This window comes from Henckelia pumila, chromosome 4, assembly GCF_033568475.1.
Source record: "Henckelia pumila isolate YLH828 chromosome 4, ASM3356847v2, whole genome shotgun sequence".
Classification (NCBI taxonomy): Eukaryota; Viridiplantae; Streptophyta; class Magnoliopsida; order Lamiales; family Gesneriaceae; genus Henckelia; species Henckelia pumila.
In genome coordinates this window covers 184,483,568-184,555,656 of record NC_133123.1, presented here as the reverse complement: position 1 = coordinate 184,555,656, position 72,089 = coordinate 184,483,568, and the positions used below count along the sequence as shown (strand labels likewise).

The window sequence follows — 72,089 nt, the reverse complement described above, 5'->3', positions numbered from 1 at the left end:
GCAATTTGAAGATGAAGAATGCAACTTGGAATTTCTTTGTTCTTGCTCTCGGTTCTTGTCTCTGAAAATTCTGATGAAATTACTGATATTACATGTGAGGAGTTATCAAAATAACAAGTGTCCAACAATTTTTCAACTATTTGCATTTTGGCCCTTCAAGGCTTCCAAAATTGCAATTTGGTCCTCAATTTCTCATTCCATTCAATTTTAATCCTAATCAATTTAAGAATATTAGAATTTAAATCAAAACTCCAAATATTCCCAAATTAAATATTCTCGGATTAAAATTAAATAATTCCGGGCGTTACACCATCCTTCCTTCTCATGAGCGATGCAAATCTGTAATCACTTAGATCCACCGGCCGAGAAAACCCATGGATGAATTTTCGAAAAGAAAGCAGTGAGGGACGAAGAACTGGAGCAAGCCACGAAGCCAATGAATTTGGAGAAACAGCAATTTCCTTTGATTTTTTATTCGATTTCTCTAAACCTTTCCTTCTCTTCCTTCATATTTGCTCGGATGACTGTTTTTGCAGTTCTTGGATGTGGATACTTTTCTCTGGGAAATCAATTTTTTTATTTATTTTTATTACGATTTGATCAATTGTTTTATTTGCTTGAAATGAATTTTTTTTTACTGATTTTATCAAAATTAATTTTCATAATTAGGATGTGTGGTTTGTTTGGATTGATCTTGGATTATGTTAGATTTTTCTAATCCTTGTGTATTGGAAGATAGATGATGGGCTGTGATTGGGTTGAATTTTATTGTTTGGATTTTGAGTGATTGCTTATGATGAGTAATTGATTTGTGTTGCTGAACGTATGAGTGAGCATGTGTGAAATATCGGCACTCGTAATTTTTTGTGAATCTCAGTGTGCGAAGTTCTAATCTTAGCAAAATTTGACTTGTTTCGAGCTTTATTGGTTAGTCAAGTAAGTAGGAAAAATTCATCTCTTTTGGCAAAAGCAAGGAGCTTACAGGAAAATCCCGAAATCACCTTGATATGATCTCTTTTTTTAACCAAAACTTATTTGAACAACAACTACACAAATGTTTCATCTAATTATTATTTCAGAACTATTTTATGATCTATAGAACATTGATTCTGTATATATCTTCCTTTCTCATCTTTTTCTATACTCCTCTTCTCTGATATGATGAAAGCCCATTTGAAAAATCAAAGAACACAGAAAATCTTGCTTTGCCTCTACTACACATTCACCTATGTTCTTTTACCCTTGTTTTCTCCTCTATTTAACTGTTATTGTTTGCTCCATCAAAGAAATCATACTCCCCAAAAAATATTTTTCTTCGTTTCGCAACTCTTTTATTTGTTGCACCTATTTTTTTTAGATTTTTCTTCAACTAATCGATAGTCATTGTTCAATTTTTGAAAGGATGTGTTCAATTTAATTCATAGTTTGGTTGGTTGTTGCGACTAATATTTGTTCAATGTTCTATTCGCTAATTTACTACATGATGTGCTTCCATTGCACTTAGTTTAAATTGTATGCAATTTCATACATTTTTTATAATTTTTTTTATCTTTATAAGTTTGTTCTTGTTTCTTTTGATTTTATTTGGTAACTGGATTTTCGTGATATTTGGTTTGGCTATATTAATTTTAGTCTTTATTTTTTTTAGATAAATGCTGGTCGAGATTATATTCTTAGATTTGATCGTTTGTTCATATTTTTTTTCAAAAATAGTTTGAGAAATATATTAGTCTTATTTACTTCTGCATGGGGATGAATAAATTTAAAATATTGGTGTTTGTGGTAGGATTCAAGGTTAGTACTCTCTTATTATCCTAATTGGTTTTATATTTATTATTTATGTTAGGTGTTTCTATATAATAGAAATAATTTCAACAATTGAAGTCTAATTTATATGTCAAAATATGATATAGAATCAACTTACATTTTTGTTTTTGTGCCTTACGTTTTCTATTTGATATTGATCAGTTTGTTAAGTTATTCAGTTTAATGGAATGTGTTGAATGAACTTTAAAAATTATTTGTTCTATTATATTGGTTATGGTGATATTGTTTTATGTGTTTTGAATACAGAAATGGTTAGACAAAAAAACGTATATGGATGCAGACGAGTCTTACAAGTAGAGGAGCAAGGATGCGAAACCACGATGTTCTTTAATCTATTTAAAAATTGTGATGAAGAAACTTGAATCAAAACTCGACAAGAGAAATAACCAATGATTAGGAGTGCAACATCAAATAGTGTTATGTTCATTTCAGTTGATAATTATTTGTTGTTATTTTGTAAATTTGTGCTTATAGATAAAAGTGTTGATACATTTTATATAATCATTTGCACAAAATATAGTGATATAATTTCTATGTGATTGTGTTATTTGGTTCTATCTTGATAGCTTTGGTGTTTAATTTTTTGGTTAGACCACATGTAGCACTAATATTATTCTAGAAGTAGCATTATTTTAACCATGATATTAGTACCGGGTGCATATAACTGTAGTACTAGTATTATTCATCATAGCTTCGTATTGTTTGGTTTAGCCACATGTAGTATAGCATTGTTTTGATATGAGTATTGGGTGAAGCAAAAGTAATACTAATTAAGCTAAAAAAAAACTACTGAAGTTCTATTACAATGTCATGGTAACGAAAACACGACAAAACTCAAGCCATGAATAAGCTAAACGAGACTAATAACAGAAGGCATAGTAGTTAATAAAACTAATCAATTATTGATACCACAATAAAGCTATTATATACCACAAATCAATACATAAGTACTACATGGTAAGACCATTTATACTGCTAATATCATCCAAGAACAAAAACCACTTACCAATACATGTGTTTATGGTACCACATATTAGGTATTATTGATACCACAATTAAGCTAGTATATACCAAAAATAAAGACGTAAGTACTACATAATAAGATCTTTTGTACCGCTAATACCTTACAAGAACAAAAACCACTAAATCATACAAATGTTCATGATGCCTCACATTGGGTATTATTGATACCATAATTAAGCTATTGTGTACCACATAGCAAGACATAAGTACTAATTTGTAAGACGTTTTATACTACTAATACTACACAAGAACAAAGATCACTAACTCATACATGTTTTCAAAATACCACACATTGCTTATTATTGATACCAAAATTTAGCTAGAGTGTACCACAAATAAAGACATTAGTACTACATAATAAGACATACAATAGTACCACATATTCATGCGGATTTTATATCAATGGTAATTAACACATGTTTACACATCAAATGTCTAATTTTGCAGTATAAATCAAAATACTTTAGCTTGAAAATGAAGTGGAACGTAGTACTTTAGCTAGAAAATAAAATATAATAACGTATAATTGTGGTATGAGAATTTGTTAAATTTGGTACATCTTCCATACATGTTTTACATTGTGGTGTTGGTGTGTGGTCAGAAACGCAGTACCATTTGTATCAATACGTAGTGCGTTTGTTTAAAATTGAAGTATAATAATCTCTATTTGTGGTATGAGATTTTGTTAAATTTGGTACATCTTCCATGAATGTTTTACATTGTGGTGTTGATGCGTGGTTCAGAAATGCAGTACCATTTGTAACAATACGTAGTACTTGTGTTTGAAAATTAAGTATAATAACGTGTAAATGTGGTATGAGAATTTGTTAAATTTGGTACATCTTCATTCGTACTGTGTATATACATTACAAGAAGGGAGATCAATTACTAGTAATTAACACATGTTTATGCATCAAGTGCACGATTCAATAATGATTGACACATGTTTATGAATCCTAATGTCTAATTTTGGTAGCACATATGGTGATTATCAAAACACATGTATATGTATCCATTGTTTATGTTTGTAAAATCTATGGTTAAAACAACTTTATCTATGCATCTAATGTCCTAATTTTGTAACATCAATGGTGATTAAAACATTTTCACTCATAGAATGTCTAAATTTTTAGTATCAATCATGATTATAACATGTTTATACATTCTAATGTCTAATTTAGTAGCATCTATTGTGATTAACAAACACATGTACATGCATTCATTGTATATGTTTGTAACATATATGGTTAAATCAACTCTATCTATGCATCTAATGTCCTAATTTTGTATCATCAATGGTGATTAACACATGTTTACAAATCAAATGTCTAATTTTGTAGTATAAATCAAAATACTTTAGCTTGAAAATGAAGTGGTCAACAACGCAGTACCATTTATGAAACGTCTAGGACTCTTTAAACTTAAACGCGGAATTTTTTTTTAAAAAAATAATAACAATACAGATATGCTCATACATATATGTATCACATTTAAAATAAAATACTACTTCTTAGTAGTAACTTAAATAAAAATAAACAAATAAATAATTAAAAAGGGTTTCATGCATGAAATAAAAATAGTAAATAATACATGTTTGAAACTCTCATATGGGAAAATAATAAAATAGAAATATGCAACTTGTTTTAAAAACTCAACGTCATAAAAATAAATGTATCTTAAAACATCATCTAAAAACTGCAACGGTCACGGGACAACTGTTCCGTGAGCTCATACATCCTCACCACCGGTAGGAGCTACATAAAAATATCATCTGACTCACCTGCACTATATAAGCATAGTGAGCCTAGGGGCTCAACATGTCTAAACTTGGATATCAAGGTTTAAACTAATGAATCACATAATCATACTAATACATATACATGATACATGAGCATGCATGGAAACATTTTTCATAACATAAATGCTGAATCATAAATCTTAAGCATAAACATCATCTTTCTTCATCATACATAACATAGTTGAGCATGGTATTTTTGAAACAGTCTATGGTCCTATCCGTAAGTGTGATGCTTATTTGTGCCGACTGATCAGTCTCATGAACCAACGTACGTGGCGGTGATAAATCACCTCCTATGGTAGTAAACTACCTCATAAATCATATATCATATGGTGGATAACCACCCTTATGTCACACTACTTCAATTTCCATCAAGAAAATATTTTTTGCTCAACTCATACATAATCATAATCATATCATATAAAATTTCATGAATGCATGCACTGAAAATTTGTCCGTAATATATATTTAATTGATTTTTTCATAATAAATATACTTATACTTAAAATATAAACTTCATGCATAAAAATAATTAAATATATATTCCGGACTTAGCTATTTTTCATGGGTTGGTCCAGACTTCTGGTCACTCACTCTAAGCCCATTAAACTTAAATAAGAGCCCAATTATCATATTTTAGCCCAAATAACTTAACTAAACTTAACTGGGCCTAAATAAAAATATTTAAGCCCATTAACTTAAATAAACTCAATAAGACACTAGACTGGCCCAAAAATCCTCTGACTGACCCAAAACTTTTCATGGGCTCCCAAGCCCATAAAAATCATTGTGCTAACTTAAATAAATTATTTAAAGCCCAAAATAAAATTATTTGGAAGCCCAAATAATTTTATTTCTAATTAATTGGCCCAAAAACCAATTAAAACCTTAAACACTTAAAAATTAAAAATACTTAAGCCCGACCCACCTAACCCGGACCCGGACCGACCTGAACCGACCCACAAATTACCAGACCCGATCCAGGCCCCAAGACCAGACCCGGACCTGCCCAAAACCCTAAACCCGTTTCCCTCTTGTTACTTACTCTCGGCTGCGACCAGCTTCTGTTCAGAGGCATCGGCCACCCTACTCCGGCCACCAAATGGCCGGAGCACCACCACCTACACCTAGAAGACTTCAAGACATTTCCAGAAAGCTAAAAACCAGCCCAAACGGAGTCCTAACGAAGGAGAACGAACCAAAACAAAATTTGCCTAATTTCTGCTCGCGCGCTGCGCGTGATGCCGGACTTCCGGCTGTTCGGCCGCCCAACTCTGACCATCACTGGCTAGATAACTACCTGAGATAACTTCCTCTATGTCTTGGGGTTCTAACCCAATTGGAATCACCCTCAAACCCGTCCTATACAGTGCACACGAACCATTCTTCCAAAACCGCTCAAACTGCGACCTTCTATGCAACCAGAAGATATTGTTTCGGTTCAGACCAACCTTGGCTCAAACCACTCAAACCACTCGATCCTAAGGCACCCTAGGACACCCCTTGACCGAGCCCCAGCCTCTGGACCATACCATGCTTGGCAAAAACGTGAGTCATGACCAATCAAGCAAGAACATGCATCAATACAAGGCATACATGCATAAACTCGAAATTTCCATGAAAAATCTGAAATAAAACACATCATTCAAGAGTAATAGCTTATATGGTGGCCAAATAAAAGTTTTAGACATGCCTTGATAATTTTTTAACGAAGGAGAATGCGTATTCGGGGCTTCGGGATGACGAGACGACGAAGAACACTGAAAATCCACAAGGGATCGGCTATGGGGCTGCTGGGAGGCTGCTGAAACGTGATAGTGGGGTGAGGGAAAGTTGGGGTCGGCTGAATGGAGTTAGGGTAGGGTAGGTTTTAAATTTTGATAATTAGGATTAATTTAGGATAATAACTAAAATAACTTATTTAGGAAGATAATATACCATAAAACTAATATTTAAAACTCAAAGCATTATATGAAATCTGATACTAAATAATAAATCTCGGAATAAATAAATAGGCTAATTTTAAAAATTAATAAAAGTTAATAAAGGGACTAATTTTGGCTAAAAATCAACCCTTAAATAAATATATAATTAAATACTAAAATTTTCTTGACAAAATAACTTAAAATATTATTTTAAGTCTCATAAAACTCATAAAATATTTTTGGCTAAGAATTTTTGGTATTTCGTCTGTCCACGGTCCCGTCTACACGATCAAATCAATAAAATTCTCAAAAATCTAAAAATCCTAATATTGCGGGTTAAATGCTAAAATAAATTAAATCATGCATATAAATCACATAATATCACATAAATACATTTAACCCTTATTTTAAAAATTAATATAATTAATTTCTCCTAATTATGCATGCGGATTTACGTTTTAAAATTTCCGGGTGTTACAATTCTCCCCCCCCCCCCCCTTAAATTGAATTTCGTCCTTGAAATTAAGGTACTTACCCAAATAACTCTGGGTAGCGAGTCCTCATGTCTACCTCGGTCTCCCAAGTGGCTTCCTCCTCGGAATGATTCAGCCACTGGACTTTGACCATCGGTATGACCCGCGTCCTCAATCTCCGCTCCTCCCTATCTAAGATCCGAATCGGCCTCTCCTCAAACGCTAGATCCGGTGCTAACCACAAAGGCTCGTAATCCAATACATGCGACGGGTTCGTGATGTATCTCCGTAGTATGGATACATGGAAGACGTTGTGCACTGTCGCAAGCCCTGGTGGCAAAGCCAAACGGTAGGCCAACGTGCCAACTCTCTCCAAGATCTCAAAAGGCCCAATATACCTCGGATTCAGCTTACCTGTTCGACCAAATCTCATCACCCCTTTCATAGGTTATACCTTCAGAAACACATTATCACTGACGGCAAATTCAAGATCTCGTCGTCGAGTATCAGCATAACTCTTCTGACGACTCTGAGGAGTCCTCATATGATCCCGAATCTGGATCACAATATCCGTAGTCTGCTGTACAATCTCGGGACCAAGTAGAATCCTCTCGCCACCCTCATCCCAATGCACGGGAGATCTGCATCTCCTCCTGTAGAGAGCTGCATAAGGAGCCATACCTATAGATGCCTGAAAGCTGTTGTTATAGGTAAACTCCACCAACAGCAATCTAGTCTCCCAAGAGCCCTGAAAGTCGATGACGCAAAATTTCAGTAGATCCTCGAGAACCTGGATCACTCTCTCAGACTGACCATCTGTCTGGGGGTGGAACGTTGTACTAAATAATAATCTAGTCCCCAATGTTGTGTGCAAACTCTTCCAGAAAGCAGATGTAAATCTCGGATCCCTGTCTGATACTATCGACACTGGTATGCCATGCAGTCTAACAATCTCCTTGATATAAAGCTCTGCATACTGTGTCAACGAGTAAATAGTTCTCACCGGCAAGAAATGAGCTGACTTGGTGAGTCTATCCACGATCACCCATCTAGTTCCCAAGTTTCAGTATCCCAAAAGTCATGCTTCTGCTGCGCACTCTGATAAACAAAATATTAACTTTACTAATCATTTTTCCTAAACACAACAATCACACTATGCCAAAACTTGACTGATTTTATATGCTTATACACTCTACTTATCAATCCTCCAACATTCGTGAGCCGAACTTTTGTTCCCATGTTTACTTATTAAAGCATATGATTACAATATCAACCCCAATAAATTCAACTTGTAAAGCTTATCCACACACTAGCCTTCTATAACAAGTTAAACATCTTTGAGTCAAACATCTGTCATTCATCGCAATTTTCTTCAACTTATCCATTTACCACTACACTTTCAACTATCGAACGCTTGAAAATCTTAAATCTCGAGTGCTATAAATCCATGAAACCCAAAAAGTGAATTTAGTGTCAAACGTCATGCACAACATAAATTCTCCTAACGTCAGGAATATGCTTAAAATATATGAATTTTAATTCTGTTGTTAGTTTAGGCTTAAGGCACTTAGATTCTCCTATTGGAGGAGTGAAATTCCCCGAATAGTATTTACATGTCATCGTCTCTAAATAGCATAATAATATAACATTCAATAGTTAATTCCATATCATTTTCTAGTTGCCTCTATTTATAGTTCATGGAATCTGAACTCCTCAAAATCAAAATAATAAGTCAATTACCTAATAAACTGAATAATCCGCTCACAAGTAATACATGTTGGTCCCATGTACAGTCAAAACACAACCAGTAGCTTTTTGCTCATGCATCCCAAAAATCTTGGTGGAGACACTCCTATAACATGACCCAATAATTCAAATTTATACAACCCAAGGATATTGAAAGAACATCAATACAAATACTTATACACAATTAATCCCAACGTAAAATGAAAGTATCGAGATAACAATTATAATATCAAATCATTACGCTGACTCGTGATTATTCCAAGTGTTTCAAATACCCATACGTGCGTAGAACCAACAACCCAACTTCACAAACTACTCAACTCTTAACAAAAGAAATCACTCCAAAAATATATATTCATATATATCGTCAACTCTTACGCCATATCTAAAGCTTATATTATACTTGACATCGAAACCAAAATTTATAAGAATTGTATTATTCCACATCTGATAGATTACACAAACCTATAAAAATTTACACCTTCATCATTCGGTCATCACAACATCTATAAGTCAGGCTGACAAGTTCCAAAACCTATTTATTTAAATGTAGTGACTTGAACGTCAAACCCAATACAGCTTACTTGGTAACACCAACCATGCGACCCTTAAGTATTATAAAAGAATATCCAATTCTTTATCAAACTAACTCCACAATTATTCTTATTCTCAAAGATTCAAGAACCTAATACAAAACATATTTATCATCAATTTATACCTCATATAATTAAGAGTACAAACTTAAAACCACAAACTATCAAACTATAACATTATGGTACAAGTGTCATCTCCAAGAAAATCATGACTTCTTCGTCAAAGAAAAAACCTTAATAGTTAAATGAATGACAATACGGTATCTGTGAACCCAACTAGCATAATTTGACACATGCGAACTTAATTTCCAAAAATATATACTAGACTCTATAAAGTAACATTTTAAATTCACCAAAGAAGAAAATGATACAACCCTCGATTAATCATTCTTGCGAGAAATCCTACTCTTGCCTCAAAAAATAATTCTATTGCTATCACAAAAACTTAATGCCTCTTATCGGAATTTACCTTTATTGTTCTATTTATTGCTACACCTTCATAAAAAAAATTTCTTGATAGGCCCGCTACCTCTTACCATCACCAACCCAATAATTTACCAATGAAATCATTCTAACTTAAAATCAATAAGTTACTACAAAAAAAATTCAAGTGACAACCTAAATATCAAACTTAGTTTCAACAAAATAAAACCAAATTCCCAAATTCAAAATTCCTTGAGGTCAACCTGTCGTATAACATGTCTTGGGGCATACTGCATCACCACATATTCTTCACGTAAATCGCAATGCATAACTAAGTATTTTAAAACTTTGCTAACATGAAATCTTAAATCATTACATATGCTCCTTATAGATCATAAGAAAAACAATTTAAAACTTACAGACCGATAGTAATATTTATGAGCTTCACGTGGCAGATGGACACCCTCCAAGAACCGGGCTCTGATACCAATTGAAACGTCTAGGACTCTTTAAACTTAAATGCGAATTTTTTTTTTTTTAAATAATAACAATACATATATGCCCATACATATATGTATCACATTTAAAATAAAATACTACTTCTTAGTAGTAACTTAAATAAAAATAAACAAATAAATAATTAAAAAGGGTTTCATGCATGAAACAAAAATAGTAAATAATACATGTTTGAAACTCTCATATGGAGAAATAATAAAATAGAAATATGTAACTTGTTTTAAAAACTCAACGTCATAAAAATAAATGTATCTTAAAACATCATCTAAAAATTGCAACGGTCACGGGGCCACTGTTCCGTGAGCTCATACATCCTCACCACCGGTAGGAGCTACATAAGTATCATCTGGCTCACCTGCACCATATAAGCGTAGTGAGCCTAGGGGCTCAACATGTCTAAACTTGGATATCAAGGTTTAAACTAATGCATCACATAATCATATTAATACATATACATGAGCATGCATGGAAACATTTTTCATAACATAAATGCTGAATCATAAATCTTAAGCATAAACATCATCTTTCTTCATCATACATAACATAGTTGAGCATGGTATTTTTGAAACAGTCTATGGTCCTATCCGTAAGTGTGACGCTTATCTGTGCCGACTGATCAGTCTCATGAACCAACGTACGTGGCGGTGATAAATCACCTCCTATGGTAGTAAACTACCTCATAAATCATATATCATATGGTGGATAACCACCCTTATGTCACACTACTTCAATTTTCATCAAGAAAATATTTTTTGCTCAACTCATACATAATCATAATCATATCATATAAAATTTCATGAATGCATGCACTGAAAATTTGTCCGTAATATATATTTAATTGATTTTTTCATAATAAATATACTTATACTTAAAATATAAACTTCATGCATAAAAATAATTAAATATATATTCCGGACTTAGTTATTTTTTATGGGTTGGTCCAGACTGCTGGTCACTTACTCTAAGCCCATTAAACTTAAATAAGAGCCCAATTATCATATTTTAGCCCAAATAACTTAACTAAACTTAACTGGGCCTAAATAAAAATATTTAAGCCCATTAACTTAAATAAACCCAATAAGACACTAGACTGGCCCAAAAATCCTCTGACTGACCCAAAAATTCCCATGGGCTCCCAAGCCCATAAAAATTATTGGGCTAGCTTAAATAAATTATTTAAAGCCCAAAATAAAATTATTTGGAAGCCCAAATAATTTTATTTCTAATTAATTGGCCCAAAAACCAATTAAAACCTTAAACACTTAAAAATTAAAAATACTTAAGCCCGGCCCACCTAACCCGGACCCGGACCGACCTGAACCAACCCACAAATTACCAGACCCGATCTAGGCCCCAAGATCCGACCCGGACCTGCCCAAAACCCTAAACCTGTTTCCCTCTTGTTCCTTACTCTCGGCTGCGACTAGCTTCTGTTCAGAGGCATCGGCCTCCCTAATCCGGCCACCAAATGGCCGGAGCACCACCACCTACACCTAGAAGACTTCAAGACGTTTCCAGAAAGCTAAAAACCAGCCCAAATGGAGTCCTAACAAAGGAGAACGAACAAAAACAAAATCTGCCTAATTTCTGCGCGACGCCGGACTTCCAGCCGTTCGGCCGCCCAACTCCGACCATCACTGGCTAGAGAACTACCTGAGATAACTTCCTCTATGTCTTGGGGTTCTAACCCAATTGTAATCACCCTCAAACCCGTCCTATACAGTGAACACGAACCATTCTCCCAAAACCGCTCAAACTACGACCTTCTATGCAACCAGAAGATATTGTTTCGGTTCAGACCAACCTTGGCTCAAACCACTCAAACCAATCGACCCTAAGGCACCCTAGGACACCCCTTGACCGAGCCCCAGCCTCTGGACCATACCATGCTTGGCAAAAACGTGAGTCATGACCAATCAAGAAAGAACATGCATCAATACAAGGCATACATGCATAACCTCGAAATTTCCATGAAAAATCTGAAATAAAACACATCATGCAAGAGTAATAGCTTATATGGTGGCCAAATAAAAGTTTTAGACATGCCTTGATAATTTTTGAACGAAGGAGAATGCGTATTCGGGGCTCCGGGACGACGAGACGACGAAGAACACTGAAAATCCACAAGGGATCGGCTATGGGGCTGCTAAAACGTGATAGTGGGGTGAGGAAAAGTTGGGGTCGGCTGAATGGAGTTAGGGTAGGGTAGGTTTTAAATTTTGATAATTAGGATTAATTTAGGATAATAACTAAAATAACTTATTTAGGAAGATAATATAGCATAAAACTAATATTTAAAACTCAAAGCATCATATGAAATCTGATACTAAATAATAAATCTCGGAATAAATAAATAGGCTAATTTTAAAGATTAATAAAAGTTAATAAAGGGACTAATTTTGGCTAAAAATCAACTCTTAAATAAATATATAATTAAATACTAAAATTTTCTTGACAAAATAACTTAAAATATTATTTTAAGTCTCATAAAACTCATAAATATTTTTGGCTAAGAATTTTTGGTATTTCGTCCGTCCACGGTCCCGTCTACGCGATCAAATCAATAAAATTCTCAAAAATCTAAAAATCCTAATATTGCGGGTTAAATGCTAAAATAAATTAAATCATGCATATAAATCACATAATATCACATAAATACATTTAACCCTCATTTTAAAAATTAATATAATTAATTTCTCCTAATTATGCATGCGGATTTACGTTTTAAAATTTCCGGGTGTTACAATTTATATCTATACGTAGTACTTTAACTAGCAAATAAAGTATAATAGCGTCTAATTATGGTATGAGAATGTATTAAATTTGGTACATTTTCCATACATATTTTACATTGTGGTGTTGATGTGTGGTCAGAAACACAGTACCTTTTGTATTGATACTTAGTACCTTTGCTTGAAAATCAAGTATAATAACGTCTAATTTTGATATGAGAATTTGTTAAATTTGGTGCATCTTCCATACATGTTTTATATTGTAGTATTGTTGTGTGGTCAGAAATGCAGTACCATTTATATCTATAGTTAGTACTTTAGCTAGCAAATAAAGTATAATAACGTTAAATTATGGTATGAGATTTTGTTATATTTGGTACATCTTCCATACATATTACATTTTGGTGTTGTTGCATGGTCAGAAACGCAGTAACATTTGTATTGATACGTAGTACCTTTTCTTGAAAATGAAGTATAACAACATCTAATTGTGGTATGAGAATTTGTTAAATTTGGTACATCTTTCCATACATGTTACATTGTGGTGTTGGTGAGTATTTCAGAAACGCAACACCATTTGTATTGATACGTAGTATGGTTACTTGAAAATGAAGTATAATAATATCTAATTGTGGTATGAGAATTTGTTAAATTTGATACATCTTCCATATATGTTTTGCATTGTGGTGTTGGTGCGTGGTTCAAAAACGCAGTATCATTTGTATTGATACGTAGCACGTTTACTTGAAAATGAACTATAATAACCTCTAATCATGGTATGAGAATCTGTTAAATTTGGTATATCTTCCGTACATGTTTCACATTGTGGTGTTGGTGCATGATCAGAAACGCAGTACCATTTGTAATGATACATAGTACTTTTTTTTGAAAATGAAGTATAATAATGTCTAATTGTGGTATGAGAATTTGTTACATTTGTTACATCTTCCATACATATTTTACATTGTGATGTTGGTGCGTGATCAGAAACGCAGTACCATTTGTAACAATGCGTAGTACTTTTGCTTGAAAATGAAGTATAATAACGTCTAATTGTGGTACGAGAATTTGTTAAATTTGGTACATCTTTCATACATGTTTTACATTGTGGTGTTGGTGCATGATCAAAAACATTGTACCATTTGTAACGATACGTAGTACTTTTGCTTAAAAATAAAGTATAATAATGTCTAATTATGGTATGAGAATTTGTTAAATTTGGTACGTCTTCCATACATGTTTTATATTGTAGTGTTGGTGCTTGTTTAGAGACGCAATACTATTTATAACGATACGTAGTACATTTGCTTGAAAATAAAGTATAACAATACGTCTAATTGTGGTATGAGAATTAAAAATCCATTCTACCAAACTTAAACATCCAACTTCATCAACATAGTTATAAAGTGAAATTAAACATCCATTTCACCAAAATACAGTACCACCTTCATTAACATAGTTATAAATAGAAATTAAACATCAATTCTACCAAAATACAATACCAACTTCATCAACATGATTATCCATACGATCAAAGTACAGTACAAAATACACCAACAAAATTTTTCACTCCATTCTCATTTCCCTGAGTCCTTCCCGAAATACTGAGGCAGAGCAACGACTCGGTGCCTCATATGGCCTCCGGATACTAGCTTTCACCTCAGATCCTATTCGTTTTCGAACCATTTTTCTAAATAAAAAAATAAAACATTGTGCAATAAGTCATAACGAAAAGCAGCATAATTTAATAGATTTCATCGGATTATCATGCACTGCTTCAATGTTTTATTTTTTTATTTAGAAAAATGGTTCGAAAACGAATAGGATCTGAGGTGAAAGCTAGTATCCGGAGGCCAGCATTATTTAATAGATTTCATCGGATTATCATGCACTGCTTCAAAATCAGCATAATTCAATCAAAAATCAGTACGTGTAAAAAACAAATCATCACAATTTCATTAAAAACAAGAAATATTTGAGGAAAAAACCGCCATTAATAGAAGAAACCAACATATGCCAAATAGAATTCGAAACAAAGTGAACGAAAAGCGCAAAAAACAAACAAAAATTTGAAAAATATTTTATTTATATGATTTTGATTCTAATTTCAGGGAAAATTTTAGATTTCATCCGAGTACATATAATACACTATTTCATGGAAATTCAAACTTCTTTCATCCCCTTCATTAAATAAGTATTCATCTTCACTGGCACAAACCCACAATTTGATTCAAAAACCACAGTCACATTCGCCAAATACCAATCAACTAAAATGCAAATCACAGCCCCAACGAGCAACGCGGCTATCAATATAGAAGTAACCATAAAACACATGCCATTGTAGCCGATTTCAAACAAAAATAACAAGAACCCATTAAAAATTATAGCAATAATAACTGTCAGAAAAAGGGAAAAAGAAAAACAAAATCGGCTTCATGAAGAAAAATAAAGGTAAGATTTGTGTGTGTTTTTACCTAATAACAGATTGCTCCCGACTCTCTTTTGATGTCCATGGTTTTCTTGGTGGGTGCAGACGTCGCTATAGATCACGTTTTCCAGACTTCAAGTTGATTAATGGGGAAAAAATAAAACAGGGGAAAAACGTTAACGAATGAGAAGAGATGGAAAATAACAAAAAGTAAAATAACATTCACGCAAATTAATTACATGTTAAAATCAGCCTAATACAATACTTTACGAGAAAAAAATTTATAACAAGAACCTTTAAATGGATATGAATTAATATAAATCAAATATTTCAAATTATTTAGATACCACACAATAATTTACACAAAGGAAGAAATTTCTCAATAAAAATTCATGCTGCTTAAACATAAATTCATATAGATATTACGTGAGCCAATGAGTTATTGAAACATTGCAATAAACCAATAAAGATTTACAATTAAAAAAAAACCGCACCCTAAGCGCTCAATACAAATATAAATATCCCATTTTTTATACCAAATTCAATTCAAAATCCTAATTTACAAATTATTAAGAACAAAAGCACAAAACAACATACAAATTAAGAAAGAGAGCAAACCGGTTGAAGCTTCTCGGATCAGCGGAAAGGCCCCTGCGAGAATGAAAATTTCGAACAAGAGGAAATTCTGAAAAATTGAATAATAACGAATAATATAACGTGGAGAAGGGTGCATATTCCCGTATTAATGGCGAATGACTAGGACGACGGCGACAGTGGCATCAGGGATCGCAGAGAAGTGGAGGGAGGAGGAGAGATGAGACGAAGCGATCCTGAGGTTGTAGCGATGGAAAAGCAGTCAAATAGAGCCGAATTTGCCGGTCGTTGGCCAAGTCGGCCGGTGATGGGCCAAGTCGTTGGTGGATTATTAGGGGCTTAGGGATTTATGTGGAGAAGATTTCTGTCGAGCGTGGAAGGAGAGGAAGGAAAAAAAAGAATCACAAATGGAAACTAAAATAAATCAAAAAGAACTTGTATTATTAATGATTTAAAATAAAATAAAAATAATAAATTGGTGAAAAAATGAAATAGTGAGGAAAAAAAAGTTTTTTTTGCAAGAGGGAGTGCAGAACAAAAAAGTTTTACATGAGTACTGAATCACAAGTTGTATTTGTATGTAGGGATTTTTCCCCAAGTCTCCCAAATATAAAATCAAACCCTCCATTCTCCAATTTTGTTTACGCGCTGTTGATTAGATAGATATTTATGGAATCAATAAATTAAATGCGATATGAGAAATTTTGGTTTATATCAATATTAAAAAAAATATTGTTTATTTGAGAAAATATAATTATACACATTTTAAAAAATTATAAAGGATTCTAAAATTTATCGGCAATTAGAAATGGTCACAGAATCGGTACTCAATATTTTAATTTTTTTAATTAGTTTCAAATAATATTATTAAGAAGAATAATATTAAGTAAAATTATATCAATGACTCTAATAATAATATTATTAGTATGAGTAATAATAACATGATTAAATAAATTCTTTATCAATAATAAATAAGAAATACTATCAATATGACGAATAATAAAAATAATTAGTAAAATAATTAATAATAAGAGTACAATTAATAATGATATTAACTGTAAAATAGTAAGAAAATTAATTGACGAATAAGAAGAATAATTTTAATTATAAAAATATAAAGAAGTAATAGGAATTAAATATTACTGATTAAAAGAATAATATAATCACTTATAATGAGAATAATAAATGTGTAATAAGTTTATTAAACTTATTATATATTATCATTATATTTAATATTAATTTATTAGACTTATTACTTCGTATTCTTATTGTACTTAATATAGATATTATCAATATTTTTTAAAAATTATTTAGTATTTATTTTATAGATTATTTTATTTTCTATTATTTATTTATTGTTTTTTTATATATTAAGAGTACGTAGTATATATATTAAGATTACGTAATTATGTACACATACTGGGGATATTTTGGTCATTTCGTAGTAATACAAAAAATTAATTAAAACTGTTAAAATCATATCAAATATTATATGTTTTATCCCACAAATTTATTTATCCCTATCTCTCATTTTTTTATCACTCTAATTACTAATCCTTTACTTATCATATCAGTCTAGGGAGCCTTGATCATTCAATTATCCAAACGGGCTGTGCGGATAAATTGTTAATCCTTCGCATATAAGAGTACCAAACAGCGCCCTACTGATTAGGTTTATTGTGAAAATTTTGAAAAACCCGGTTCAGATCTCAACCGTTGTATAAAATGAGCCGGCCGCTTTCCATTCCTTCGTTCCCGCCCAGTCTCCCCCAAAATTTGCTTGCACCTTCAGACACTCTACCCATTCACTCCAAAATCTTCCTCCTCCGCCCAGCACGGCCGCCGCCGCCGCAATGGAACGGCATCCCACGTCGGAAGACAATATCCTCTCCAAAATCCAATCCTCCACAGATTTCTCCGACATTAACCTCCTTTTCACCGCCCACCTCAACCCCTTCACCCCACACTTCAAACCCTCTACCGCCGCCGCAGCCCCCAGCAAAAAGCCCAAAGCCAAACCCCCCGAAAATACTTTGGCATCCATCCGCTCCCTAGCGAAGCAATTTCTGCCTTTTTTACACAAGTCGCTCTCTATCATCCCCAAACGCCTTACGGAATCCTCCAAAATCCCCCACCACTGCACCATGGAATTGTTCGACACTTACCGCCTATGCCTCAAATGCCTCACTTTAATTGCACCGGAGCTCGCTGGGAAGCCCTACGCCGTTGAGGTGCAGATAATTCGGTACATCCACTGTTTGGAGCACTGGGAAATGTACAGAGAGGCTGAAACTGAGGGGTTTTACGTGTTAGAGAGCCTTACGGGGACTGTCAGAGGTGGACAAAAGGGCAAATCGAGGAAATGTAAAGCACGGCTGATTCCTGAATTAAACGAGACCATTGATCGAGAGCTCAACATTCTAATATTGGAGATAGTAGTGACATTAGTAAAATGTGCCGCTAAGAGAAGAAGTAAAGACGATGCAGATTACTGGAGAGTCATTGCTTTGGTGAATGAGTCCCAGTCATTGTTCAAGTACGACTATTGCACTTATTTACACATGTTTATGTTGTTGTAATCCCATACATATGACACACTGTTTTATGGTCAATCTCTATTGTATGATATACTTGTTAATGGGTTGGACTGTTTGAGATTTTGGTTTTAAATGCCTTTAATTAATTAATTAATTAATTTTAGGATGTTGGATGCCAAGGACTTTGGGAAATTTCATCACTTTTTGGTGGTGAATTTGCACATAACCATCCTCTTTTTGATATCGGAGATAAAGAATTTTGATGTAGATTTGATATGCGAGTTCTGTTTGGTGACCTTTAAAGAGTACAAAAAATCACATACTCCAGATCAAATGTACAAGGTGAAAGTAATTAGTTCAACTGTAAGTTTATTTTGTTTGTCTAGTTCTAATTGACAGTGTTCACATTTTTTTTCTTGTGTTGTTGGTTTCTTGCAGATTGCCCTCAAGATTTTATCTTCCCTATTCTCTCAACTAGACGAGCTATCTAATGACATCATCATTGATGTTTTGAGACATGTACTGGATTATTTTGCTGCAGAAAGCAAGGTAATTGTAGTCCGTGGAAAACATTTATGTGCCTATTGTTCAAACTAAAGCCATGACTCTAACCTTCAGGATTTAAAAATCATTCACACCGAACAGATATTGGGTCATATATGCTCAACACTTATTTTATGAACACACAAAACATTTGAACTTTAAACGGTTATTTGTTTCACAAACAGTTGGACTAATGAGCCTTCATAGTGACCCAACTCTGCATTTATTAGGCTTCCATAATTGTTGTAACACTTTCATTTTCTTTCGATAGGGCTAAGTTGTCAGTATATCTGTAGGTCAATTGGTATCTTTTGAGTCAAAATACATTCTACACGATCTTAAATACAAAATATTTAGATTTTGAGGCGGCCACACATTGTGGAAAACTGTCTTTCATTAGATAAGAGTTCTGGGAAAATTTCATTTATGAGGATACTAATGGATGCATCGAGATAAACTTTAGACTTCTCACAGTCGGTCCATCTGTTGAAAGATTATCAAATAGGAGACAAACTATCTGTACTGCCAACTAAAACTAGTAAAAGGAAGGGTTTGACAATGAATCGAACCTGGCGACCAATTCCTGTATAGTAAATTATTATGGGGCGGAGGGCCTGCAAAATCTGGTTGAGCAATTAAATGAATCTCAAGAGCCATGCATAGAAGCAGCAAGGGCAACTTGTTTTCTTTCCCAAAGCATGTTATGGAACAGGGGTACGCTTCTTAGATTGAACTTTATTACAATACTCCAGACACATAAGAACTCTAATTAAGCTACGTGCTGAGGAGTACAGCTTGAGCTTCAATATGTGAAGGCCTCATTGCCCTATTTGATCTTTTTACGTGGTGTCATTGTTATTGAAAAATAATAAGTCTGCTTGTCAATTAATTCCATATATGATAGAAGTGGGACATGTCGTGTAAACTGCATCTGGTGGTTCAAGATGTTCGAAAATCCATTGACCAAATATTTCCTTTATGTTCATCAGTATACAAGCTGTAATTTCTTCGATGTATTAATATTTATAAAGTGAATTTTTCTTATTGTTTCTAATGAATTAGGTTCCAGATGCTGTATTTTGAATTGAAGTATCCTGTTGTATTTTTATGTCGAACTTATTTGATTCTATTCTGTTTTCGGCTGGATTTTAGGAAAGTAGGAAACTAGTTATCTTTGCTGCTGGAAGTTGATTTGGTGAATTATCCTAGTCAATTCACATTATATACGTAGCATGTGTCACTTAGGTAATATCTCTGCCTCTGATGGAACCACAGAGGGTACATAAATTTTAATGTTCCTCTGCAACTGTGCTTTCTGCACCTAGCATATTTACCATTCCTTATCATCTCTGTAATTTTCCATCCATAATCACCCATGCGGGAGACACTTGAAATGTGAAAGGTTTGATGTATCAAGGCTTGTAAAGGGCCCAGCTAAAGGAGAACACTGCACCTGATTTTATTGATAATAATAATAAGGTCCAAGGACTTTTGGGGTTCATTTCATTGAGAATACTTTAAAGGCATCATTATTTTCTTCATATCTTTATATTATAACATTTTGCTGAGTAAATATCAATTTTCAAACAAGTTGAAAGAAGTCTGAGTTGGGCGAAGCCTTGCCTGCTATAGTGTCATACAACCTTTTACTTTTTAATTAATCTTTTTGGTTAATTCTGAGGTTCTCTTTCTGCTTGTTCTTTCATGGTTTAGTTTAGTTTTTTGGTGGTATCTTTTAGGGTAGTAACTGAATATGCTTTAGTGCTACTTGGCAGGTGGTAATGGATGCATCAACAACAGGGTTTTTTGAACTCGTATCTTACTGTGCAAATAAATGCCGGGGCTCCAATGTATATTTATGTGGTGCTGTTACACAAAATCTGAATAGATTAGCAGATGGCTGTAAAGAGGTAATAGTTTGAACAATATAGTTCTTCGCATCTCATATACTGCCTTGCATGAATTTAATTTTTCTTGTGCTTTGTTTAACAATATTCGTTTGAATTTCTTAAAGGATTCTCCAGTCTTTAGTTCTATTCTGAGGCTTTATGTGACTGGATTGTTGGCGAGTTCAGCAAGTAACCAGTCAAAAGAAGAGAATATAAATAACTGTAGAAATGCGAATGAGGGATCTGGATTTCACATTTTCTTCGATAACAAGGAGTTGCTTAACCAAGTTTCTGCTTCTTTTACTTTATTTAAAGACCAGTTTAATGGTTGCATTCAAGACAAGAACTCTCATCAAAATAGGATGCCACACACACCTTACTGGGAAGCTCTCAGATTTTTTTGTCAGTCATTGGCGGAGTTTGTTTATTCTAGAAGGAGTGATATTTTCTCTGGGGAAAAGAGTACATTCTGTCCAGATGATTTTGGTATCATCCACCATGCGTTTCATCAATTTTGCTCTATTTTTCTCCAATGTCTCAGGTACCTTGCGTTTGCCACTGTATGAGGTTTTGATTTTTATAATATATTCTAAAATATAATTAATTTCCTATTGCAATATTTTCTTTTGGCTCTCGTGTTCAATGATTTTGAAATAAGCTAACATTTTGATTATCCACACATTTCACATTTGATTATGTATACAGTACAATGGAAAGGGAGAAAGAGATATCTGGTGACAACCATAGGGTGATATGCCTTGTAGTTGTGGCTGCTCTCATACTCTCATTCAAACTGAACAAAAACAAAAAGGTTCTTGATATTATTCATAATATTCAGTATCTTTGACAAATTAATAAAATTAATAATGATACTCACAGTAGTGATTTCCCTCTTGTGAACACACACCGATATATTTTTACTTCTGTTAGCAGGAGAGTGTCCTTTTGGTAAAGCATGTTATTTCAGTTGAATGGGTTCCGTCCAAAAGGCTCAAGTACCTTTGCATTTTTCTTTACAACTTAGCTGTCATTTTGCACAGAAATAAGCGGTTGAAAGAGGTATTGCCATCTGAAATTTCAGTTTTAAGTTACATCAAGTGCCGACCGACTATGTCCTTTTTGATGATTTTTTGTCAATTATTTTAATAACTGTTTCTAGTTGTATTTTAATAATCACTCTTTCATCTTTCTAGTTCATTAGTATTTGAAGATATACAGAGGACCATAGTAGTTTGAGGAGTGCTGAGGCTTGTGAATATCATAAAGGCTTAGCGCAAGGCAAAGAACATGCCTTGTTAAAGCCTTAGTGCGTATATATATTATCTTGTAAATGATTGAAGAACAAAATTAATAATGTCAATCCTTTTGACCAAAATAGATTCACCACTTTTATATTTAGGCACCTTGAGGCTTTAAAGCACGCAAGGACATATTTCAGAGCCAAAACACTCTCTCTATTGAATAGCTGTCGTTGGCTTGCAGTTAGATTTTAGGTGCAAGGGTTGAACCTAGCTACAGATTGAGGATGGATGCCCACCTTGTGGGTTTTTATAAATGTTTATAGGATTACAATTTAATTTTTTATGATACATAGTATAAATTGATTTGTTCTAGTTTTTCTATTCATATGAAATTATGATTCGTGCAAATAGTTTATTTGGTTTTTCGTTTTATCCATGTTTAAGTGTTGAAAATTTTTATGATTTAAGTGGTTGTCAAGTGTTGTCTGTTGATGAAGAGTTCAACTGCATAATTTTTTGTGTCCTTAATGTGTCTTAGTTTTAGTTTGACTTGTATTGAAGTCTTGAGTGGTTGATACAAGTCATGGTTGTCTTTTTTCTTGGGTTTTTCCTTTTCTTCCTTTTATTTCACTGGTTTCGTGTTAAACTGCATGTAAGAATGACTATTTGTCACTTTTGTTTGGAAATTATCCTAATTGGTAATCAACATGCCAATTCTTTGTTTAAGAATGCTCATTTGCTTCACCACACTAATCGAGGAGACCTATACACAGATCATAGTTGTCAAAAGCGCGCGCTTTAAGCGCATGAATTCCATAAAGTGTGTGCTTTTTTGCACTTCGCGTTGAAGCACGCTTCCGAGAAAAACAAACTTTCGTTGTTTAGAGGGTGTTTGACTAAGCTTATTAAAAAGAGCTTATAAGCTCCTAGTGCTTAAAAGATGTTTTACGAGCTTATAAGCTGTTATAACTTATTTTAAAAATAAGTTGTTAAAGTGTTTGGGTAAACTTATTTTAAACAACTTAAAGATGTTGATATGTTTGGTATTATAAGATCTTTTTATTGTCAAAATTATCAAAAAAGGTATAATTCTATGAAAATAATGTTTCGAGTTATACATATACGAAAATAGTTTTAGAATAAAACTATATTAAAATATAAAATTGTTTTAGTAATTTTACTTTAGAAAAATTTATGTGATTTGTAATTTTTTTAAAAATAATATTTAATATTTAATGGATGGAGGATATAATGGAGATTTATAAAAATATTCAAGGATATTTTAGAGATAGAGAATATTAAATTAAGATCTTTTTGAAAAAAAGTACCTCCCCCCTTACTTTTTTAAAACCATGTTATAAGCTGTCAAACAGTTTATTTTGACAGTTTATAATCTATTTCTAAAAAACCTCCACTTTCTGAAGGAATCCCCAAGCCGAGTTTGCCAAACTAAATTTGAGAGCTTAAAAGCTCTAAAACAACTTATAAGCTGTTTGAAAAAGCTTTTAACTCTCCCAAACACCCTCTTAATAAAATAAAAAAATCTGATATAGGTGAAATTGCCTTTTAAAGTGCAATTTGTCCTCTGTTTACCATAAAAAAGAAGAGCACAGAAAACCCCTACATCGCGTTGCCTTTTCTTCGCATTGCCTCTGCCCATGTGTGAGTGTCACCTCATCCTTTGGCCTCACATTTTAACATTTGATATTTAAAAGATGAAGACCATGATGACATTAAAATTTGGTTTCTTATGCTTCATATTTTTTTAAAAAGTTGAATTTATTTTTATTTTTTAGAGTATTTTATTTATCGCGATTTACTTCCGTAACGTGTGTGCTTCGCTTTGCTCTTAAAGCCCCGGGACACTTGAGCACTTTAATGCTCCTTGTGCTTTTGACAACTATGACGCTGATGATCTGGAAGGAAATTGAACTTTGTCTAAATGCATGCTATTTGACACTTATATACTTGAACATAAAATTTCGATATTTCTGAAACAAATAAAGTGAAAATATTATATTGTGAATGTATTAACTTTTCTTGAATGTTACTTTTGGTTCTTAACTCTGCTGTTTTATTATTACTTGACGATACAAAGAAAAGTAGCAATATTTATGAATGTTCTCACATGAGGAGATAAAACTGTAACCATAAGCCAAAAAATATCTCCATTCTTTTATGCTTGGTAAATCAAACTTTTATCACTTTATCTAGCCATTCTATCCTTTTTATTTATGGCTGCATTATGGCTGACACTGAGTTTTGATACACAGGCCACAAAAGCTTTAAACTTATGTTGCAAAGCTTCATGGAACTATGCCATTAAAATATCTGAAATGCATGTTGACAAACTAAATAAGCCACAAGATGATTTGTCAGAAACGATTGTAGCAGATTATGTCAGGGAGACATCTGATAAAAGTGCTTTTCTGCTAAAGTTACTTAATCAAGAAGGTAGTTGCAAGATAAATCGCATTGTGGTCGAAAGCCTTAGAAACTGGTCAGTTGCCGAAAATTTGATAGTGACACTGCCAACTCCTGCGTCTTTTGTAAAAGAGTGGGTAAAGGTAATATTTATTGGCTCATTTCAGGCATTGGTGACTCTCAATGTTACTTTATGTGACTGTAGACATTTTTTCAGATAGGATTCATGCGATCAAAGGATAATTCACCATTGGAGCATGGTATGATGCTATATTCCCTGCTTCCATCTTCTGCTGAAATGTCTAGAAGGGCTTTTGGAAAAATATTAGAAGAGGTCCATTTCTCCACATTTTTACAGATGCTTTATTAATTTATGTTATCTTTGAATTGGATGCCATTTGATGCCCACATTTTCCTTGGAATTTGTTAGGAGCTTCTTGCTTATGAAGAAAATAGTCACCTGAATCCAAGATTATGTCAAAAGATGCGAATGAAAATCATTGAAGTCCTTTTAGAAGAAGTTTATGTTACAAAATATCATAATTTAGAGAAATCCAGACTTCTTATTGAAAAAGGAAGAGTTCTAAGGGCTCTTGGATTAGAATTCCTCGAGGAGTGCACCAAGTGCCTATCTTCCGCAATATCTATGTTGGTAAGTATCAGTCAAATTTTTGTCAGCTAAAGCTTTTTGTGTAATTGGACCATTTATTTATGATGAATTGGGCTCTTTTAGTTGCCTTTTGTTTGACATGAAATATCTTTGAAAACAGAAGTCAATTTATGGCACAAACAGAACTTCCAATTCTATAGTGCATCATCTCCTGATCCATGCATATGTTTTACGTGCAATATGCACCCCGGAGACAGTAACCAATTCAATTTTTTTGTTACAGAGAAGGTTAGTCTCTACTCTCTAGCATAGAATTATTGCAATCTGGCTGGTTATATGTTTCTATTCGATGATTCGGGTAGCTTTAACCTGTTTAATGGTTTGTTGGCCTTGATTTGACAGTGAATTTATTCAAGACATTTGTTCTGCTGTAGAACTCTGTTTGAACCCAGAACATGGTCTTTTAGATAATCAAGACGATGTGAAGTCTAAAGATATGTTATATATGTGGTATCTGGTCATCGATTTGTTATCTATAAAGGTAAAAGTTGCTATTTATTTTTATGGGCCATGAGGCCATCTGTATCAATTTTTTTATCTTTTCAAACTCACAACCTTCTGTGACCGGAACCCTGACTTAATCATTTGCGTTAATTGGTCAGAAAATGTTTATGAAGTCTTGACAAGCTTGTGACATTAGACATCTCATTTTCTTTCACCTTTTCCTTTTTTAGGGATGTGTGGAAATTCTACCTGGAATATATGATGTAGTGATCAAGTTGTTTAACCGAAAGAACTTCAGTCTGGAAAAGACCATGACCGAGCTTTGGAAAAACCTAAGGCTTGGACACGCTCTTTGTGTTTCACCTATAAATCACAAGTTGATGAGAAAATTTTCTAAACAATGGAGTGAACTTTATGACTGTAATGAATTCTGGAAGAGTTGCATGAAGGAGCTGAATCCGCTTGTTGTTGGATTCCATCACATAGATGAGGAGACTAAACATACTGCTTCTGATTTTATTTCCCACGTAAGCACTTCCAGAAATTTACATCACTTGTTTTAATAATTTTAAGGTGAAAGATGCCTGTTCATTTAGCCTCATTTCCTTTTGGCAGGTTCCGATATCCAGTGCTTCAATGTTTCTCCACTCACACCACTGTTATAAATTTGCTGGTAGACTTATTTCAACTGGGCGGATGATTGCGGTAGCTTCAAATAATGTTTTTCTTTTTTATTTATTATCCACTTTCACATGAAAAAAGTTATGTGATCGTAGTATCATTGAGAAGGTTTTGGAGCCACATTCAATTTGAGGATGCTTGAAGATATTTTAACACCAATAGCATAAAATTTATACAAGTCGAAAACAATGTTCAGGAAACTTGTTTTGTTGGCGGCTAATTTTCTATGTAAAGTTTTCGAAGAAACGAAAATTTGAAAATATACAGAAAAGAGACTGCTAGTGTCTAATTTATACATCCAGAAGAAGGATGATGAGATTGTAACTACCACATGAGTTATTTTCATACACCTATCAACCCATACCGTCTTGGTTAAAGCATGTTCTCGGAGGACAGACGAGGTGCAATGCTAGCTTTTCCGTTAAAAAAATGTCGCTGATAAGATGAACTCGCAAAGTTCTCTTTTGACAGTTTCTGTTACGGGCCCAAATATTGCTAGAGGTTCTAAGATACTGGGCCTAATTAGTATCTTAGAACCTCTAGCCATATTTGGGCCCGTAACAGTTTCCCTGGATGCTAGTTTCTAATGCAACTTGTTGCTACTTGCTAGTTATGTTAGTTAGAATCCAACAATTAAAAAGGGCTTTGGATGTTGCAATAATGTTTGATGAATTTTTATGTGATCTAGCTCCATGCTGAAAAAGGTAGCAGTAGCACAATTTGTTCAACTGAACTAAATTTCTTTAACAAGGCCATCAATTTATTACAGGCTCTTTCATATGCCAAAGAGGCCCATCGCTTGCGTGGTAAACTTTTACAGCAAAAATTCGAATACTCAGTAGAGAAAATAACAGAGACATGTGACGAAAATGGGGAAATCTTTGAAAAGAGTAACTATGGCATCAAGACATTTAAAGAAAATGATGTAATGATGATCAAAGGTTCTTGTGATTATGAAGGATGTGTTCTTACGCCGTGGAATGTTCTTAGGTGTTATCTTGAAAGCATATTACAGGTAACGATGCATACATTTCATATGAACCATAATTTTGAAACTAATGTTTTTACAACAAATATGACCTTGTCTCATTTCATTGCCTTTCATAGGTTGGAGTTGTGCACGAGATTCTTGGAAATGGATCTGAAGCTGAAGTGCTTCTACGATGGGGCAAAAATATTTCGCAATTTAAGGGCTTGCCGCTTTTTGAAATTTCATTCTCTTCCGTTTTAGGTAAATTTATGCACTTCTTGCTCCAATGGGCTTCGATTACCCATGGTTGGAAAGCTATGGTATAAAGTTGTCTTAACCCATGCCTTACATTCTTTCAGGAAAACTATACTGCAAACAAAAGCTTTGGTGCTTAGCTGAAAAGGAACTGGCCAGTGCGACGAAAACTTTAGTTGACTACCGCACCGTCATATCCTGTGAAAAATGCGTGTGTATGCTGGAAGTTTCCCTCAATCAGCAACTTGGAGATTTATTCTTAAGCAGTTCCTGTAGTGCTGGAGAACCATATTCTACGAAGGGATTGTTCAATGCTAAACGCTTGTATCAGTTAGCCTTAGACAGACTAAATAATTCTGAGTGGAGGAATTTCGAGTTCACTTTAGACGAAGCTAGGACTGATACGGGCATTTGCAAAAAGAGTTTGTCTTCTAAACACCTCACTGGTTTTCTGGAAACTAATGATTCTTCCCTTGGTGATGAATCTGTCTCTAAAATTGAATCCAAAAGATCTAGAAGGACAAAGCAGTCGAAGTCTGCCACAGAAACACTGGATGCTGTAGGTTATCAAAATCGCAGGATAACTCGGTCCACATATCGCTCTACAGCGAAGACCAGTGTACCGGGTGACAGGCAAGTTGACTCAGCTGTTGGTTTAGCAACTGAACATGCGCCTACATCTGCTTCTGGCTATGATCATGATATGCCTGGATTAGAGAAATTTTCTGTTGCTGATTTTCAAAATGACATCTCATCTCTTTGCAACAAAATGAAATGTTGGCACTGTCTACACCTTGAGGTAGTCGACTGTGGCAGTCTGAACAAACTGATATGGATGGAGTGGGAGCTTGTTTACCGAAAACTTTCACTAAGACTACTCATTAGCATAGGTATATCGAATCACGTGCAATGATTTTTCAATGTATTTTTGTGCTTTCATTTTGTTAAGATGGTAGTTTTGAGATGTGAGTTTTGTTTTCTTCGAAAAAAATAAATGTTAAATAAAAACCTTAAAATTTTTTGATCCAAAAGTTCAACAAACATCAGTGGCATGTCTCTTAAAGCATCCAATCTGATTGATTAACTAGCATTACAGTGCTCATTGTTGTTAACATCCTACTGGCTCCTTATTAATCATATAGAAACAACTAAGAAAATCATTATAAATAGCCTCTTCGTTTTTCTTTTTCAATTTATTTTGTTGGACTGCAGACTTATCTATTGATTTGTATTTGAAGAAGGTAACATGAATTGTTTAGATTGTATTGACCGATCTGAGTTCCTTCTTTTGCATGCATGATATATTTCAGAACTTCCATGTACATTTTTCTCAAGATCAAAATAATACATCATGTCACTATATTCAAATACTGTAGGGTTACATTTCACGCACACAATGACTTGTGATGCAATGGTGGTTGCGACGAAGCTGTGCTATTGCTCACCTGGATTTTCTGGCGTCAAGTTTGTCTAATTTGAGAAGAGTTTCTTGGTTGCTGATGCAATTGTCGATCATATTAAATTCATTTGAGAATTGGTTCCTGTATATTCGTAGAAAAACTGCCTGGACTATGGATAAACCATATGCCTATACATTGTTTGGCGTGTGCATGTTTATGTTGGCCTTAGTAAGCAGGCCTTTGTGTTGAAACTTTTATCCCATTGCTGCTATTAATTATTTTGAAATTCTTTCCTTTCCGTTTCAATGATTTTCTTTGTGTACTCTGCAGGGAAATTTTATGGTGTCTGTGGTAATGCTCATGAAGCACACAAACTTCTGCTACAAAGTACAGCAGTACTGTTTGGCAGGAATTCATCTTGTTCAAAGTATTCTTCGCTTACTCTTGTTTTCTTGATCGAGTCTATCGGGAAGCAGTTTCCTGGAGATTTATTAGCAGTTGAGCGTGCAGCACTTCTTTATTATATTTGCTGGTTCACTTTAAAAAGTTATTCTTGCCAGTTTGAGAGGTATGTGTATCATGCCTGTGCAACTACTTGTTCTCAAATGTCATGTTTATGGTTGTATAAATGATCTTTTAGTTCCTTGTGAGAACCATCATAATAAAAATCTCTCACACTGATGTACCATTTCTTTACTATGAACTATGGTCCATATTGTATTTCCTTCACTCCCCTAAATGTTAAGTTTTCAAAGAAATGATTATGATGTCAGTTTACATTTGTTCTTGCAACCTTGGTGGATCATGGCTGAAGTGCACTGAAGTATGTTTTGTATTTGGATTGGTGTATCTTTTTATCTACATGTCTATTTCCAAAAGGTTTGTCCTGCTTCTTAGAATCATTCTTGTGGTGATGCTTTGTTCTTAACCATGATTATAGGTTTAAGTTTAAACTGCCTAGTGGAATTTAAGTGTGTACGAGTTGACTCACCCTTGCAATGTAATGTTGTGTACATGCTGAGCCATATTATTATGCAAATTGTTTTTCCAAATTATATACTGATACCCCACAAATTAAGTTCTTATGATTTCTTTTGTTTTCAGGATATGACAAATTCTGTTTGTCGATACCTTTGTTTGACCTTTTCGTTCAACACTGTTTTCTGTCAAGCAGGAAAATTTGCTGTGAGCTCTCGTGCATTGAAACAAGAGTTATAGTTTCTTTGTTGAAGCTAGCTTTCACGCTTTGTCGTGAAGTTCCTTTACTTTTTCAAAAGGTTAGAACTTGCTCTTCTTTTTCTGCACCTGTATCGATTATCTAAATAAATGCATCTTTCTTCTCTTTAGCTGACATTGTGGAATTTTTGTTTAACTTTATTCCTAACCATGAAATTTGCTCAAGTCCATCTCTCAAGGCAACCATGGCTGATTCAGGGACATTGCAGGCCTTTTCACCCAACCACTTTTTAAACCTAGAAATGGCCTCCATCCACCAGTTTCAACCTTGATATTTGTAACATTATCTTTAGTATCAAATTGTCAATCTGCTTAATAGAAATACCCTATTTACCTGGGATCTTATCAGCCCAGACTTCCCCTGCTTTGCCCTATGAAAGTCAAGGAAACCAGGGAATACCAAAGGTGAACCCAAATGCACCAAGATTGGGTTTTATGATAATAGTTTGCATAGTGTTTTTTTTATTTTTTTATAATTAATTATCCAGCATGAGCATATGGCAACATATTGAAAAGGAACATTATGGCATTTCAGATTGTTGTTATTATTAAATAAATTAATGCTTAGTGTGTAGAAAGTTGATGCTTGATTGGGTACATTGTAAATTTTGTATTTGTTCATTATTCAGTTGAGAGAAATCATGATTTGGAATGCAAATTTTGAAATATTAAGATGATCAAAATAATGGAAGCAGAAGTTTGTGTTCTCAACATTTGGTTAAAACTAAGTTTCTCCTACATAATTGTGCTTACCGCATCGGCCCCAAGTGATTCATTTTGAAAAATATCATACAACTATTAATTATTCATGTATGCAAATCATCTGAAGATGCTTTTCTTTTTCATCAATAATATATATGTTCATCATTTGTACTTATTCGCTTAACCAATTATATTATTAGGATTTAGGGTTTAGTTATGATTGTTTTACAGGTTTCCAGGCTGCTTGCAATTGTATATGTGCTTGCTACATCAATCAAGCATTTTTCTTTATTGCCAAGCGAAGAAGGTTTGGAAAGTCAGTGGAGTTCCTTCTTTCATCAAGCTTCACTCAGCTCTCATCTTAATCGACAGGTCTTGTCAACTGCTGTGCGGAAGCAACAAAGTCAAATTGCTTCAGATTCTGAGGTATCAATCCTAGAGATGTTCTTTGTCGACAATTATCAGCATTGGTGCTTGTTTTGTGATGGAACATCTTAATGATCTAATTTTTTGTGAAAAACATATTCTACCTTTTTAGGTGTTGTCTTGAGTGCTTGAAATTCTGTTGAGTTACTGAGTAATTGATGGTGTTACACTAACATCTTAACCACTTAAAGAATTATCTGAACCTCTTTGTTTGTCCTCTAACCTTCTTTCGTGGTCCGAGGCACCCTTTGTTGTAGCTGTTGAATCAAACTCTTACGCAACAATAAATTTAGTAACCTCGCCGTTGCCCTCTGTGGGGCCTCGGGTTGCTAATCTCAAATCTTAAGGGCATTTAATGAATAAGCATCATTAAACTAATAAGGAAAGAAAGGATCTAAAAACAATTTTTTTTTTTTTTTTTTTTTTTTTTTTTTTTCAAAAAAGGGTGCGCCCCCGCCGCCAAAAACTACCGCGGGGGCGCCCCTGTTTTTTTCCAAAAGCGCGAGCCGTCAAAAATTACAGCGAGGGCGCCTCCTGGAGCAGAAAATTGCCCTGATCTTTGTCCGCAAATTCGATCCCTTCAACTCCTTCCAATTCATCAAACTCAAGTCTAAAACATGATATAAAGTATCCAAATCATGCCTATTAATATAAACAAGGTCTCAAGCATCCATACATGTATTTATTACATCGTACAAGTCACGAAAGAAACGATAAACGACAACGACAACGACACAAACTATCTCAAGTTTGATACATGTATTCCAAAACCAACTAAACCAAAGTTTCATGCTTCTAGAGTTCAAGACCTCATCTACAACCCGAGCCCTCACGTGCTAGACTCTCTCCCAGCTGTCAATGACGTCGATGATCAGCTCCTGCCCTCTCTGTTGTCATGCACACATACAAAACAAGACAACAGCCGGATAAACTCCGGTGAGATATAATTCTCAGTATAACCAACCTATCGAAAGCGTTAAATAAATCATATTAACTCTATTTCAAACTCGACTCAACAAATAGAGTACTCAAACGCTTTGAATACGAATTGATTCACATAACTTCGAAGCCATCAAGATTCATAAATGATCTTGACATGGATATCCATCTAACGAATTCGTAAACGACTCGCAAATAAGGTTAACCGCAACCTTGGCTTAGATTCAATTCGATATAACATCATATCAACTCAAATTTAAAGATCCACTACCTGAGATGGATCGACAACACCACAATCAAATCAAAACATAAACACGTATGTGATTTTTGCGGGCCAACTCAAATATAATCGTTTTTGAGTTTCAAAGTCCCTACTTCGCGATGTCGTCATTATACCTTCGTTTATTGAGGTTCTGAACTCTTCAAATCTGCGAGATATAATCAAAATACATATATCAAACTTCATACCAATCTATCATTTCAGAAACGAGTCAAAACCATCAAGAATTCATCAATCAATCGCATTTCAAACCTCAACTCTTTCTTCGTTCGTTCAAGTCGGCGTCTTGTGTCGTTAAGCCTTCAAACTCAACTGAAACTGAAAAAGAAAAATACTATAACATTGATAGCATCTCAATAACAACTTCAACTCAGAATTCGGCTATCAAAACAGTTCCAAAACTCGATTAAACGACGTAACGATTTCAATTCGGTAACCGACGTAATCCCGACTTCGAAATCATTTCTCTTTTCAATATCATTCAAACTTATAGATATATTTCACAAACCAGCTGATATAACTCATTCAAATCTTCATTGAAATAGCTATAATCTACAATCATAAGCTGGAGATCATATTTGGACACAATAACATAAGCTCATCAATTCCGGTGTTGCATATTCAAACGATAGAACACCAAGCACAATTCCAAAATTTCAGAATCTGATCTTTGCCACATATCAATTTCGAAATCCATAAAACATAACATAAAACTTGCACAAGATCGAAGCCCTCGTCGTAAGGATTCCAAAACACTTTTCGGAATCGAAATCGAATACCCGGAACAAAAGTTATAAGGGTTTGAAGATTAAGAACTCAAAGAAAATGGAAGAAATCGATTCCTCTGTTCATAATTCTGAATTATCTAATGAAGTACACGTTTCATGTTGACTAATAAACTTAAAATTTGATAAGTTATAAGATAATTGCAATTTGGTCCCTCAACTCTTCAATAATTGCAATTTGGTCCTCGGCCCTTATTTTACTTCAATTTCAACCCTAAATAATTTAAGAATATTAGAATTTAAATCCAAAATTCCAAATATTCCCAAATTAAATATACTCGGATTAAAATTAAATAAATTCGGATTAATTTCTAATTAATCCCGGGCCTTACATTTCTCCCCCACTAAGACATGAGTTCGTCCTCGAATTCATAAACAGTATAGATATGCAGTCCGCATGCTCATAAGAATAAAAAAATAACTGAAATCTGAATAAGAACTCACATCAATGAAATAAGTAAGGAAATCGTTGCTTCATATCTTCTTCGACTTCCCAAGTCGCTTCTTCAACTCCGTGTCTACTCCATTGAATCTTCACCAATGGAATGGTCTTCGTTCGGAGTTGCTTCGTCTTTCTATCAAGAATCTGAATAGGTTGCTCGAAATAACTAGGAGTGTCATCCAATTCAGCTTCATCGGAGTGAATCACATGAGATGCATCAGATATGTACTTCCTCAACATCGATACATGAAAGACATCATGTATTCCCTATAAAGACATAGGAAGAGCGAGTCGATAAGCTAGATTGCCTATCTTCTCGAGAATCTCATACGGCCCAATATACCTCGGAGATAATTTCCCTCGTTTACCAAATCGAACGGTGCCTCTGAACGGTGAAATCTTCAGAAACACTCTATCTCCCTGATCAAAAGATAACGGCCGTCGTCGTACATTCGCATATCTGGTCTGTCTGTGCTGTGCTGTTCTCATTCTCTGCTGTATCAGTTTCACCTTTTCAGTCATCTGTCTGATCATATCTGGCCCTAACTCAGGTACCTCAGAAACATCATCCCAATACAAAGGTGATCGACACTTCTTTCCATATAACGCTTCGAATGGTGCCATCTTTATACTCGTCTGATAACTGTTGTTATAAGAAAATTCCACGAGTGGTATAGAATTTTGCCATGTAACACCAAAATCAAGTACTACAGCTCTAAGCATATCCTCAAGCGTCTGAATAGTTCGTTCAGATTGACCGTCGGTTTGAGGATGGTAAGCAGTACTCAAATGTAAACGCGTACCTAGAGCTTCCTGTAGGCTATGCCAAAAGTGCGAAGTAAACCTCGGATCTCGGTCAGATACAATCGACTTTGGCACACCATGAAGTCTTACCACTTCTCGAATATAAAGATCCGCCATTTGATCATGACGATAAGTCATTCGATAAGGAATAAAACACGCAGATTTCGTCAATCTGTCAATGATCACCCAAACAGCATCGCATCCTCGAAATGATCGTGGCAACTTCGTTACAAAGTCCATGGAAATGTGATCCCATTTCCATTCAGGAATTGATAAACTCTGTAATAAGCCACCCGGTTTCTTTCTTTCAGCCTTCACCTGTTGGCAATTCAAACATTTGGATACAAATTCAGTTACATCAGACTTCATTTGCTTCCACCAGTACTGACTCTTCAAGTCGTTGTACATCTTTCTGCCTCCAGGGTGAACACTAAAGCGACTACAATGAGCTTCTTTCAGAATATTCTGTCTCAAGTCTGCAATATTGGGAACAACTATTCGGTTATTCACATACAAGATATTATCGTCACTAAGCTTGTACTCAGACTGATGTCCTGATCTGATCATTTCAATCGATTTCTGTACATTCTGATCAGCTTTCTGTGCTTCTTTGATACGAATCAACAACTCTGGCTCAGCACTGATTGCATAAACTCTCATAGGCCTTCTATATGTCTCAAATACATATCCAGAAACACAACAATTCTCAATCAAATTAGATACACCTATAGTAGATAAAGATAGAGCACATACTTTTCTACTCAGGGCATCTGCTGCTGCGTTAGATTTTCCCGGATAGTATTTGATTTCACAATCAAAATCCTTCAGTAAATCAAGCCATCGTCGTTGTCTCATATTCAATTCAGACTGTGAAAATAAATACTTCAGACTTTTATGATCAGAAAAGATTTCAAACTTCTCGCCGTATAAATAATGTCTCCAGATCTTCAATGCAAAAACGATAGCAGCCAATTCAAGATCATGAATCGGATACCTAACCTCATGTGGTTTCAGTTGTCGAGAAGCATAAGCAACAACATGTCCTTTCTGCATTAGAATACATCCCAAACCCTGGTGAGAAGCATCACAATAAACAACAAAATCACCAGTACCTGTAGGGATTGTCAACACTGGCGCAGTAGTCAGTAGTCAATCTCTTCTTCAGTTCAACAAAACTCCTTTCACATGCCTCAGACCAAACAAATGGTGCATTCTTCTGTGTAAGCTGTGTAATAGGCTTCGCTATAGATGAAAAATCTCGAATGAATCGACGATAATAACCAGCTAAGCCCATAAAACTTCGAATTTCTGGCACAGACGTCGGTTTTTGCCAACTGATCAAAGCTTCTACTTTGCTTGGATCCACTGATATACCATCTCCTGAAATTATATGGCCAAGAAACACGACTCGTTGCAACCAAAACTCACATTTGGATAACTTGGCATATAATTTTTCTTCCCGTAACGTTCTCAATACAATTCGGAGATGATCAGCATGTTCACACATATTCTTAGAATAAATCAAGATATCATCGATAAATATGATCACGAAATCATCTAGATATCTTTGAAATACCCTATTCATCAATCCCATAAAAACTGCTGGTGCATTCGTTAGACCATTCATAATGGCCATACCTGGTTCTAAATGCAGTCTTAGGAATATCTTCGTCTCTAACCCTTAGTTGATGATATTCGGATCGCAAATCAATCTTCGAATATACTGACGATCCCTGCAATTGATCAAATAAATCATCGATACGAGGTAAAGGATAACGATTCTTTACCGTTGCTTTGTTCAATTGCCGGTAGTCAATACATAGTCTCATCGATCCGTCCTTCTTTCTAGCAAACAATACCGGAGCACCCCAAGGAGAGACGCTCGGTCTGATATAACCCTTGGCCAACAAATCTTCGTGTTGGTCTTTCAGTTCTTTCAATTCAATCGGTGCCATTCGGTACGGTGTTTTTGATATCGGTTGTGTACCTGACATCAATTCAATACTGAAATCTACCTCTCTGTATGGTGGCAATCCTGGAATCTCATCAGGGAATACATCTGCAAACTCGCTCACCACCGGTATATCAGTCATTTTCGGACTAGTCTTCAGTATATCGACTGCATAAATAAGGAATCCTTCTGCCCCTTTCTGTAACAAGTCAGTCATAGAAAGAACAGATATCAAAGGAATTCTAGCTCGTGATCCCTTACCATAAAATTTCCATTCATCAGTCATATCAGGTCTGAACTTCACAATCTTCTGAAAACAGTCTACTGTAGCTCTGTACTTGGTTAGCATATCAATACCGATTATGCAATCAAAATCAGACAAACCGAGTACAATACAATCAAGCTCAATCTCATGCCCCTCACACTGTAATATACAATTTCGTACAGATTTCACTGATACAATACCTCGACCCAGAGGTGATGAAATAGATACAACAGTAGCTAAGGGCTCAACAGGTAAGGAATGCAATGCAACAAACTGCTCAGATATAAAAGTATGCGACGCACCAGTATCAAATAAAACATAAGCAGGATAACCATAAAGAGAACAGTTACCTGCAATCACATCATCTGGTGCCGCTTGTGCTTGCTCCTCAGTCAATGCAAACACCCTTGCTTGTTGCCTTGGAGGTTGATTCACCGTCTGGCCTCCTCCTCTACTCGGTGCTGCAGGCTGTGGTTGAAAAGAGTGAACAGAAGATGTAGATTGACCCACCGGTCTCGATGCTCCAGTACCCTGTGCACCCTCAGATCCTCGTTGTGGACACACTCTCGCAAAGTGTCCCATCTTGTTGCAAATGTGGCAGCTGCCAAATACCCCTCGACATTGTTCATCGGTATGGCGACCTCCACATTTGGTGCAATATACATCAGACTTCTGTCCAGCTCTAGACTGTCGGGATCCACTAGAACTAGAAGAGCTACCACCACCTGATCTCTTGAATTGTTTGCTCTTACCCTTGAAGAAATTTTTCTTTCCACTGCTACTACCTCCAGCTTCAAATCGAGGTGGCTGTGGAATTTGTTGCTGTCCCTGTGGTTGTCTCACTGGCTGTGGCACAAACTGTGCTCCTTGTTGTTTCAGTATTCCTGCTTCTGCACCCTTTGCTGATTCAGAGCATCAGTAAAGGTATTCGGTCTTCCTGAATTCACAAGGGTAAACACATCAGGATTCAAGCCATTGATAAATTGATCGGCTTGAGCTTCGTCACTAACAGCGATATGTGGTGCAAACTTCAACAAGCTAGTGAATTTGGCAACATATTCTTCAATATTCAACTGTCCCTGTTGCAAACTTGCAAACTCTGCTCCTTTGTCCTTGCGATAAGACACAGGAAAGAAACGCTGATAGAAAGCAGTTCGAAATACAGACCAGGTAATAACAGTACCTTGGTTTTCCAGTGCTCTCTTCGTCGCTATCCACCAACTCTTGGCAAGGCCATGCAATTGATGAATTATCAGTCTCACACGACGATCATCTGTATAATCAATGGACTCAAATAACTGCTCAATATCTTCCAGCCAGTTCTCACACTCTATAGCATTCTCTGTTCCTTGCAACTTCGGTGGTTTGAATGACTGGAATCGTTTCAAAAGTTTCTCCATCGGATTCGCATCACTAAACTCATCAGTAGACGTACTACCCTGTCCATGTTCAGACACTGTCACTGGGACCTGTGCAGCATTTGTCTGTTCAGGCTGATTCGTAGCCAATGTCTGCCTAACTCTCGGTGCTGGTCGGGAGGCATATCTGATAATCAAACACATTAGTGTACAGTTCATCATATCATAACACATTTCTGTTTCAGTTCCTCAATGCCTTCTCCAAAAATCGAATCTGATTCAGTCGTATTATTACATGCTTCAAATAATATCAAATAACGGATAGCATGCAATTCTTAAAGCTGTAAATCAAGTCAGATAATAAACATGCTTCAAGAATGCTTAAATCAGAATAAAAGACTCGATCTACCCCACTCATCTATTCTTAGTCCGAGAAACTTAACGCTTTGATACCACCTGTTGTGGGGCCTCGGGTTGCTAATCTCAAATCTTAAGGGCATTTAATGAATAAGCATCATTAAACTAATAAGGAAAGAAAGGATCTAAAAACAAATTTTATTTATTTATTTATTTTTTTTTTTCAAAAAGGGGTGCGCCCCCGCCGCCAAAAACTACCGCGGGGGCGCCCCTGTTTTTTTCCAAAACAGTAGGCTAATCTCTAGGCTGCGCGCGAGCCGTCAAAAATTACAGCGAGGGCGCCTCCTGGAGCAGAAAATTGCCCTGATCTTTGTCCGCAAATTCGATCCCTTCAACTCCTTTCAATTCATCAAACTCAAGTCTAAAACATGATATAAAGTATCCAAATCATGCCTATTAATATAAACAAGGTCTCAAGCATCCATACATGTATTTATTACATCGTACAAGTCACGAAAGAAACGATAAACGACAACGACAACGACACAAACTATCTCAAGTTTGATACATGTATTCCAAAACCAACTAAACCAAAGTTTCATGCTTCTAGAGTTCAAGACCTCATCTACAACCCGAGCCCTCACGTGCTAGACTCTCTCCCAGCTGTCAATGACGTCGATGATCAGCTCCTGCCCTCTCTGTTGTCATGCACACATACAAAACAAGACAACAGCCGGATAAACTCCGGTGAGATATAATTCTCAGTATAACCAACCTATCGAAAGCGTTAAATAAATCATATTAACTCTATTTCAAACTCGACTCAACAAATAGAGTACTCAAACGCTTTGAATACGAATTGATTCACATAACTTCGAAGCCATCAAGATTCATAAATGATCTTGACATGGATATCCATCTAACGAATTCGTAAACGACTCGCAAATAAGGTTAACCGCAACCTTGGCTTAGATTCAATTCGATATAACATCATATCAACTCAAATTTAAAGATCCACTACCTGAGATGGATCGACAACACCACAATCAAATCAAAACATAAACAAGTATGTGATTTTTGCGGGCCAACTCAAATATAATCGTTTTTGAGTTTCAAAGTCCCTACTTCGCGATGTCGTCATTATACCTTCGTTTATTGAGGTTCTGAACTCTTCAAATCTGCAAGATATAATCAAAATACATATATCAAACTTCATACCAATCTATCATTTCAGAAACGAGTCAAAACCATCAAGAATTCATCAATCAATCGCATTTCAAACCTCAACTCTTTCTTCGTTCGTTCAAGTCGGTGTCTTGTGTCGTTAAGCCTTCAAACTCAACTGAAACTGAATAAGAAAAATACTATAACATTGATAGCATCTCAATAACAACTTCAACTCAGAATTCGGCTATCAAAACAGTTCCAAAACTCGATTAAACGACGTAACGATTTCAATTCGGTAACCGACGTAATCCCGACTTCGAAATCATTTCTCTTTTCAATATCATTCAAACTTATAGATATATTTCACAAACCAGCTGATATAACTCATTCAAATCTTCATTGAAATAGCTATAATCTACAATCATAAGCTGGAGATCATATTTGGACACAATAACATAAGCTCATCAATTCCGGTGTTGCATATTCAAACGATAGAACACCAAGCACAATTCCAAAATTTCAGAATCTGATCTTTGCCACATATCAATTTCGAAATCCATAAAACATAACACAAAACTTACACAAGATCGAAGCCCTCGTCGTAAGGATTCCAAAACACTTTTCGGAATCGAAATCGAATACCCGGAGCAAAAGTTATAAGGGTTTGAAGATCAAGAACTCAAAGAAAATGGAAGAAATCGATTCCTCTGTTCATAATTCTGAATTATCTAATGAAGTACACGTTTCATGCTGACTAATAAACTTAAAATCTGATAAGTTATAAGATAATTGCAATTTGGTCCCTCAACTCTTCAATAATTGCAATTTGGTCCTCGGCCCTTATTTTACTTCAATTTCAACCCTAAATAATTTAAGAATATTAGAATTTAAATCCAAAATTCCAAATATTCCCAAATTAAATATACTCGGATTAAAATTAAATAAATTCGGATTAATTTCTAATTAATCCCGGGCCTTACACCCTCAGAGAAGAAAATTATTAATTTTTCAATTGTCATCCGTAGAAGCACTTCTTTGATTTCTTTTCTTCAATGTCCGTGACAATCTTACATGCCTCGAATTCTTCTTTTGACTGCATTTATTCTGCACTTTTCACTGGTCAAAGTGCAAATTATTGACTGGTTCATTCTTAGGATCCCAATTATTGAGGATTGATATAGGATGTGAAACATCAAAACAGGCTGAGAGCTACCAAATTAAATTTACTGCTTCTCATGTCATCATGGTATTGACAGTTGCGAGCATGGTTCAATGTAAAATCTGTTGCAGACCAACCTTCTAATTGATTAAACTTTCCATTTCACCCTTCCGTTAAATCACAATAATCCTGACATTCAAAAAAATAATTTTTCTCCGAAATTGTTAAGAAGGAAAATAAAAGAGGAAGAGATCATGCCACTTGTATTTCTTGGGTGCTTTGGTGAAGAGAGAGTGATTCCTCACCTCGTCTGGATAGGCTTTCTGGATGAAAGGTGTTGTGTTCAGAACTACTCATTCAATTTTTAATTGTGAACCTATTGGTCTAATGGTACATTTAGTGTTTAGGACTGTGATTTACAGATCTTCTAGTACACTGAATCTTGTGGATGGGTTCTGCCTGAATCTTGTATGAGAATTGCTTACATAATTCATTTGGTCATTCAAGGAGGCAAAAAATGGAAAGGGAAGTTGTCTTTCATTTTCCGAAGTGTGAACAATCTTTGTTGATGTGTTGACCTGTACCATATTACATGACTACTTTTCAGTACTAAAGAGCTTGGATGTCTGTCTGCTGTTCTTTTTAGTGTCATTTTGATGAAAAGTTGCTACATAATATATTATTCTTTTCCCCCTTTTTGTCCACAAATAGATATGCTTATTGACTGACGTGGTTTTGTTCCATTCTGCCTCATAAAGAATGAGCTGTGATTAGATTGTGGATCTTCCTCTCCTTAGTGGCTAGCTTTTCTGCTTTTAACTTTTCATATGACAGGATTCTTTACTTCTAAACTCAGCATCAACCTTTTCCGATATACCCGACTGCCTCAGGTTTGTCTGATATAATTGAGAATGAAACATGTTCGAATTGCTACTTTATTCAGTTTTACTTGCTAACCTTCCTTTCTTCTATGTCCCAGGCTTTCGCCCGAGTCATGTGACGATCTTGAGGAATTTATTTATAAATTTTTTCGGGATCTTCCCTCTAGTCCTGTTATCTGCATCAGCTTGGTTTCTGGTGTTGATGCTATTTTGTTGAGAGAGCTCTTGGGTAGTTCTCTCATCATTCGAGCATGGATTCTGTTGTCTCATTTGACTTCAGAAAATCAGCACGTCATACTTCTCCCTGTGCATACAACTTTGGAAGGTCTTGTAGTATTTATGTTCTGCCGTAACATTTACTTATGTTTTCTCATGCTGAATTTAACATGTTTTAACTTTTGATGTGAAACTTCAGATGATTCAAGTTCCAACTCAGTTGTATTCAACTGCAAAGAGTTTGTCAAGCGGTGGCAGTGTCCTTGGGTGTCCTCTGCCATCGATGACATAGCCCCAGTGTTTAGACATGTATTAGAGGGGAATTATTATTCATCATCGGAGTATTTCTTCGAATATATAAAGGATAATACGTCATTGTGGTGGTTGCAGAGAAACCAACTTGATGAATGCCTGTCTAAATTCTTGCAGTAAGTATTATATCTTAATGTGTGTTGTCTGACACTCTAGTAGGTTGCAGTGATTATCTGCATTGGAACACTTGGCCACTAGAACCAGTCTCCTTCCTATACTACAATATCCCATTTGGAATTAATTTAAAAAGCTGAATTATTCTTCCTCTATTTCTTAGAATACCATCTTTAGCGAGCCTAATTATATTTGACATAGGAAAAATAACAGCTGTTTATTTGTTAAGAAGAACGAAAGTTGTCATTTCTTACATTTCCTAACCCCAGATGTTGTGTGCCTTTGGCATTTTGTTTTATAAAATCATTGTTTTATTCTTCAAAATTGTTAAAATTGGCTAGCTCCATATCAAAATGCCATTCATATGCAGGGATATGGAAGACTTGTGGCTAGGAACGTGGAAATATTTTCTTTTGGGAGAGTGGCCTGATCTCAGTTTTCTTGAATCATTGCAAAAGAAGCTTTCTGAAGAAGATGAGCATCTTTTGCAACATATTATCAACAAAAAATGCTATGTCAGTCTGAGGTCTGAGGCATCTTCTAAAAGAGTAAACGATTTTGAAAATATATTACAATTAGCCTTCAAAACAACGGTAGGAACATGTTTTGACCTATTTGGATACTCAAGGAGACAACCAGTCATTTTGGTTTTGGATTTTGAGCTGCAGGTACGTGGTGTGTCCTCTTATTACTAATTATTTTTTGCATGGTAGCTTTTATATGTAATGTCAATAAATGATCTTCCAATGAGTTTAAGCAGAATTTCCCTCTCAGTAAATGGGAGTGCATTTTGGTGTTGCTTTATGTCACTTCACATTTTTTGAAATATTTATTCCTCTACTATTCTGCAATTGGATTGATTCAAAATGACTAGTCCCTTGTTTGTTTCCAGTTCCTACGCTCATACTGTTGAGAATCGTAACTTCTGTCTGCAGATGCTTCCATGGGAGAATCTGCCAATATTGAGAAACCAGGAGGTCTACCGAATGCCATCTGTTGATAGCATTTTTGTAACACTTGATAGATGCTGCCAAAACCAAGAACTCATTGGACCAGCTATTCCAGCCATTCCATTGATAGACCCCCTGGATTCATATTATTTGTTGAATCCAGATGGTGATCTCAGGAGGACAGAGGTTGAATTCGAGAATTGGTTCAAAGATAAAAACATCGAGGTATTTTAATCTACATTTTTATTTTTACTATCAAAGTTAGAAAATAAACCAAAAAATTTTCTAAGACGGGCCAAGTTTTCTGCTTTAATCACTCTTTGAACATCCATCATCAGCAAGCATTTTATTCACATATTCACATGCTAATCCATTTTTGGTTCTTTCAACAAACTTCCCATGATAGGGAAAGACAGGATCTGTACCAACAATTGAGGAACTGACGCATGCCTTAGAAAACCACGACCTCTTCGTCTATTTTGGCCATGGAAGCGGTAAAAAATGCATGAGAGAAAACAATTATTTTCACTGTGCATCCACATCCATTAGATCTTAGTTTTATTGAATTCACTGATCATATTTTCATTATATTCGGTATTTCAGGAACTCAATACATTCCGGGTCACGAAATTCAAAAACTCAACAGTTGTGCTGCCTCTCTACTTCTTGGATGCAGTAGTGGTTCTCTTTATCTGAAAGGAAGTTATGTACCACAAGGGGCTCCCATTTCTTACCTGATGGCAGGGTCACCTGTCATCATCGCTAATCTGTGGGAAGTAACAGACAAAGATATCGACAGATTTGGGAAGGCAATGCTTAATGCGTGGTTGAGAGAAAGATCAGCCGAATGTACTGAATGTGATTTAACTGTACAGACTTGCAAGTCCTTGACATGTAATCATCGACGAAGGATTGGATCATTCATGGCACAAGCTAGAGAAGCCTGCACTCTTGGTTATCTCATTGGAGCTTCACCGGTTTGCTATGGTGTTCCCACAGGTATAATTAAAAGAAAAGATATGTAAAAAATAATTATTTGAAAGGAGATTCTGAAAAATGTAATTTAATGGTTGTCTAGAAGTGCTCATAATCTACAGATTTAATTACAAGGGAGTTGAAAGATGTGTAAAATCTGTTTATGTACAGGAAAGTGATATATTTTTTGATTTTTTTTGATTTTTTTTAAAATTATGATGTCTTCTGTTTTAAGAAGTGTTTGTGCAGTACCAAGATTGCACGGAAAGGATTACATGGACACGCTTCGAATACGATGGCATGAATTTTTAGTACTTTCATGGCATGATATATTAACAAGTCTTTGCGTGTGTGTGAATTTGAAATTAAAGAGAAAAGACTTAAAGCATATAGAAGAAAATAATTTAGAGCAACACAAAAAAATTAGAGCATAATTCTTGCAAAATACAAAATTTTATTGGGAACATCGAACTTTAAAAGAGCGGAATGAAAAGATACAATTACTGATCAAATGCTTGTTTATCTTTTCACAAAGATTTTAAAGTCATTGGAAAAACAAATTTAAATACAAATTCTTGTTTTATCTATGGAATAATTCTCAATTTAGTCTCTCATTTTTTGATGTGGTCTCGATTTCGTCTCTCATTTTTTAGTTAACCCATTTTGGTTATCCAATTTTCGAACGTTTTTTGAAATCGGTCTTTCCGTCTAATTAATTGTTAAAATAGACGGAATGAAAAAACATGATAACATAAAACCCATCTCTCATATTTTTTTTTATTTTTTTTTACGTAATCTTTTAATCTATTTTCCCAATCCTTGCAAACCCTAAGCCATCGAATTCTTCCTCCATTTTCCCAAAATATTGTAAGTTTTCTTTTTCTTCATTTTTTTTTTCATGAGAGTTGTTATTTTATTTTTGCTGGTTTTGCATATTAATTTAATTTCAGATTTGTATTTTCTATGTCTTTTATTTTGGTGTTTTGAAATTCAATTTTCTTGTTTTTTTTGTATTAATTATTTTCTTGGAGAATATGTTGCTTTCGTTCTTTGTATTTACTTTTTGAGGAATATGCTGTTTTCGTTTTTGTATTAATCAATTTGATTTGAGATTTATATTTTTTCATCAAACGTTGTGTTTTGATTCGTATTTGTATTTACCATGCATAAATTGGATTGATTCTCAGGCTTTGCTCTATTGATGTTAAACCATTGCTATTTATTTTTTCTGTTCCATGTGTGAATTTCAATTAAATTTGCAAATATAATTAAATATGTTGATTCAACTATTTTTTTTGTTGTAGTATTATAGTTTGTGTTTATATTTCAAAATTCTAACGGTGGAATACTGACTATATTATTCAGACATAATTGAACTTGCTAAGTAACTCGTGTTAAAATTGTGAGTCGTTTGAAAATTTTAATCTTTTAAAGTAATTTATAATTTTGCTAATTGGAAATAATGTTTTTTTTAAATTTATTTTTAATGTAGGAAAAAACATATGTTGTGTTACTTGGACGTAAACCTGGTATTTAAGGTAGTTGGGCAAAAGCACATAATGAAGTGAATAAATTTAGTGACGCTTCATACAAATCATATTAGAGCGAGGAAGAGAAAAAAAGCTTACGATGCATTTTTTTGGGCGAATAACAATTCGAGTGGCCAAATTGAGAGAAATATTCGATTGTGATTTCTAAGTCAATAGAAATTGGGGAAGAATGGGTAAAAAGAGTAAACAATAAAAGGAATCCATACAATAGCCAGCACATGGGTATTACCCAATGATAAATCTAATGTCTCATGATTTGTCACGTCAATAATATATAATTAATTACGCCTATTTGTAAAAATACGTGTCATTTGATACATAATTTGGGTATTACTCATGTGCTATATGTCACTTTCACTTGTTAAACAAGTCATCCTGTCTGTTTTAACAGCTAATTGAACGAAAAAATCGATTTCAAAAAGTTTTTGAAAATTGGAAGACCAAATTGAGTCAATTGAAAAATGAAAGATGAAATCAAAACCGCGTTAAAAAAATAAGGGACTAAATTGAGAATTATACCTTTTATCTATATTAATTCATAAAAAAAAAAGTGTAGTATGTTTTAAAGACTTAATTAATCCTTTATATTTTTTACTAAGGCAACTAAATGTATAAACTAGATTTACATATTTGGAATAACTAAAAAAAACATATATAATTAGGACAAGTGAAAAATTAGAATACCTCAAGTGAGCGAGGAAACAAAGTTCACCGCTTGCTACATTCTTTTAAAACCTTAAAAGTTTATATAATTATGTAGTTCTTTTGGGGCCATTTTTAAATTACTACTAGACATCAATTACTTGAGAAAAAAAAAAAAAGAAGATGAAATAATTTTTTGAACAACTCAAAATTTAGAACTTAACCACTACAAATTTACAAATTCAAAGCAATTAAAAAGTGATTGAATACTCATAAAGAAAACTGAGAATAATTGTCAGTTTAATTTAATTATGGTAGTTTATTCAACCCTTGAGGTTCTTATATCTAACATTTACTGCAAATCTTGAATTTATTAATCTATGATTTGTCTTGAAATAATCCCTGATAACAAAGATAACTTGACATAGAAAATAACATGATTAAAAAATGGATCAAATAAATTTTCATAGTTGACTAATTTGTCACATTACCTTTAGGTCTTATCCAATCTGGTGTTATATTAGCTTCCAAAGATAAAATAATATCCATTTTTTCCCTCTAAGAGTGATACCCCTAGGGTGATGCAATATTAGCTTCCAACGCTAAAAAAATATCTGTTTTTTTTTTTTCCCTCTAAGAGTGATACCCTTAGGGTGAGATCAGCTCATCCCTCACATCATCTCTCAATGTCCCTAGAAGCCAAAGCTCAGGTTGGCCATTGTGGCAGGTCGGCATAGCTCCCACACCAACAAGTTCCCAGGTCGGTCGGGTGGTAGGTCGGCCACCTATCAGGTCGACCATTGTGGCAGGTCAACATAGCTTCCACACCAACAAGTTCTCAGGTTGGCCGGGTGGCAGGTCGACATAGCTCCCACACCAACAAGTTCCTAGGTCAAACACCTATCAGGTCGACCATTGTGGCAGGTCAGCCAGGATTTCAGGTTAGCCAAGTGATTCAAAATCATTTGGAGGATTTGACCTTCCCCATCTTTAGGGGAGATTTCAGACAAAGATCTCTGCTAGGATTTACGGGATTAGGATCCCTACAATCACATATTTTTACTAATGAAGGACGACACCAAATCCAAAGGTCTCTCCTATAAATACCAAATTTGATTTCATTGTTTTGGGTTCCACTTTTTGAGCACACATACCACCCCCTATATTCTTCTGTTCTTTTATCTGACTTGACCGTTGGAGGGGATACGCCCGAAGCATCTTTTGGCCCTTTCTAACACTCTTGCTATTGGTTTCAGGCCTTCATTGGGCCGGGAAGCTACTTTTATTGCAGCTCAGAATTCATATCTTCAGGTTGGAAAAGATTCTTAGCTCGGCTGAGAGATCACATTTTTCAGCATCATCCATTGACGCCGCCCGTATAAAATTCTGAGATAAGACGTAGATATGTCTGGACATCAGCACAGAGTAGGGAATGTGAAAAACCTGACTTTAGATCAGCTCACATAGTTGATCCCGAATGATGGAAAAAGCCCTTAATCGAAACCAGCCACCCCTACCCCCACCTCCACCCCTCCACCTCCGCTGGGAGGTCAACCCAACCAAATTGATATGATGTGGGAAAAAAAATTGGAGGTTAGGTCGAAAAATGGGTGGCCGACCTGGCCCATTGAACATGGAAGGCCCTTTCTCTCATATCATACTAAATGAAGAGCTCCCCATGAATTTTCGACGACCTGCAGTTGGAGAGTATGATAGTAGTACAGACACAGAAGAGCATTTGGGTTGGTTCGAGAATTCCACGCTGTTTCACAGGTACTCAGATGAGATCAAGTGTCGGGTCTTCCATTTAACCCTAGTGAGGTCGGCTCAACAGTGGTTCAATATTTTGTATCCCGGCAGTATCCGTAGCTTTAATGACATCAGTGCAACTTTTGTACACCAATTTGCTAGTAGCAAATATACTTAAAAAACTCTCTAAGCTCCTTGAAGCAATAAGAAACTAAACCTTTGAGGGAGTTCATTCAGCGTTTTAATGCGGCTTCTCTGGAGGTTCCTGCTGAAATTGCTCATACCTTAGTGAACTATTACACCCAAGTCCTAAGGGGCGTAGAGTTTTTTAAGTCCTTGGTGAAAAAAACACTGGTTAATTTTGATGAGCTCCTTAGCCGAGTTGAGAAATATGTGAAGTCTAATCAGTTGACCCGGATATTGTTTTTGGATCAGATGATCTAAAGGATGTATCAGTACCTCACAACGATTCCCATTTGGTGACCTTGACAATTACGAATTATGATGTGGCCCGCATCTTTGTGGATACTAGCAGTTGAGTCAACATAATATTTAAAGAGATGTTGGACCAAATGAAGGTGGAGGGATTTGATCTTGAGCTCATCACCAAAGATATATATGTATTCAATGGCCATGCTCTGCAACTCTTGGGTCAGATAGTGCTCCCTATGTCTCTAAGGAGTGTAGAGAAACGTGTCACTAAAATGACCTATTTTACGGTGGTAGATTCACCATCATCATTCAATTGAATTATGGGCCGCCCTGCTCTGACTGACTTTCGAGTAGTGACCCGTACCCAAGTTAAGTGATTAAGCTTTAATCACTAGGTCATTATCAAACTAAACAGGGTTAATGAAATCTCAAAAGAGTTCAAGGACATCAGAGATGGACTCGAAATGATCGAAAATGGCCCAAAGGGTGACCAAAAACGGAAGAAATGTTTGGAGAACGGACGCAATGTTCTGGTCAGCTGATGTCATCTGTGACGTCATCAAGATGACATCATTGCTTACGAACTAATGGGACATCGGACGCAACAAACTTGGAACGGACGCAACGATCGGGTTCGGATGCAACGTTCTTAGTCTATAAATTTGAGATCCGAGGCTCATTTCTAGGCGCTCATTCCTCTCTTCTCTCTCTCATTCCTTGGCCTTTCTAGTCAGATCTAGGGAGTTATAGGCGTTCTATTGGGAATCCGGAAGTAGCGGAGCGATCCCGGCGTCGTAGCGGAGCTATGCCTAAGTTTTGAGGCAGTCGTTAGCAGTGGGCTATCGACAGACGCAAGTATAGCTTTGGCTTTCTAAAAATATTTAGGAGTATGAAATAGCTTAGTTAAGGTTTTTAGAGGTTAATTAATGATGCATGAGTATTTGCATTGTAGCCTCATTTCGAAGCAAAAATCACGACGGCACTATTCATCATCTTCCTCGCGTGAAATGGACGGATTTTAGCTTGATTGAGTTGGTTTTTGAGCTGCTAAATGGTAGTAGGTGATGTGTAGAACATTTTTTGAGCTTATTGTAGCATTTTACACGGAAAAATCGGACAGATCTGAGCTTGGAAGCTCACGCTGCCACCGCCTGTAAATCGTCGATTTCGGCTACCACGGTGGTCCGTTCCAGTCGTGGAATAGTGCATTAGAATCATCTCGTCGAACTCTACAATCCTGCCAAATTTCATGAATTTTAGACAAGTTTTGCGCATCGCCGCCGCCGTCTTCCTCGATTTTCCGACGATCGTCGACATGTCAACCATTTTCGATCATCTCGGCGTGATAAATCCGAATATCCAAGTTTTGAGTTGAGATTCAAAATCGTGAAACGGTGAGAACGCAATAAAGTTTGCGAATTATCGGTCAAAGTTTGAATGGGGTTGACTTTTGATCATTATGTGATTTGTCGCAGATCGAAAGCCAGTTGAGGATATTTAGAGGCAGAAATCAGCGGCTTAGGGATTTGAGCATTCCAGAATTAGAAAGTTATGAGATTCCTGAGTCTCAATCTACGCAACCGTATAAGTTTTTCGTGCGTTTTAAACGCAAAGGCATGTTCTACCCTTCCTTGCTCGCCCATTTAGATCAGTATATTTTCTGTTTTGGATTATTAAAAACGTGTTGTTGCACTTGTATGTGAATACGGTAGCTCAAGGTTTAAGTTTCATGCATCATTCACGTTTTTATGCATTGTGGCTTGGTTTTGGATGATTTTTCTGCCATGGTTGGATCTTAGTTGCTGCTCACTGGTTTGGTGGCTAGGTTAGGTCTCTTTGGGTCTTGGATTAAGGTGGTTTGAGCTAGTTTTGGCTAGGTGAAGAGCTGGATGGTTGTAAGGTGGTCTACCTAGCGGGCAGCTCGGGCAGGGCTCGGGCAAGTGGGTTGTCTGGGTCGGGCCAAGTGTGTTAGGGTCATATGTTATGGGTTTGGGTCCGGGTTATTTTATTTCGGGCAGGGTTATTTATTTAGGAGTCCAAGTGCCAAGTTTATTTTATTGGGTCATGTTTGTTTATTGGGCTAAGTTTATTTATTGGGTCAAGTTTGTTTATTGGGACAAGTTCATTTATTGGGTCAAATTCGTTTATTGGGCCATGTCTGTTTATTAGGACAAGTTCGTTTATAGGGTCAAGTCTGTTTATTGGGCCAAGTTCGTTTATTGAGCCAAGTTTGTTTATTGGGCCAAGTTTGTTAGTTGGACCAAGTTGTTGGGGCAAATCTATTGGGTCAAGCTAATTGGGCTTAAGATATTTATTGGTGCTTAATTTATTAATTGGGCTAAATTTGTTAATGGGCCTAAGTTTTTAATTTATTTGGTTGGGCTAAGTTCTAAGTTGAGCTAAGTACTATTGGACCAATCTAAGTCTAATTGGGTCATTTTAAGTGTGATTGGGCTAGTCTAAGTATTTTTGGGTCAGAATAAATGTTAATGAGGCAGTCTAATTTTATGGGCTTTAGTTAAGGGGCAGCAACTCGAACTAGCCAGTGTCAAACAAAATAGTCCGTAAATATATATTTAATAGATGTATATGTATATTTTGATATAAGTATGAAAATTATGAAAAATGAAATATATATATATATATATATATCTACGAGCAAAATTTTAAGAAAAATGATATTTTTAAGTTCATGATTCATGCATGTATTTTATGATGAGATAATGGGCATGTAAAAAAAATGTTTTGGGAAGTTGATGTGATTTGTGACAAGTACGGGACTGGAGGTTGGGATACCGGGCCCGATGACCTTTCCACTTATGTTAATGAGCCTTCGGATCCTCAAAAGTTTGGTGAAGAGGCATAGGAGGCGTTGGGAAACCCCATAGGTTCGGTGAACCACGCCACCACGTAAGTTGGTTTTTATATTGATCAATCGCTTATGGTTGCACTTCACTGATATGACCCACAGGAAAATGATTTTTACGTTTATGACATGTCAATGCTTATGTTACGTATTTATGTTACGTATTATGTTTATGATCAATATTATGATGATGTTTACGTTTATGACTCACTATTATGCAAATGTTTTTATGATCATGCATGCATAAGATACTTCAGGATATTTTATATGATATGTGCTTGTATGCGACCTTATTATGTAGTATTTGCTATTAAAGGGTAGAGCATGCTGAGCTTCTAGGCTCATTAGATCTAAATGGTATGCAGGTGAGTATGATGTTAGTAAGGAGGTTGTGGTCCCGACTAGCGGTGAGGACCTCTGTGCATCCGTGGCGAGCTAGCACACTTGTGACCTTCGCGCTTTTATGTTTCAGTTATTATGAGATTGTATTAAATTATTTTCCGCATTTTACGTTATTGAACATTCATGCATGGATTTTTAATTTGTTCGAGTATTTTAAATTATTAGCATGCAATTGATTTTAATATACATTTTACTTTATAGAAAATTTATTTTAAGTATAGTTGCATATATGTATGGGCATATATGTAATATTCAAAAAAAAAACTCGAGTAAGGGTCGTTTCAATGGCTATCTTCGAAGAAGACTCGGCTCAACATGGATATGCACATACAGCATAATATATCAAAGCAGTAAAACATGTATCATGACACATAAAATGCAACATATAAGCATGCATACTCATTGGCTATCTCAGTCAGTACTTACGTACCTCTCTAAGGCAGTCCTAGTAGCACAAGTCTAGGGTCCAAGCCTGCAAGTCAATAATTATCATATCACTAATATTGATCTAAAAGTCTTAACTAAACTAATAGATACTTCCTAGTACCGTTAGGGATCTAGATTTATACCCGCGTCCGTAGTCAATCTTTTGCTGTCGAATGCCCTAACTCCTGGGCACAACTCCGCTACGACTACCGAAGTGCCTCGCTAACACCCGAGCCTCGCCTAGATGGCTAGAAACGCCCAAGAGAACACCAAAAGAGAGAAAGAATTCACTGATTTTGAGCAAGGATTCTAAATCTCGGATGCCTTATTTATATGCAACGTTCGGAAGCGCTGATCCCTCGATTGAAAACCCGATCTCTGCATGTGTCTGCGTGTCAACACGCTGGCACACGTCACTAGTGCCCATGGCCTAACTCTTCGGAAGCTCTGATCTCTAGTTTGGAAGTTTTGATCTTGCTTTCGAACTGCGTCGCTTGGTCTGATCACTTCGGATCTTCTGATCTTGCAATGTTCACGTTCGGACCTTCCGAACTGCCCGAGTCAACTTTGAATCTTGGACCATTTTTTGACATCTTGGAGTCGATTTTTTGGTCCGATTAATCGTATTAAAATGCCTTAATCAGTTTAACCATTTAAGCTCGTAAAATGGGATACGGGTTACTACACTTAGCTTGGCTAAGAGATCACATTTCCAGCATCATCAAAGAGCATCTCCAACCCAGCACTATTTTACCGTAAAATGCCAAATAGTGTTGGTTCTTTTGCTCCAATCCAACGTTATTTTCAGTGGTAAGTTAGTACAAAAGCTACAGTGTTGCACCATTGGTGTAACACTGTAGCAACGATATCTCGGCGAGGTTAGGTTATTTTTTAATTTATTTATTATATTTGTTATGGTGTGTAATGTAATTTAAGTTTAAATGTTTAATATAATTATTATTAATTAATAACGTCATTTTATTATTCCGTAAATTAATTTAACCTTTTATTTAAATTATTTTTATCTATTTAACGAATAATTAAATTTATTAATATTTCGTAATTAACTTTTAATTAGTTAACATATTATATAAACAATAAAAAAAATTATACATAAGATGTAATTTTTAAATTTAATATTTAAAATTTTAAAGTAATATTTTAAACAAATTTAATTACTTTGTAAATTTAAATATATAAATTAATTAAAGATAAATATTATGCAGTGTCATTTTAATTAAAGTGTTAATAAATATTTTATGGAATAAATTAATTGTTGTAAATAAAATAAGAGAAATTTCGAGAATATTTCTTTTAGTGTAGAGTTTAGAATTGATGGCTTGAAGATTAATTATATATTTGGTATAAAAATTACATTATTTTGAAGTTAGTATTACACTAAAATAATGTAATGAGTTGGAGATTACCTAACCGAGCACTAGTGTGGGAGGAGAACTATCACTACAATGTTAATTATAATATATATACTGATTGTAATTGGTAATTACAACGTATGTTGAATTTAATTTCAAAAATCTTATTAGACTATTTTAATAAACTAGTGAATATTTTTTTATAAAAATATTAGTCAATAAATAGCTATTAACTTAATTAATATTTTTAATCAATTTCAATATAGAAAATAATCAAGACAATATTAATGTTTTTATATTTCAATCAATGTTCTAATAAATATTTGTGAAATAAATTAGTTATTTTAAATAATAATAATAATAATAAGGAATATTTCAAGAAGATTCATTTTAGAATAAAAATTTATAGATAATGATTTGAAGATGTGTTTTATAATTTACGTATAATTACGTTATCTTGAAGTTAGTATTACGCTAAGAAAACATGAGTTAGAGGTACCATCAACTATGTTATCTTAAAGTTAGTATCGCGCTAAGAAAACATAATGAGTTAGAGGTACCATCAACGTAATTTTGTCTAAGAGCTAGTTTTGTCTTGGGCCGGGGTAATAAATCTACGATCCCCAACAAAGATGATGGATTTCTCTCACTAAAGTTTTTGTCCAAGTTTTCTGAGCCTTTTGTATTATTAAATTAAATTAAACAAATTAAATGTTTAGTAACCCTCGTAAAAAAAATTTAATTGAATTGATTGATTCATACCTTGTTATATTCAATCTCAGATCCAGTTCGTTTCTAATCGGGATAAATGTACAAACATAGTTCATTCAGAAGAGAGCACTACAGTAAAGCAGTTTAATCATAAGCAGTGAATAAACCTAAAGAACTTAATATTACAAAAATTCAGGGAAAAAAACACCACCAGTTGAAGCACGAAATGCCTAGTAGCCTCTACTTCATAATCCTAGAAGAGCTAGGAGCCTTTGTTGGCGGAGTCATCTCCAGGCAAATCATCTTCGTCATGGTAAATGTTCTCCGCCATCTGCCAAATTTGTAGTATGTTATCCTCAGCAACGCTTGCCATCACCCAATCTTCACACGGGTTCCATGAAAAGTCCGAAATTTTACTTGTATGGCCACCGTGTATGAATAACAGCTCTGGTGGCCCGTCCTCGGCATCCTCGGGGGTCTGTTCTTCGTCGATCCTGCCAAGAGAAAATAAATGAAATCAAGCGCAGCAACATCAGCATCTTATAAGTTAGGTGACTGAACGACTGCAATAATAATACAAAATATTCTGTGATGAACCAACACTCCTAGCTGAAAAAGTAAATCACCTGCTAAGATCCCAGATCATAAGTCTCCTGCCAAGACAGCAGGAAGCTAAGATGGTCTCATTCTTTGGATTCCATCCAACTTGGAAAACTTCCTCCCTGCTGAGCAGTTAATATCAGACTAGAGTGACAACAAATGCCGGCCTAACGATTATGCCAGGCATATATAGCAAGTCTGATAAGGTGCACGAAAATATAGAATAAAAGACTTTAACAATGACAACAAAGATTCCTTACTTGTGACAATCAAATATGTGGAGGGCGGTTGAAATCTTTCGCAAATCGAATAGTTTAACAGTCTTGTCAGTAGAGCCCGTCGCAACAACCCATTCATTGAATGGGTTAAAAGCTAAACAGTTGACCTACCAAAAATACAAATAAAAGAACTTGATCAAGAGTTGATTGAAATCTAAAATGCAGTGGTAATCACCTATATGCTACTGATTTGGCTCGACTTTTGGGTAAGAAGGGGAGAAAATTCTGGTCACTGGTGGTTCATTGTATTACTTGGTCGGTGTGGTTGGAGAGAAATGAAAGAATCTTCGAGGATAAAGAACAAATGGTGGAAGAGTGTTGGGAAAAGATTAAATTACGGATAGCTACGTGGAGCAGAGCGTTTAAAGATTTTCAGAACCTAGCAATTTCGGATTTATTAAGGGATTGGTCGTTTATTTTCTGTTGATGTTATAAGTTTTGTTAGGTTCTCACTATTCGCGGATGTCTTGTCCGAACTTATCTTGTAATTTCTTACATTATGATATATTATATAAAGTTTCTTATCAAAAAAAAAATGCAGTGGTAATCTGATTATACGGATGATCCTTAGAGCAATCAAAACGGGCAATCAACCAAGCATCAGTTAATTTAGAGTATATAATCTCGTTTCCTATTTAAAAAAAGAGAGAGAGAGAGAGAAGGTGTCCTAACCACCACTTCAGGTGGAAAAATTACATTAAATACCCTTCTTTCTTCTTCAACTCTTGATAAGAAATATACTTGTCAATCAAAAATCACAAAGTTATAACAGGAAACCCATCTCATCACACGTCAACACCTCGACTCAAATATAAAGGGCAAATTCTTTTCAAAATAGAAAGGGACTCCGATTTATTTCCTAATAGATTAGCCTTTTATAGTCCATGAACTTGCATGAGTGAGCAATCAATGCCAATAAATGAATGAATTCAATCAGAAAGAACAAATTTCATTTCATATACAGTTATACACAAGATTAAATACACTTGTTCCCTTCTAGTTTCAAAACAGTCAAAATAGAAATTAGAAACCGACCTCACTTTGATGAGCAACAACAGATTGTATAGGTTTGGTCACTGATGGAGTACGGAGATCCCATATGTGCAGATATTGATCATCTCCCACTGAACCAAACAAGTATTCATGCCTGAGATGCCATGCTACATCTTCGACAACTCCTTCATGAATCTACACCCAGGATATGTAAGCTTATTTTCAAAGGAATCATGCATCTCAAGGTAAAAACACAAAAACCTGATACTGATTTCACCGTGGGCGGGAAACTTCCATATAACATACCTTAAATATTTGCAATGCATCGAGAACCTTATTTTTTGGAGCTGCATTTATGTCCCACAAGCATATTTGCGCATCATCAGAACCACTCAGTAAATGGCCCTGCTTGAACTGACTCCATGATAAACCATACCCTTCTGTGTTGTGGCCCCTCAGCCTTAAATCAGGGTTGCACGTACCATCCAAGGGAGGCTTGGATGGATGTTTGCTGTAGTCAAAAACATATACTTCTGCACTAACTGTCTTAGTAGCAATAATAAATGAGTTCTGAGGCATATAACGAGCTCGGTTGACCTCCCCATCATGATTTATTTGCTGAATAATTTGCACCTGAAATAAACAAATAGTTAAATCGTCAAAGGACAATGAAGTCTATGTTGATGATGATGCAAGTAATGGTCTGTTCGAAAAAGAAGAATGATGGAATTTGCTGCTTCTGTTGTGTTCTTTTCTAGTTCTAGAAGAGTGATAACATTCAGGCGCAATCACAGTTCACCTGTGTAGTAATTTGCTCTTAATTAATATTGATTTGCAACCATTACAGCCAGTAAGTCACAAATCAACCACTCGAGTTTGTGTATTCAGTTGATATGTTACTTCTAGCTGTTTTGGCTCTACAGTGAATTTTCTCCCAACAAATTACTTTACTTTAATTTATCTAAATACTCAATTTCAATCATCACTGTGATTATTAACAAGTATTTCTATAAAGCAAGGAGTAGAGTCTAGAGCTACATCTCTTAATAGAGAATAAATTGGCAGAAAAGAGAAAGAGAAAGGAAAGACCTTTCCGTTAGCGCATCCAAATCCACCATATTCAGAGCGGTCATCGTCATAAAGTCTGGCATCATTCTCCGCATCCTCGAGCGGAAGCTGAACCTGGGCAAGCATCAGATAATTTGGCTCGTTTTCGGACGTGTGGGTTCCCAAAATCATCTTTTGAACGGAATAATCCTTGCCCGGTGGCTCCTCCCTGTCGGGCAACCACTCGACGGTGAGCGAGGGCCATTCCAGCGCATGGGTGATGACCAAATCGTACAAAAAAGGAGTGTTCTTCTTCCAAATCTTGTACTCCTCGTTTATCAAACGCTCCTCCACTTCTCCCCGCATCTCATCCTCGTCCTTGCCCATTATTCGCTCGAAATTGTGCAGGATTTGGGGAATGTACGATTAAACTAGGGTTTTTGGAAAAGTGGGGACTCTGGGAGGTGTAGCGGGAGATTTGGACGACTATTATAGCTTTCAGAGGAGGGATTTTCCCAAAGCATATATTACATTAGTAAAAAATTATTTTGGTACATGAATTATTGATAAAATGTTATATTGGTATATGAATTATTAAAAATAGTTTAATTGGTATATAATCAAGCTCAAAAGTCAATTTTGCCATTTATTTTAATTTTTTTTAAATTGAATATTTTTATTAAATTGATTAATTGAACTATATATATATTTTTTTCTTTTAAATTATTATATTAATTAAAATATTAAATATGAATTCATATTTACTAATTACTGTATATTTGGAAATATAACCTTCTCAATTTTTTTTCTTTGTTTTGTTTTTGCATTTTCTTTGTATTTGAAGGTCATTTTACAAATTTTTTTTGAAAGAAGATCATAAATCAAAAAATTTGGTTGACCAAGGTCATTTTTCAAACTCTCCCATTACTATACTATAAAAAAAATATTATATATCATTATACGAAAAAATATTCAACGTAAAATTTATAGATTATAAATGAAAGACACACACATATATATATTTTTTAATTTGATTAATATAAAAAAAATACTATTATAACATAGATAAAGAGAAAAATATATATCTTTTATTATATATTTTTAATATATATTATTTTTTAATATATAATTTATCAATTGTTATATATATGTGTGTATGTGTATGTTTGTATTAATTAATATTTGCAATGTTTCGTACAATAAGTGCGATCTCTTTTCTATAATATAAAATTTAAATAAATATAAATTTATGTTTATAATTATATTAATAAAATAATTTTTAAAAATAAATTGTGTACTATTTTAATTTAACAAAAATATTAGAATTTAAAAAAATGTAGGTGAAGGGTAAAATTGACTTTATAAGTTGATTATGTACCAATTAAACCATTTTCAATAGTTCATGTACCAATTTGACATTTTACCAATAGTTCGTGTATCAAAATAAATTTTACTCTATATTATATTTACTAGCGACAATGGATGTGTCTGATGTGTGTGCATAAAAAACGGCAAAAATAGAGAATGAAATTTTTTTCGTGAGAAAATAAAAATCAAGTTTATCAATTTAGAAAAATAAAATCGATAACTGCATAAAACTTATAAGCAAAGTGATGACAGGTTAAAAAAATTGAAAGTGGAAAGCTAAGGGTATTTTTGAAACAAAAAAAGCTTCACCAAAAACAGTTTTTAAAAGGAACTCTGACTTTATTAATAGTATAAATAATTATATATTTCATTTTTTTACCTAAAATATTTATAATTCCAATTTTTTTTATTGAATCATGAAATGAACCGATATAAACATATTACAGACTTTTTTAATACGGTTTTGCGGTTTTTTTTTCCCACTTTCAAAATACAATAATTTTCAAACGAGGGCTTCTCAGCACTTACATACATTTAATTTTTTACTTAAAGTATAATAAATTTTTATGTTAAGTATAATTTCACCAGAAACCGATATAAGAAACCGATATAAATTATTACTTTTCGACACCGATCATATGATGTTTATAGTGCAGCTTTGCAATTTTTTTTTTCCTTTTCAAAATTTAAAATCGAATTGTCATGTACAGTTTGTTAGTTTGCGATTTTTTTTGGATGAATTACGAGTAGAATGCAAAATATTAAATTTATATTTAAATTGATTGAAAAAAATTACAACAATAATAATATAAACAAAAAACATTTCTCTTTAGATATAATAAATATTTAATATAATTTCACCTTTTATTGAAGTCAAAATACATATAAATGTATTACTTTTCGATAACGACTGCAAGAGGATTACAGTGCGACTTTCTCGTTCTTTTACAAAAATTCAAATTTAATTGTTGTATGCAGAATCTCCATAATCACTTATTTTTAGAGGTTGCAAACACTACCTTAGTCAGTTTGCGATTATTTTAGCGAATGATCGGTAGCATACAAAATATTATTAGAAAATAAATTAAATGGATTTGAAAACAAATAATAATAATAAATGATATCATCCGGGTAAGTTAGGTAGTCGGGGTGGAGAATTTCTCGGGTAGGTGAGTAGATGTCCTTCTTGTCCGAGTTAAATGACTAGGTAGTCAGAGCTGCTATCCTATCGAGATCTCTGTGCACACTCACCCAAGAAAAGAGCAAAGAAAAAGAATAAAGATAGTGTTTTTTTAGAGATGAAGTGAACTTCTTGTTTATAACTATGTTCGTGATATTTATAGAGCCTTCGAGTCGGTGGTTTTTTCGGGTTTTCCGGATGGTGGCCACGATAGGCTCACATTCTAACCATGTCCAAACGGGTGGACGTGGGAGGAAATGTGTAACGCCCCAAATTTATCTTAATTGAGTTTATTTGAGATAATCGGAGATTATAGAATTCAAGAGCCGACTTGATTTTGATCAGGGTCTATTTTGTAATTTTTGGAAATTTCAGGGACTAAAAACACAAATATGGAGTTTGTTATAATATCTTAGCTTGGTTGAATAGTCTTCATTCTCCATCATCTCCTCCATATCTCGATTCCTCCATTGAAGCTTGGAAAACATTTCTTCAAGCTTTTCTTTTCCGGTTTATGCTCGATCCGTCCGTTAGAATTTATTTTCGAAGACAGATTTGCGATCCCGGCAGCGAGAGCTTCGTTCTATAGTAAGTTTTTCTCCGATCAATTATACTTCTATTTTTGGATGTTGTTAGAATCGATTGAGTTTCGGTTATGTCATTCTTGAGATAGTTCCTATCGATTATTCTCAGTCGATTTTAAATAGAGCGTCGTTCGGAATTGTTATGATTTTTGGAAGCATATTTCGAAAAAGTGGATTTTGAGATGTGTTGGATTTGAATTGTTTTGGATGTTTTAGCATTGGTTTGAGTTGTTTGCAATGTTGTACTGCTGTCTGTGTTTCCGATTTGATCAGTATATAGCTGTTATGCCGCCGGTTTGAGTTTTGAGATTTTGAACCGTTTGAATTGTTGAACTTTGGCTATTGGGTTTTTTCGTCGATTGTTGATCTTCTTTTGCCTCCGTACAGATTCGTTTGAAGTCTGTTGAGCCCAGAGTTAGCAGAATACAATCGTCGAAGAGTTGGACAAAGAGCGGTAAAGAGTTTACCTTGAGCGTTGTTGTTGTTGAAGTTGTATAGATTTTGATATAACCTGTTTTGTAGCTTATCCAGAGTTGGAGCTTTTCGAATTGAAAGGTACAAGCAGACATCGTTTTAGCAGGATAGCACACTCAAGACAGTTGGTTCTTGAATTTTCCTTAAATCACATACTAGCATCAATACTTGTTCTAGAATGGGAAACTTGTATTTTGTGTTTGAACTCTTGTTATTAATTGATTTATGGTTTAATGTTTAAGCTTTCTTGATGCATTCATCTTGAGACTAAATCTTTGATTTCAGCGGGCAGAACGGCCCTTTTTGTTTAGACATTTTGGGAGCTATACTGCGAGTGGCCTGAGTTGTAGAAGTTCACCTAGTGTCAGCATACTCCTTATAGTCGCATCAAAGTCTAGGGATTGAGATACGTGGCACCACCTCGATCGGAAGAGTCGGTGAGTTGTTATGTGATCTCATCCTCGGGATCCCAAAAGCAGAGAAGTAATTCCTTGATTATCAGAGTTGACATCCCTGTTTTAAAGACATGTATTTCATTCGTATTAACATTGAAATGTTGTCTTTATATCATGCTATTGATATATTACTTGTTATTGCATGTTATGTTGATTTTACTAGGAATATCATTTTCACCGGAGTTATCCGGCTGTTGCTTTGTTTTGTATGTGTACTGATAGGAGTCATTTTTGCGTGTTTTATTGCTAGGTTTTTATGTGTTTTGCATTAGTATTGTGTCATTATGTTTATTTTAATTTATTCTTGTTGCATTTAGTCTTTTCTCAAGCATATCGTTCACTCCTCTGGTTTTTATGGTTATTTTGCAGGAAATCAAGAAGAAAAGAAATGTTTCTGAAAAAGTAGACTGCGCTCGAGCTGCTGTTTTCTACCGCTTGAGCGCATGCATATAAGAGGAAAACAGAAGGTGGGGCAGAAATTATGCGCCTGAGCGGTAATTTATTACTGCTCGAGTGCGTGCCCGAGATTCTGAGGCAGTACGTTGGTGGAAGTTTGAACGCCCGAGCTGCAATTTTCTACCGCTCGGGCGCTAGCTCCCGCGTATTTTTGGAAAACATTATTCCGGGTGTTTTAAAAGGAAAGGACTCTTGGGTTAATATAAATAGAAGATTTTCAGAATTTAGAAGGGTTCGACACACAGAAGATCGAGAGGAGGCGGCTGCTGAAGATCGAAGGCTTCTTCTTCTCGTTGGGAGTTTTTCTTCTTCACAATTTTTGGATTTTTATGTTGAAAAACATTGTTAGATTGAATTTTTATGATGAGTTGTAGTAGCTAAACTGTATTTTGTTAGAATTTAGGGGATCCGAACCCCGAAACATGTTTGTTTGATTGAATATTTGGACGAATTGAGTTTGATTTATACTAGTATTTGATTTTATCATGGTTTATTATTCTATGTTGAGGAGTAGCTAACTTTAGCATAGATTCGTAGATTGTGAACTGCTGTCGAGAGATAGATTCATGATTAAGACGAGTGATAAAATCCATGGACTTAAAATATGCATAGAGATATGATATTTAGTACATGTTAATAACCATAGACCACCAGGTTAAAAGTTGTAGGAATTCAAAGAACGCAAAGCAATCAGTAATGATAAATAATTAAAGAGATTTAATTGTTTCATTAACATGAGTTAGATTGGCATAAACTCGAGAGAGAGTGTCGATACTTCAGGAATTTCTGTCAAATTTATGTGTATTAAATTAAGATTCAATCGTCCAGTTCAATTAGGGGGAAGGTGAACCGAAATTCCAACAAAATCCGTTCATTTTATATTTTTCGATCTTGGAAAAATTGGTTTCTTTATCTGCATCAATTCTAGTTATTCAAGTTGATTTCATTAGATATAAATTTTAGTTATAATCAAATTTTAAAATTTCGATTTGGGTAGAAAAGATAAGATAAATAAATAATTGTCGACATAATCTTTGAGGACGATACTTGTACTCAGTACACTTTACTATAACTTAAGTCGTGCACTTGCGATAATGTTGAGCGTAATAAAAAGATTTTTATATCGATTTTAAGTGTTAGTATTTGCTCGATCAAGTTTTTGGCGTCGTTGTCAAGGACTATTGATTACTTTGATTTATCTTATTTAATTTTTTTTACACCAATTTTAATCACTATTTTCATCTGTGAACTGCAGGATTCGGGATAATTAATTAAAATGTCCCTAATGGTTCAACGTTGTCCCAATTATGTCCCTAAAGAATTTTTGGTACTAAAATTGTCCCTCATCTTTTAATATGTGTCTCAAAAATATCCTCCCGTTAATTATCTCGGTTAGAACTAACGAAATCAACACGTGCTTGTCACGTGATATTCGAGATAATTCATTAAAATGTCTCTAATGTTTCAACGTTGTCCCAATTATGTCCCTAAAGAATTCTTGGTACTGAAATTGTCCCTCACCTTTTAATATGTGTCTCAAAAATATCCCCCGTTAATTCTCTCAATTAGAACTAACGGAATTAACAAGTGCTTGTCACGTGATATTGCACCCCCACACATTAAACCTAATTCCCAAATCATTTCCTCTTCATTCCTCGTTCCTATTTTATGATATTATTAAATTCTAATGACAAAAAATTAATAATAAAAATATTAAGAAAAAATAAACATAAAAATATTAAATAAATCTCCCATTTTTAAAAATTTATTTTTATGTTTTATTTTTAAATTCAAATTGAAAAAAAATAATTTAAACAAAAATTAAAAATAAAGTTTAAAAATTAATTTTTGTAAACTATGGATTTTTTAATTCTTTGTAATTTATTATTAATGTTTAATATTAACAAACATAATTATATATACTATAAATTATATTTCACATCTTAAGAATATTAAAATTTTATTTAGTTCATATCTTACTATTAAATAAAACTAAATAATTTATTAAATTTGATATCAAATTCAATTATTTAGTATCAAAGATATTGATTATGTGGTAGACATGTGATTATTTATGGTCTTTATTTTGTCATGATTTTTTAAATTTATTTTAAGTCCCTTTTTTTTTTTTAAAAAAAGGAAAATATAACATTTTTAGTACTTATAATTTCATATCAAAATAATTTTGATCCCTAAATATTTTAAAAAAATATTTTTTGTTCTTAAACTTTGAAAATTACAACACAAATGGTTAAATATATTTTTGGGACTAATTTATGATATTTATTAAAGTATAGGGACTTAAAATAAATTTAAAAAACCATGAAAAAATATAAAAATATAAATAATCACATATCTACCACGTAAACGTACTTATTATTTATATAATATTATTATATGTAAATAAAATTTATTACGGTTTTTTTGTTTAACAGAACATATATACTTTAGTACATATAGTTTTTGCATAAAAGATTATCTAATATGTTTTTAAAATTAAATATCCTATAAATATTTTCATAAGCACGTTTCTTACTTAATAAAGTGTTTTATAATAATTTATTTTAAATAAAATTTATTCAATATCTTTGATACTAAATAACTGGAGTTGATATCAAATTTAATAAATTATTTAGTTTTATTTAATAGTAAGATATGAACTAAATAAAATTTTAATATTCTTAAGATGTGAAATATAATTTATAATATATATAATTATGTTTGTAAATATTAAACATTAATAATAAATTACAAAGAATTAAAAAAATCCATAGTTTACAAAAAATTAATCTTTAAACTTTATTTTTTATTTTAGTTTAAAATATTTTTTTTCAATTTGAATTTAAAAATAAAACATAAAAATATTTTTTTAAAAATGGGAGATTTATTTAATATTTTTATGTTTATTTTTTCTTAATATTTTATTATTAATTTTTTGTCATTAGAATTTAATAATATCATAAAATAGGAACGAGGAATGAAGAGGAAATGATTTGGAATTAGGTTTAATGTGTGAGGGTGCAATATCATGTGACAAGCACTTGTTGGTTTCGTTAGTTCTAACCGAGAGAATTAACGGGGGGATATTTTTGAAACACATATTAAAAGGTGATGGACAATTTCAGTACCAAGATTTCTTTAGGGACATAATTGGGACAACGTTGAAACATTTGGGACATTTTAATGAATTATCTCGAATATCACGTGTTGGAGATCAAACTCTAGAGTTTCGGTGATAACAAAGTCAAAAAAAAACCAAGTAAATAAACTAATCGGACTCGTCAAAGATTAAAGGTTAAAGATTTCAATATACGAAGGTTACCAGATCAAAGTTCCGTAATGAAATCAAGATACGGATCAAACTCCACAAGACATATATCTTATTGCACCAGATCGATTGAAACAAGGTCCGATAGTCATCAACCAGATCGAAGCCTCACTCTGAAGTATCCGTTGCTAAGATCGTTGGAGAAAACGACAAAATCATTTAATAAGATTTTGAACGTTGATCGGCCTACGTTTTAAAGTCAAGATTTGTGAGCTATTTATTGAGATATGCTCGCGGCCCAATATCAGAAATTGTTGGCGGCTCACTGGCTACTTTTGAAGACTATAAATATTCTAGCATTTCGAAGATTCAAGACACGAGACCAAGAGTCAAAAATTACAAGCAATCAAAATCAAAGTCAAAAAGCCTTCACTCAACACACTAACTCATATACCCACTTCATCAGATCAAAGTCTCGATACTCTGAGTTAGAACACACTACAGATCGATCAAGCTCAAAGAAACTCTTTAAATCGATCCAGATCAAAGCTACAGATCCTCAGATCAAACTACCGAAGCATACTTTGTTGCTTCACTTTGTAAACTCTAAGTAGAAAAGTTGTTCTGCTTCGAGTAAGAGTATTGCTAGGAGTTCTTTTCAAAGAATTGATTGGATTGGATTTGTACAAAGAGATTGTATAAGTCAAAGTCTTCTAGTAAAATCCTTCTGAAAACAGAAGAAGGGGTGACGTAGGAGAATTCATCTCCGAACATCCAGAAACAACTCTATCTCTTTACTACACTTATTTCATTTCATCTGCATTAGTATTATTAATCATTCAATCTGTGAGGAAGATTACTTCCGCCTGACTTGATCAGATCTTTCAAGCAGATCAAAAGTTTTAAGCAACAAAACTTCCGTCTGATTCTTACAAATCAGATTGAAGAACCCGCAAATTTTTAATTGTGTATTCACCCCCCCTCTACACATATTTTGATCCTAACAAGTGGTATCAGAGCGGTTCTTGCTTATCACCTGAATCGTCTCTTAAACTATGGCATCTTTAGCTATGACATCGTTTAGTAAAATCCCTATGTTCTCAAAAAAAGATTATGATGACTGAAAAATTCGTATGCAGGCACATCTATTAGCACTGGATGATGATATGTGGTTCGTTGTAACAGATGGACCAATGAAGATTATGAAAGTCAACACTGTTGTTGCTATTACTGAAGGTGCTCCTCAGATGATAGAAAATCCTTGATCTGAATGGACTTCTGAAGATAAAAGGAAAGCCAATCTTGACAATGTAGCCAGAGACATTCTATACAAAACTCTGGACAAAAACATGTTTAGCAAGATCAAAAGCTGCACTACTGCCAAAGAAATATGGGAAAAGCTCACTCAACTATGTGAAGGAAATGATAAAACAAAGGAAAACAAAATCATGGTGGCCATTCAAAAGTTTGACAATATCAAGATGAAACCAGGAGAAACTATGAATGAATTTGACAAAAGATTCAGTAGAATCATGATCGAGCTGAATGCACTTGGAAAGAGTTACAGCAATCGTGAAGTAGCACTCAAAGTCATGAGAGCTCTACCACGAGAATGGGATGTAAAGACAGTCGCTATGAGGGAATCCAAAGATCACAATAAGATCGAACTACATGATCTATTTGCAGATCTTAAAGCTTATGAATTCGAGCTGGGAGTTCGAACTGAGGAAGACACATCAACATCACAAGTTACCAAAGCTCTCACTGCAGCAGATGAAACTCCTGTAACCAAGACTGCAGAACAAATTAGTAGCGATGTAATGTCACTATTTGTTAAAAAGTTTGGAAGATTCATGAGGAATAATCATAATAACTTCCAAAGAGCAAACAGATCAAGCTTCAAATCAAAAGAACCATCTGAAGAAAATCGAGCTTGTTATAACTGTGGAAAAAAAGGACACTTTATAGCCGATTGCACCAAACATAAGAAGGATGAAAAGAGAACATTATACAAAAAGAACTCAAGGGAAGAAAGAAAGAGATTTAGCAAAAAAAAAGAACAAAAAGCTCTGTTAGCAGATGAAAGCAATAGCAAATGGGCAGAATCAGACTCCACTTCATCTGACTCAGAGACATCGTCAAGTGAAAGTGAAGAAGAAGCTGTCAAATGCCTTATGGCTAATAACTCTGACATTCCAGACGATGGAGAGGTACTTGACTTTACTTCTGATGAATTTAGTAAGGAAGATCTTATTAATGCATTAAATGAGATGGTTATTGAATATCGCACACTATCTCACAAGTTCGATGAAGTCAGAACAAATGGAAAGGGCACAACAGATAAGTCAGATCAAAGTAACTCAAATGAGTATACTAGATCATACAGTCTAAAGGCTCAGATAAATTTTTTAATAACTGAGAACAATGATATGAGAAGTAAGCTGCAAGAAACTTTATCTGAAAATCAGAGATTAACAGATCTAGTAAACTCTTGGAATAAAGCATCGATTGAAAGAGTGGGTGCCCGGTTAGCCAACTTGTGGCTAAGGGCTTTGATGACTCTATGTAAAACAATCTTTTGTTTAATATAATTTACACTTTTATAATGACATTGACTTTATCTTTCTTCATATTGTTATATTATGATATAATATTGTTGTTTTGATAAAGACCTTGAATATACTATAGTGTATGTACGATGTGGTAGCACATGGGGATGGCTATCATGAAACACATCTTATAGTCACTGTATATTCTAAACTGTTCCTAGTCAATTGAGCCGTCCGCAAATAAGGATAAGGATCGCTCGAGATTGAGACTAGCATTTGCGATGCCGAGTACCACGTTTCATTGGTATGGAACATAGAGATGTTCAAAGCATGCAAATGAATATTCATATGATGAATGATCGAACTACCCTATTCGGACTTTCCAAGTGGTTATCACTTATTGAGTGGATAAAGTCCGCGGTTTTGGTTGTACACCATTAGTCCTTATTACTTGAAACATCATTGAGACTCTATATGCTAGTACTGTACTTTGACTCGTTTACCGACTCTATTGGGGTCATCAGGTGTCGGGATTGGGTACAGTTACGACACATATAGGAGTCGATGCTTTGTTGTCAAGGATTCACCACATACTTGCGAGTGTGGATATCCTATGCGATCTGAGGAGATATTAGTGTGACGAATCTCTGGCCAGAGTACATGATGTGTTTTAGGTTAATGGGTTTTCCTAGTAACATATGCGATGTCACTATTTGATCTCCAAGATGTAATGCATAGTTATCGAATCTCGAACGACTCTCGATATACCAATGGTTGTTGATTCGATCGGGATATATGGATGAAGGGACCGTACATGTACGCTAACCAAAATCTACTGGTTCTTGCAGGCACTATCAGTAATACCTAGGGAATCATGGGGCGATGTTGCTGTTGGAAAACTGGCGTTCAGATCAATCACGATTGATACCCGGTGCAGCGGAAGTTTAAAATTTTTAGTATGGAACAATTCCATAGTGTGGGTATCAACCATACGATTAAATTATTTGTGTGTATAAAATTAAATAACTATTATTAAATTTTACCTTCAATCTCGAAGCGAGATTATTGGACACCACACAGATTTCTCTGCGCTTCTTGTATCTCCCTGGAACTGATGAACAAGCTTTCCTTCAATCAGGTCCACGAATGGAGGTTTAATCCCTCTGATAGATTGCACTAGAAAATCTATCAGAAGTTTTCTGCGAAGAGAATAACGAATTTGATTCGCTAATCCTGTCTGCAATTCAAAATCACAGACCGAAAAATCTCTGACAGAGAGAGGGAGGGGCGGCCGAATTTCTAGAGAGAGCTAGGGTTTTTTTTTCGAAAACTGTCTCTCAAAATTATGACCAACTGTTGGAAATTTCTGTACTGCAATAACTTATTTATAATGCAGGCCACTAACACCTTAGGGCCCATTAGTCATAAGTTGAGGCCCGACAAGCAAAGCCCGCATGTTCAGAAATTAATATAAAATTCATCGTGACTCCGATTGATAAACCGATTTTACCAATGTGCACAGAAACCATTTCTGCACATTTTAAAGTCAAGATAAATTTTCCTGAATCCGAATTCAGTGGTTTCCAAAAATGTACATCCCTATGTCATTTTAGGAAATCCTACTCCCTTACTCTTATTTAAGAAGTCCAACTTCTTTATTCATTAAATTTAACTCTTTAAATTTAACTATCTCAACGGGGATTAAAACTCCATTACACTGTGTGACCCTCAATGGTTCAGGGATACAGCTAGCCGTGGGCTCACAACTCCTTGTGACTCGGAACAACGATTTCCGACTTGCCCAACGAATCATGGTAAAGCGCCTAGCAACATCGCCCCATGATTCCCTAGGTATCACTGATAGTGCCTACAAGAACCAGTAGATTTTGGTTAGCGTACAGTACGGTCCCTTCATCCATATATCCCGATCGAATCAACAACCATTGGTATATCGAGAGTCGCTCAAGATTCGATAACTATGCAATAAATCTTGAAGATCAAATTAGTGACATCGCATGTGCTACTAAGAAACCATTTCTTAAATCACATCAAGTACTCTGGCCAGAGATTCGTCACACTAATATCTCCTCAGATCGCATAGGATATCCACACTCGCAAGTATGTGGTGAATCCTTGACAACAATGCATCGACTCCTATATGTGTTGTAACTGTACCCAATCCCGACACCTGATGACCCCCATAGAGTCGGTAAACGAGTCAAAGCACAGTACTAGCATATAGAGTCTCCATGATGTTTCAAGTAGTAAGGACTAATGGTGTACAACCAAAACCGCGGACTTTATCCACTCGATAAGTGATAACCACTTGGAAAGTCCAGATAGGGTAGTTCGATTATTCATCCTATGAATATCCATTTGCATGCTTCGAACATCTCCATGTTCCCTACCAATGAAACGTGGTACTCCGCATCGCAAATGCTAGTCTCAAACTCGAGCGATCCTTATCCTTATTATCGGACGGCTCAATCGACTAGGAACAGTTTAGAATATACAGTGACTATAAGATGTATTTCATGATAGACATCCCCATGTTCTACCACATCTTACATACACTATAGTATATTCAAGGTCTTTATCAAAACAACAATAGTATATCATAATACAACAATATGAAGAAAGATAAAGTCATTGCCATTAATAAAAGTGTAAATTACATTAAACAAAAGATCGTTTGTACAAAGAGTCATCAAAGCCCATAGCCACAAGTTGGCTCACTGGGCACCCACTCTTTCAATCTCCCACTTGCCCTATAGCCAACTAGTCATACTACGTAGACCCATTGCTTCGCGATGTTTGTCAAACAATGGTCCTGGCAAGGGCTTAGTAAGCGGATCAGCGATATTGTCTGCAGAGGCCACTCGTTCGACAGTGATGTCTCCTCTTTCCACAATCTCCCGGATGATGTGGTATTTCCTCAGTACGTGTTTGGATCTTTGATGAGACCTTGGTTCCTTTGCTTGAGCAACGGCACCCGTGTTGTCACAGTACACCGGGACTGGACCAACAAATTCAGGAATGACGCCCAACTCTTGGACGAACTTCCTCATCCAAACGGCCTCTTTAGCAGCAGCTGATGCTGCAATGTATTCAGCCTCAGTGGTGGAATCCGCTGTGGTGTCCTGCTTGGAACTCTTCCAAGAGACAGCACCGCCATTGAGCATGAACACAAATCCAGAGGTTGACTTCGAGTCATCCACGTCACTTTGGAAGCTAGAGTCGGTATAGCCTTCCAATTTCAGATCTCGTCCTCCATATACCATGAACATATTCTTAGTCCTTCGTAAGTACTTAAGAATGTCCTTCACGGCTTTCCAATGCATTTGACCAGGATTAGCCTGATATCTGCTCGTGACACTCAGAGCAAATGCTACATCCGGTCTGGTAGATATCATCCCATACATGATACTACCTATAGTTGACGCATATGGTACATGTGTCATATTCTCTATCTCTGCATCAGTCTTGGGACACATAGACTTGGATAAAGAAACTCCATGACACATGGGTAGATGTCCTCTCTTGGACCCATCCATTGAAAACCGTTTCAATATGGTGTCGATGTAGGTTGATTGAGTGAGTCCTATCATTCTCTTAGATCTATCTCTATAGATCTGTATCCCAAGAATGTAGGATGCCTCACCCAAATCCTTCATCGAGAATCTACCTGATAACCATATCTTTGTTGACTGCAACATCCCTACATCATTCCCAATGAGTAGGATGTCATCAACATAAAGTACTAAGAATGTCACAGCATCCTTAACTACTTTCTTGTACACGCACGGTTCCTCCGAGTTCTTGATGAAACCAAAATCTTTTATTGTTTCATCAAATTTCTGGTTCCAAATTCTTGATGCTTGTTTTAGACCATAAATTGATCTCTGAAGCTTGCATACCTTATGCTCGCTTCCCATGGATGTGAACCCCTCCGGCTGCTTCATATAGATTTCTTCCTTAATGTCTCCATTAAGAAAAGCAGTCTTCACATCCATTTGCCATATCTCATAGTCATACCATGCAACTATGGCAATAAGGATTCTTATGGACTTGAACATTGCAACTGGTGAAAAGGTTTCATCATAGTCAACTCCTTGTCTTTGAGTGTAACCTTTCGCCACCAATCGCGCCTTGTAGGTCAATACCTTACCATCAGGCCCAAGCTTTCTCTTGTAGATCCATTTACACCCTATTGGAACAATTCCATCAGGAGGATC

General features: G+C 34.9%; 2 protein-coding genes across 4 annotated transcripts; one reads left to right on the top strand and one right to left on the bottom strand.

Moving 5' to 3' along the window:
• The first annotated feature begins 17,853 nt into the window (after positions 1-17,853).
• On the top strand, positions 17,854-44,633 carry LOC140865038 (separase). 2 transcript variants are annotated; one of them, XM_073269531.1, is made up of 27 exons: positions 17,854-18,614; positions 18,780-18,957; positions 19,054-19,164; positions 20,934-21,068; positions 21,173-21,588; positions 21,753-21,858; positions 21,981-22,106; positions 24,562-24,855; positions 24,930-25,046; positions 25,143-25,364; positions 25,483-25,610; positions 25,725-25,863; positions 26,057-26,353; positions 26,442-26,531; positions 27,277-27,522; positions 27,615-27,738; positions 27,837-28,622; positions 29,463-29,700; positions 30,307-30,409; positions 31,302-31,496; positions 41,838-41,893; positions 41,983-42,209; positions 42,300-42,528; positions 42,897-43,194; positions 43,462-43,701; positions 43,883-43,970; positions 44,080-44,633. In XM_073269531.1, exons 1-27 carry the CDS (start codon positions 17,932-17,934, stop codon positions 44,499-44,501), a joined length of 6,294 nt encoding a protein of 2,097 aa, XP_073125632.1. In that variant the 5' UTR covers positions 17,854-17,931; the 3' UTR covers positions 44,502-44,633. The 2 variants fall into 2 exon arrangements, with proteins under 2 accessions (XP_073125632.1, XP_073125634.1); XM_073269533.1 differs by lacking the exon at positions 17,854-18,614 and having other exon boundaries at positions 18,826-18,957; positions 20,921-21,068.
• A 10,009-nt stretch (positions 44,634-54,642) lies between these two features.
• Positions 54,643-58,007, bottom strand: LOC140863307 (histone-binding protein MSI1). 2 transcript variants are annotated; one of them, XM_073266639.1, is made up of 6 exons: positions 57,563-58,007; positions 56,780-57,106; positions 56,516-56,668; positions 55,463-55,587; positions 55,229-55,327; positions 54,643-55,096 (listed from the first exon to the last, which is right to left on the bottom strand). In XM_073266639.1, exons 1-6 carry the CDS (start codon positions 57,905-57,907, stop codon positions 54,865-54,867), a joined length of 1,281 nt encoding a protein of 426 aa, XP_073122740.1. In that variant the 5' UTR covers positions 57,908-58,007; the 3' UTR covers positions 54,643-54,864. The 2 variants fall into 2 exon arrangements, with proteins under 2 accessions (XP_073122740.1, XP_073122741.1); XM_073266640.1 differs by having other exon boundaries at positions 55,229-55,324.
• Between the last annotated feature and the right edge of the window lie 14,082 nt (positions 58,008-72,089).

Coding starts and splice junctions, on each gene's coding strand:
- LOC140865038 (XM_073269531.1), top strand. CDS start 17,932: ATGGAACGGCATCCCACGTCGGAAGACAATATCCTCTCCAAAATCCAA. Junction 25,047..25,142: donor TTGGAAAAATATTAGAAGAG/GTCCATTTCTCC, acceptor GGAATTTGTTAG/GAGCTTCTTGCTTATGAAGA. Junction 30,410..31,301: donor TTCCTTTACTTTTTCAAAAG/GTTAGAACTTGC, acceptor ATTGTTTTACAG/GTTTCCAGGCTGCTTGCAAT.
- LOC140863307 (XM_073266639.1), bottom strand. CDS start 57,907: ATGGGCAAGGACGAGGATGAGATGCGGGGAGAAGTGGAGGAGCGTTTG. Junction 55,588..56,515: donor TTGTTGCTCATCAAAGTGAG/GTCGGTTTCTAA, acceptor TATTTTTGGTAG/GTCAACTGTTTAGCTTTTAA. Junction 55,097..55,228: donor ATGATCTGGGATCTTAGCAG/GTGATTTACTTT, acceptor TTCTCTTGGCAG/GATCGACGAAGAACAGACCC.